The sequence below is a fragment of the Mustela putorius genome, unplaced genomic scaffold (assembly GCF_011764305.1).
Source record: "Mustela putorius furo isolate JIRA1106 unplaced genomic scaffold, ASM1176430v1.1 tig00000174_pilon_pilon_pilon, whole genome shotgun sequence".
Taxonomy (NCBI): domain Eukaryota; kingdom Metazoa; phylum Chordata; class Mammalia; order Carnivora; family Mustelidae; genus Mustela; species Mustela putorius.
The window spans coordinates 7,208,886-7,280,685 of NW_025421304.1; the positions used below are offsets into that span (position 1 = coordinate 7,208,886).

General features: G+C 45.5%; 1 protein-coding gene and 1 long non-coding RNA gene across 4 annotated transcripts; both read right to left on the bottom strand.

The window, feature by feature from the left end:
- Positions 1-8,000: 8,000 nt before the first annotated feature.
- Positions 8,001-18,254, bottom strand: LOC101683313 (protein C19orf12 homolog). 3 transcript variants are annotated; one of them, XM_013062890.2, is made up of 3 exons: positions 17,874-18,254; positions 13,193-13,362; positions 8,001-9,596 (listed from the first exon to the last, which is right to left on the bottom strand). In XM_013062890.2, the coding sequence occupies exons 1-3, from the start codon at positions 17,909-17,911 to the stop codon at positions 9,313-9,315; spliced, it is 492 nt and encodes a 163-aa protein (XP_012918344.1). In that variant the 5' UTR covers positions 17,912-18,254; the 3' UTR covers positions 8,001-9,312. The 3 variants fall into 3 exon arrangements, with proteins under 3 accessions (XP_012918344.1, XP_012918345.1, XP_044931952.1); XM_013062891.2 differs by lacking the exon at positions 17,874-18,254 and adding an exon at positions 17,490-17,849; XM_045076017.1 differs by lacking the exon at positions 17,874-18,254 and adding an exon at positions 16,108-16,745.
- A 22,870-nt stretch (positions 18,255-41,124) lies between these two features.
- Positions 41,125-48,081, bottom strand: LOC123390964. The gene is made up of 3 exons (XR_006605570.1): positions 44,557-48,081; positions 44,332-44,393; positions 41,125-42,695 (listed from the first exon to the last, which is right to left on the bottom strand). It is a non-coding gene; the product is annotated as an uncharacterized LOC123390964 (long non-coding RNA).
- Positions 48,082-71,800: the final 23,719 nt, after the last annotated feature.

The following is a 71,800-nucleotide window of genomic DNA, read 5'->3' on the forward strand; positions in this document are numbered from 1 at the left end:
TGCTAGTGTATTCATAGGGCTGTGTATCTGTCCTACTGTCAAATTCCAGGGGATTTTCATCACCCCACAGAGAAACCCCACTGCCCATTCTCCCCCTCCCCGCCCCTGACTACCATCCATCTGCCATTAGTCTCTATTCATTTGTCTATTCTGACATCTCATGTGAATGGAATCATACAATATGTGGTCCTTTGTGACTGACTTCTTCCACTTAGCATCTTTCCAAGTTCATCTTATGTTGTACCATGTATCCATATATAATTCTTTTTTTAGCTAAATAATTTCCCCTTGCATCTTATATACAATGTATAGACCATATCTTATTTATCCATTCATCAGATGATGGGCATCTAGGTTGAAAACACTTTTTGGCTGTTAAGAAAAATCCTGCTAATGGATATCCATATACAAGGTTTTGTATGGACATGTTTTCAGTCCTCTGCAGCATATACCTAGGACTGCAATTACTCGATATTATGGTAACTCTATGCTTAATATTTAGAGGAACTGCTGAACTGTTTTGCAAAGTAGCTGCCCCATTTTATGTTCCCATAAGCAAAGTATAAATGTTCCAATTTCTTCCCAACCTCAGCAGCACTTGTCATTGCCTTTTTTATTCTAGCCATCAGAGTAGGGGGAGAAGCAGCGTCTCACTGTGGTTTTGATGACTAATGATGTTGAGGACCTTCTCATGTGCTTATTGGCCATCTGGATATCATTTTTGGAGAAATGTCTATGCAAATCTTTTGCCCATTTTTTACCTGGATTGTTTGTCTCTTTACTGTTGAGCTATGAGTGTTCTTTATATAGTCTAGCTACTAGTCCTTTATCAGATACCTGAATCTGTAATTTTCTCCCATCCTGCATTTTTTTTTCACTTTCTTGGTGGTGTCCTTCAAAGCACAAAAGATTTTAATCTTGATGAAGTCCCACTTATCTATTTTTTTTTGGTCCTTTGTGTTTTTATGTCATATATAAGACACGTTGTTTCAGGGTGCCTGGTGGCTCAGTGGGTTAAGCCTCTGCCTTCGATTCAGGTCATGATCTCAGTGTCCTGGAATCGAGCCCTGCATTGGGCTCTCTGCTTGGTGGGGAGCCTGCTTCCACCTCTCTCTCTGCCTGCCTCTCTGGCTACTTGTGATCACTCTCTCTCTCTGTCAAATAAATAAAATTTAAAAATCCTTTTAAAAAGTTTTTAAAAAGACACATTGTTTCATACAAAGTCAAAAAGAGTTATCCCTGTTTTCATCTCTGAAATGATATATTTTGAGTTAATTATTTATATGTTTTAAGATGGGGATTGTCTAACTTCACTTTTTTTGCATGTGGTTATACATCTGTCCCAGAAATATCTGTTGTAAAGACATTTACTCCCCGTGGGATTATCCCAATAACTTGTTGAAATTTTTCTTGTTTTTTTACTATGGGAGAAATAACCCCAGGTGTGTGTGTTGCTGGGCCACACCGTGCACAGATCTGGGAATGGTGATGAAGGGGAAGGAGGAAAATGACTGGAGCAACAGCCTCCAGAGGGAGAGGGGTGCCCAGTGGAGGGGCTGGCATCGTCAAGTTCAAGGTCAGTGTGTAGTACTAGGAGGAGAGATGGGCACTGATGTTATCAGTGAACTTTCTCTTCTTTCTGCAGTGACACAGGCACCAAATCAGCACTGCAGAGAAGCAGAGGATGAGGGTTGGGAGCTGGAGGAAGAGGTTAGTGGGAGTGGAAGTAGACTGGGAAAATGCAGGATACTTGCCAGCAACATTGACACGCCCCCACCCTCAAGCTTAGGGATGATGAACTGAAACAGGTGAAGAGGGAGAGAGAGTGGAGGGATCCAAGGCCTCTGAGGGCTCTCTGTGCTGGGATGTAAGGAGAAAGCTGGTTCTTAGTGGCTGCAGGAAGCAGCTCTCTCCTGATGATGGTCAGAGTCATTCCAAGGAGGAGATCTTTAGCCAGAGGCCAGCCTGTCCTCTCAACACAGGAATATGATGCCATCACCTCCAAATCCAACTAGTTGGGGTGGGGAGGGAGTCACCAGTAGTCCTCAACTCCAATACCCCATCTGTCTCAGTGGGCATGGGCTGCCACAATAAATACCAAAGACTAGGTACTTAACTAACAGTGGACTTGTACTTAACAGTGGACATTTACTGTTCCCATTCTGGAGGCTGGGAGCCCCAGAACAGGTTGCCAGCATGGTTGGATTCTGACGGGAGCCCTTGCTTGCAGACAGCTGTCCTCCCACTGTGTCCTCATAAAACAGAGAGAGAGTGAGTGAGGTCTCTTGTTTCTCATAAGGGCTCTAATCCCTTCTTGGGGGTCCCTACTATGGCCTCATTGACCCTCATCACCTCCCAAAGACCCCACCACCAGTAATGGTGCCAGTAAATGCCATTACATGGCGGGTTAGAGCTTCAGCATATGAATCCGGCACACACCGTTCAGTCCACAACACCATCCAATCTACTCTTAACCTCCAAGAAGCCCAGATGCTGAACTTCACAGCAGAGAAGGGACAGAGAGAGGCTCCCAGCTCTTACAGGGGATGTCCACATCACTGGCAACCAAGTGGAAAAGAAAAATATTTCATCTTTACATTTCTTATCATTATATCTTACAGAGTTGTCAGACCTGATATGTTAGCCACAGGACACACATGGATTGACATGTCAGTTGTCAGAATGGAGATGTGCTGCAAGTGCAAAACATATGCACCAGGTTCCAAAGACAATATTTTTTAAAAAGGAAAAGATCTCAATAATCTTTTATATCAATTATATGTTGAAATAATAATATATTGGGATATTGGGTTAAATTATTAAATGAATTTCATCTGTTTCTTCTTACTTTTAAAAATGTGGTTACTAGAAAATCTAAAATTATATATATGGTTCACATTTGTGGATTGTATGAGATTCTGTTGGAGAGACACTGGAGAGAGGACCCCACATTGAAAATGGTCCCCACCACGGCAGGCCCTCCTGCCATGGTTGATGGGCGCCTGTTCTGCCACTAGGGATGTGCCTTACAAGTTCATTTTACAGTGGGGCCATGCCTCCAAGGAGGTAGGGCCCCCAGTGTAAGCTCATGAGGACACAGCCTTGTGGGGACACAGCCTGGAGCCCAGTCCAGGCAGCCTTGGACTGTCCCTGGGAGGCAGCCCCAGGGAGCTGGGGACCCTGCTGCTTCTTGTTTGGCTTAGGGACAGAAAAGTAATGCCCATTTTCCAACACTGGAGTCGCCCCAGGAACAAGATTCCAAAACATGGAGATTATCGGCTTCCTGCTCTGCTTCCTCCGAGCCATGGTCCTATTGCTTGGGAAGCTGTTTGGTCCCCAGCATGTGTTACAATTGGTATTTCTCTTTATTCCCCCCTCACTTGCACGCACGTGTGAGATTGCTGTAAGATAAATAATGTGAGATGGCTAATTGGCTGTCTCAAAGTTTTAATGGGGAATTGTTAAAGTAGCTTTCAAAGTCTTTGGTAACCTGAAACTTTAAAGTTTTGGTTGGATGACAAATAGAATTAAATTATGGACATCTAGGTGTTTACCAAACAGGATAAAATTCTAAATCAATATTTACTGGTTGTAGGTTTGTGCTTTTGACTTCTTACAGCAAAGAAAATAAGAATATTTAAATCTGTTGGTAAGCATGTTTGGTGCTTAACTGATTCATAAATTGGCATCTAAAGAATTCTGTTGTAACAGTTCACAAGTGGTTTATATTTAGTCATCACTAGAGATTAAGGTGTTCCTAAGAGTACATAATTCTGCTAAGTGTAACTAAGACTGATGGAAATAAAACAATTCTGTATATAGGAAAGTAGGAGATATGTAAAAAAGATTTAAGGAATGGAAATGCATTTTATGAAAGATAAAAGGTCCTAAATGAGATGGTTGTTTGGAAGGAAATGTCTTGGGACAAAACCTGAATGCAAAGGAAAGATGTAGAAGGTTTATGAAGGGAAATCTGCAGAAAAGGAATTTTAGGTATGGTCAGGATGAATTAAGGAAAAAAAAAAAAAGAAAAGAAAAATAGCCCCCAAGGTAATTTAGCACTTTCCTGACATACCCCCACATAGATTATACTTCCAAGTGAAAGGGCCATTTGGCCTTGAGAGATTGGAGAAGTGGCCCAACCTTGAGGGACTGCGAAAACACCCTGTTACCATCCCCCATTGCCTATAACCATAGAAACTCACTCTTATTCATAAAAAATGAAAGGGAAGACTGATCACCTTCCATTAGTCAGGGATACCCAGAAGGGGGTTGTCCAACCTGTTTGAATCTGAAGAGTGCCTGACTGTGTGAATGTGTCTGTATGGCTCCACTGCTTCAGCTACGGAGTCTGAGTGGGCTGCACCCTGAGTCTCACGGGGCGTCATATGGCATAACGGTCATCTACTCCACGGAGTAGCCTGGTCCGGGGTTTATACAGACAGACCTTAGCTAAGATGCTCCTAAGTTCCCGCGAGGGACGCGAGCAGGACAGCATCTGAAGGATCCCCTCCCTTTGTCTGCGACATCATTCACGATGGGAGGGAAACCCAGTAAATCCACTATCTTAAGACTGCATGCTTAAAAATTAAAAAAAGGAAAGACACTGGTATAAAAAGCTGGTTTTCTCTCTGTTTAAAAGGGCTAAGCTTTCTTAGGTTAATTGATCTGTTAAAGAATATAAATGGTTTTCTCTTTGCCTGCCCAGAAAATTCAGTTTCTATGTTTTATCAGATGCTTAACATCCCTAATTATATTTAGGCAGGTGTTTTAAAACTTTATAAGGTTTTAGCAATTGTTGACAAGATTTAAATTATAAGTGAGATCTCTTTGACTCATAAGGCTTTTCCTTGATATACTAAGTTACTCAGTAAGTACTGTTAAAACCAATAATAAACCTTGGGTTATATTTGGGTAAGTGCTGTAACTACTCTAAGGGTTCTATACATTTCCTAAAGTTTTAATGTTTTCATAGGGCCATCACCTGGTAATTTAACCATACTATTCTGAATTTTTGTCATTTGTAATTGTTTTAATTCTCTTGTAAGATAAATTCCATCTTAGAGGAAATTCATATGGGAGACTTTCAGGACAAATACAGGTCTTTGATATGTTAAAATCCTGAAACTGAAATGGGTAAAAATTTCTAGAAGTAAGAGCTGCATTCAGACTAAACGAGAATTAGTAACATGGGACTAAATGAACTAAAAGATTATAGTGTTGTGTCTCTTAATGTTTTGTCTTATGTTAAACATTGCTCATTCTCTAATGTTTGCTCTTCCAGACTAGGGATACTTTTTTCTTAAGATGTCTCTTACTTACAGAAATGTAAAAATATTTATTTGCAAACAAATCAAAGCATTCAACTTTTCTCTCTATCTGAACCCCCTGAAAATCAAAAGGTCTCAGTAAGTGTTTTTTTCTTCCATGACAATCATTTGCATAAGTTCAATAAGAATCTGTTCTCCTTGTGACAGGACACCATTGCAAACACTGGTTATTTTACCATGGCTTTGACTGGAATGTCATATTTGGAAAGACTCAGATATGACCAGACAGCTTAAAGGAACTAAGGTTGACCTTATAAAACATGGAGCTGAAAGCCCTTTGGAACTGTTGGCCTGATACCTTGCTTACAGAGTTCCCAGCAGCCTCCCCAGGTGAGTAAAGAATGTCACTTCCTGGCAGGATACTTTGGGAACCTCAGGAAGAGAAATTCGCCCAAGTCCAACAGGTACTGCAGGCATGTCTGATGACAACTATGTGGCTTGGGTTCTGGCCCAGAGAGGCTATTAAAAGTTCAACCTAGAGATTCCTTATAAAAAGTTCCAGCAAAGCAGATTCTAAAAGATCTATATGATCACACTCACTGTTCTTGCTGAGCTTTTGTAAATAATTAGGCCAAGTTTGTTAAAACTGGACTTGTTTTTCAAATGAATTAGTCCTGATTTGGCTATCTCTGGAAATGAGGGTTATTTTAGAGAGAAAAATTATGTTTTAATAATACACCTTTATGGATGTTAAATTCTAGATTTGATTGTCTTTAAATGTTTGTTTACCTAAGCTAGACAATTTGAGGTAAACTTCAGAGAAGTTTAACTTGTTTAGATGATCTTGCATTTGCCAGTCAGTCAACCCCAGATATAAAGAGGAAACTTAAGAAAATTGAAGGATTTAAAGGGAAGAATCTGATTAGGTTAATGGGAATAGTGAAAATAGCTGTGGAGGACTGAGTCATGCTTGTGGGTCAAGAGCTCTCTTACAGACATCTTACCGAGGTATGACCTAAGCTGAGAGCCCTCTACGAGACTGCCCCCCCCCCCACCAATATCGGCCGGGTACCTGGGTATACATCCAGAGATACCAACACCAGACACTTCAACCATGCTGGAAGAGACCCTACATCGTGATCCTGACCACTCCCCCTGCTCTCAAGGTCGACGGGATTACTCCCTGAGTCCACTACACCTATGTCCGACCAGCTGACTCACATGCCATTCTCAAGGACTTTGTTCCAGAATGGAAAGGCCAACCAGACAAGGACAATCCCCTAAAGCTAAGACTGTGCCGTTCCCACTTACCCCCCTAATGTTGGTTATCAATAGATTAGTGTCTGTTGTCAGAGACTGTACTGTTGTCAGTATAGTTCGGCTCATGGTACTCAGACAGCAATACTAATCACTGGACTTTGTTACTGAGACCAGCCTGGACCCATCATTGGGTCCTTCTCTAGGTTCCTCTGAGAGGGGGAAATGTGGAGGCCAAGAAAAACAAGGCTGTACCCACCTTGAGTCTAGCCCTGACATAAGTACAGCCATCTTGACAAAGCAAAAGCTGGCACCTTGCACCCACTCTCGACCCGCTCCCCTCCCCTCGTTAGTATATGTGAACAAGTAGTTAACTTGTAGAAATCACAGTCCTGCAAGACAGGAGTCCCCCTTGGTTTACAAATGCCCCAGTGCTAAATCTCACTAACAAGGACACTTGATAGGAGGAATATGACATTCCACCAGGAAACTCCCAACTGTCTTCATTTTAGTTCCTCATTAGAGAGGAAAACAGCCTTGACTTGACAATAACCAGCCCTCCAATATCCTGACAGTCTTCTTTACCCTGATAGCCCTTCTGAATATCCCCTTTGTCCTCACCCACCGCCGAGTCCACCCCTACTCTGCCTTTAAAAACTCTGACTGTAATCTGGTTCAGGGTCCAAGTCCCTACTCCGCTTTGTCGGGTATACTTGGGCCCAAGCTTAAGCTTGTCAAATAAACCCTCGTGTGATTACATTGGTGTTGTCTCCTTGGTGGCCTCCTGAACATGAAAACTCGGGCATAACAATGGTTTCTTTTTATCATTACTGGGTCCCCTCACCAAGGCTTCCTCCTCAGCTGCCTCCTTGTCCTGCTGGCAGCCCCCTGCTGTTTCCTGCTTATCTTGCTGCCATGGCTAGGCCAACCACAGGGGGCCAGCCCACAGCCAGCCCTCTGCTCAAGCCGGGACCACCTCACCCTCTGCTGGGAACCAGCAATGGGGGTCTGGGGGCTTTCAACCCCACCTGGGATAATGGCCAGAGGCAGATGAACCCGGCCTTATCACACCCACTAGCAAAGAAAAACTAATCAAACCAAGTTGTCTGTAATCACCCATCAAATCAATAATGTTCAAGACATTATCATCCTGGGGTGACTGGGTGGCTCAGTTGGTTAACTGTTTGCCTTCAGCTTAGTTCATGATCTCAGGTCTTTGGATGGAGTCCCACATCAGGCTCACTGCTCAGCAGGGAGTCTTCTTCTCCCCCTGCCCCTCCCGCCAGCTCATGCTCACTCTCTCTTGCTCTCTCTCTTGCAGAAATAAATAAAATCTGTTACAAAAACATAAAAGACACTATCATCCCATTTCTTGGTGAGGATGTGGTGAGTTGTGTACCCCCAGACTCTGTGGCAAGGAGAGCAAGTTGTCAATAGTGGCAACTGAATGAGTTTTGACAGAATTTAACAAGCTTAAAAAATATTACATACTTTTTAATCCAGCAATTTCACCTTGAAGCATCTATCCCAAAGACTATTACAGACTACAGCACAAGCAGAATGTTAATACAACACTGTTCATCGTAGCAATGAAAACCACACCAGGGATAGGGCTAAATACGACAGAATATTATACACCCAGGAAACACAGTTTCAAGGAATTTAAACTTCATCACAAATGTTATTAAATGTTAATTGGTAAAAGCATTCAAACAGGTCTAAACAGGGAGAATGTATATATGCTGGAAAGACGCATACGCAGCATTAAAATGTTTGTACGAAACATACCAAATGTGTTAAGGGTGATTTTCTGGGTGGTCAAATTTGTCATGTTGTTACTATCCTTTTCTGGATAGATTGTTCTAAACTTTCACCAATAAACATTATTGACAAATAAAAGGAAATGAATGGTTTTCAAAGACTATGTAAAAACTGAGTTAAGGAATGCCCAAGAAATCGGTACAGGGGCTGCCTCTGGGGAGGGCCTGGGGCAGAGTTCATGCCAGAGGAAGTCTTGATTTCCTTTTGCACCATCTGGAGTCTTCAAAGTACCAGGCTGGTATCACCTATTCAAAATTTTTTAAAAATGAAGATTTTTGCCAAGAAAACAGAAGTAATACTAAAATCAGAGAAGCCAAGAGGCAAGCCTGAGGGGAAAGCCCAGAAAGTGCTCTTACCTCCTAGGGGAGATAAGACTTGAGGTCTGGCCTGTCCTCTCAGGGCCAGTGCCCATCACAGTCACCCCAGGACCCAGCTAGTCCACACTGACTTCGCTCAGCAAGATCTGCTCCATCTGACCCAAAACTACCCAGAAGTTGGGTCAGGATTTTTCCCAGAAATGAAGGCAGTGTGGCCAAGGGAGGGACTTCAGCAGACATAGGGGCTAGAACTCTGGGTAGGACCCTGTGTCCCCTGGGTCTGGGACAGTAGGGCCCAATACATGAGCAATGAATGGGAGAGACTTTCCCCAACTCCACATTCACCTCTATGAGTTAGGAGAACCATCTACCATGGGGTTTTTTTGTTCTGTTTTGTTTCATTTTGTTTGTTTGTTTGTTTTTAAGCTTTTATTTATTTATTTGACAGAGATCACAAGTAGGCAGAGAGTCAGGCAGAGAGAGAGGGGAAAGCAGGCTCCCTGCCAGGCAGAGAGCCCAATGTGGGGCTCAATTCCAGGACCCTGAGATCATGACCTGAGCCGAAGGCAGAAGCTTAACCCACTGAGCCACCCAGACACCCCCAAGGAGAACTGTCTAAGTGGCCCACCATCCTGTGGGTCAAAGAATCATCTAAGTGGCCTCCTCATCCCAGGAGGAGGTCTGTAGTCAATGTACAGGCCTTTGAGGAACTCTTTCACCATGGCCAGCAGCTGCTGCTTCAGGGGCTCGCTGCCCATGACCAGTGTGGTCAGCTGCACAGCGTCCATCCAGTCCAGGTGCCCGAGGATGGCCATGGCTTCATTAAAGAGCTTTTGCTGCTCAGCGGGTGGCAGCTCCTTTATGATCTGAGGAATTGGCTCAAACCGTCCGCTTGTCATCCATGCACTGTAGAGTCCCCCGACAGCCCCCCCTAAAAAAACAAGGAAGGTTCAGTTAGTTGGTCCTTATTCATAAATGGTGGCCTCAGGCTCTTGCTGGGAGCATGTCCACCGCCGTGACGAGTGAGCACATTCACACACGGGTGGGAACAGGCTTGGCTTCGTGTCCGCTCCACCCCACAGTGTGGGGGACAAAGGTTTCTGGGGTCATCAGTCCATTTGGCTCAGATAACTGACATCCAGACTTGCCCTTCCCTAAGCTCTAGACTCACAGATGCAGCACAAAGCATCTCCCACCTCACAGCTCTGAGAACGGAAATCTCCAGGGTCTGCAGGTTTCCTGCTTCCCATGAAACTCTCTCATCTTAAAGGACAGAGCTGAGAAGCCAGTGCATTTTCAAGGAGAATCATCTCAGTGGTGAGGTTGAGTTTTCCCCATAATATGCTCTTTGCCCCTGAACTTTGGAAATTTCCAGTGAAATCCTGGGACTAAAGGACCCTGGGGACACAGAAGGAGACCTTTCCTCAGAAAGCACCTGTTTTTCACGCCAGCCCTCAAGAGCTATATGATGATAACTATCGAATATAACTCATTTAATTATTTCTCTTCCTGTGACCCCGAAAAGGCATAGCCATTATTTTTAAAGGTAAATTTATGATCAAATTTCAGATGCACAATGTTGGGACTTGAAGCCCTCATGTCAAGGGAAAGTTCTATCTGATCAGGTGGGGGCAGGTCTGCTAAGGAAGGTGTCCTGGGGCAGGGGTCCCCAACTCAGGTGCCCTCCAGGGACAGGCAGGTAGCTGAGAGGAGTGAAGAGGACTGAGTGAGCCTGTGGGTGATGAAGAACAGGGTCGTGTCTAAGGGGTGGGGGCTACCCCTCGCCAGCCCACTGCTACCACACGGAATCCCACATGTGTATCCTGGAAAAAGTTCCATGATTATTAAATAGCAGTCATCAGATATTAATAGATACAGCCCAGCTGGACTTAGCGACTCACTCTGAAAGAGCAGAGCATGGAAAGGGGAGACACTGAATCCACAGTGGACAAACAAGCAAACACAACCTTAACCAGTCGATCAAGGTGGACACAGTCCGGGAGGCTGTCGGTGTCACATGTCCCTGAAATGAAACAGGCATTCCGCCGCTGTCTGCCGTATGCTTTCCCAAGGTCCACAACCCTGGGCTAACCATGAGCAACCATCAGGCCGACCCAAACGGGGAGGCATTATACAAATAACTGCCCAGGACTCCTCACCAGTACCCAGGCCATGAAAGCAGCAAAGTCCGAGCAACTGTCACAGAGCTGGGGAGACGGAGTAAGGAGACATGAGGATTAAATGCTCTGTGATCCCTTGAGATGGATTCTGGGACAGGAAAAGATCGTAATGCAAAAACGGGCAAAGTACAAAGAAAGTCTGGAGACCAGTTAGTACGGACACGTCAGTGTTGGTTTCTTATTTTTCACAAATGCACTGTGGTGGTAATGTTACAGGAACTAGGTGAGGGATATGTGGGCGTTCTCTGCACAATCTCACCAACGTGTCTGTAATTCTACTACTGCTGCAGAATTAGAGGTTTATCTGAGAGAATATAGCCCAGGCCGGAGAGAACCCAGTTGTGGGCTGGACCCCGCCAGCAGGCAGTAAAAGCTGCACCCTCTCAGGAAGCCAAGTGTGGAGGCATCTGGAGGCACACAGTTCCCCTGGGGCTGAGCCCAGGCCAGCATCAGGCCCAAGAGAATGAGCACTGCCCCTAGTCAGCCTTCCCCTCTGCTCCAAAAGAAGGGAGGATTTGGGGAAGGGAAACCAGTCATTTACAGGTTTTTTTTTTTTTTTTTTTTTTTTTTTTTTTTTTCATTTACAGGTTTTACTGAATTTTAGCCCATGACACCCATGAAGAGCTCAGAGCTGACAAACATTTCAATCAACTGCACTAAACCTTTTTGAGAATGTCAATATTTGATTTAAAGCAGCACTTCATGCAAACAATCACCAGGAATATTGACCAGCAAATTACTAACTCTTTGGACAAGAGAAAACTCCTTGGTTTTCTGGGTAAAATGATGCTCCGCCCACGACTAGTGGCTTCAAGGAGCAAATCCCCGGGTTCCCCTGGCAGACGTCCTGTTCTCTACCAGCTCTGACAGAATCTGAATAAGATATGTGCTCCCACAATGGCATCTGGGAACAGCTCTAGGATAAATGAGCCCATCAAGCCCTCCCCTGAGCACTTTAGATGGGGGGACAGGGACAGAGATAAAGAATGTCACTGAGGAAGGAGGCCATGGCCACGTCTCCTCCCCGACTGGCTGCTCCTTAGATGGCGAGAGGCTGAGGTTACGACTCCCTAATTCACAGATGGGAAAGGGAAATGTATAGTGGAAGGTCTGGGGTCACCCACACACTGATTTACTCCCCAGTGTGAGCTCTGCATCATGAAATGTCCTTGAACACCAATCCTGCCACAGAAAGGCAGAACAGGGCAGGAAGTCATGCCGGGAGCTGGAAACAGAAGCAGACAGGCAGTCACCTCTCCAGCCAGTGTTCATGGGAGGACTGCAGGCAGTGCTGTGAGCTCTCCCATGTCCCCAGCACAGGCTGCCCAGCACAGAGCAGGCATTCAGTGAGGTATCTGCTAAGCCCAGTGCAGTAGACCATGCATTTGTCAACCCCTGTGCTGCAGGGTCCATCTGAGGGAATTCACAGGAGGTGTAATCCCGCCCCTCCTCACATCAGACCCACACAGCAGCCCGCTCTCTGGTGCCACCTGGCCCAAGGGGGAGACCACACCAGAATCCTCCCTACTCCTAAGACGTAGGAAGCAACCCCATCCCAGCTCCAAGAAATGATGTGAAAATCAGCCAAACCCTCATTCATAGCCAAAAACTGTCTCTCAAGTTGAAGCAGGTGGCAAAAGCGGGGGACAGGATAGTTTGTTGCTTTTGCTGCATTAGACTGTTGGTTTCAGAATGGGGTGGTCTCCCTGAACGAGCTCATGTAACATGACCAGACAGCATCTGCTCCTAGGAGGTGCTCAGTAAATTCCAGCTTCCTCCCTGCTTCCCTTCTGCAGTGACATGTAATGGTGACAGGGGAAGGAGAGCATCCAAGGGACCCAGGACACCCTTATATCGTCAGAGGTCCAGACACATCCCTGAGGGGAGAGGTGCCCTCCAGGTCTGCATGAGTCATATGTCATTTGCAAGAATGCCCTGCGTGTCTGAGACCATCACACTCAGAAGCTGTGTTTTCAATGGGATGAATTAAGCCCACAAAGACCATGTCACAGAAGCCACCTCAACTCGACAAACATCTTTCACAGGACAGGGATTTCTATGTGGTCTCTGTGGTTTCTTTCTTTCCCTCTCTCTTTATTTATTATTTGACAGAGGGAAACACAGGGAGAAAAGGAACACAAGCAGGGGCAGAGAGACAGGGATAAGCAGGCTTCCCGCTGAGCAGAGAGCCTGAGGTGCGGCTGGATCCCAGGACATTAGGATCATGACCTGAGCCGAAGGCAGATGCTTAACAACTGAGCCACCCAGGTGCCCCATCTTTGTGGTTTCAAGGACTTTTTCACAACACCCCCTCGGCTGGCTGCCCCTTCAGGAAGATTACACGTACCAACAGCTAGTCCGAGCGGACCCCCGAGCAGACCACTGATGAAGACCACACTTCCTGTGATCAGGGCGCTTTCCATAGAGTACCTGACAGCCACCTTCATCTTCTGATTCTCAGAGATGGAGCACAGCAGCTTCATGATGTCTTTCATCAAGCAGGGTTTCTTGGCGAGCCTCGAAGGAAGCATTTCAAAGGGAAACTCTTAATGAGTATCAGAGTATGTGCACCCAAATGTCACTCTTGCTAAAGTTTGGAGGACAGCCTCACGCAAAGAACAGGAGCTCTGCTGTATGCGGAACCGACAGCACCCAGCAACGTGATGGGTTCCTTGTCACAGAGGAAGTCGGGGAGCTGCTAGTTAATAAGCACACAGAACCCGCAGAATGCACGAGAGGTATTCCTTGCATAACTTCTCATTCATGACAGATTACGGAACAGGCCCAGCCACAAGCTGCATCTGTTCATCACAAGTGAGGCAAGCGTGTCCTCTCTCTTTTCTGCAGCCTTCCTGCTGGCTCAGGCAGCCCCAGTGCACAGAGCCTGGCAGAGGGCAGAATGTCCCAGCCTCGAGTCTTCTGTCATGTGACAGGGCAATGGAGCTCATGCCAAGCCTGAGAAGGGGAAAGTACTGGGCTCCATGAGAACACTGGCCTGTGCCCACACCTGTCTGCCCCGTGACCCTGAACAGACTCCTCACCTGTAAAGGGAGCTAAACCGCCTACAAGCTGGATTCTGGAAAGGTCTGAGGGGAATGGATGCAAAGTTCCTGGTATGAGTCTGGAACACGCAGCCCTGAGACTTGATGGCTCTAAATAAATGTTCTGTTACTGATACCACTGGCCTTTCTTTCTTTCTTTCTTTCTTTCTTTCTTTCTTTCCTCCTACCTTCCTTCCTTCCTTCTTCCTTCCTTTTTTCCTTCCTTTCTTCCTTTCTTTCCTTTTCGTTCTTTCTAAGATTTATTTACTTATTTATTTGACAGGCAGAGATCATAAGTAGGCAGAGAGGCAGGCAGTGGGGGTGGGAGCAGGCTCCCTGCTGAGCAGAGAGCCTGATACGGGACTCCATCCCAGGACCCTGAGATCATGACCCGAGTGGAAGGCAGAGGATTTAACCGATTGAGCGACCCAGGCACCCCCATCCACTGGCTTTTCTGTAAGCAAATGCTCCTAATGCCCTTCCAGTTCTACACGGGGGATAGTAAAGGCAGGGACAGGACGGCACTAAGGATGACCAGTAAAGTGAGACAACCAGAGAATAAAATAAACCAAAGTAGTTGATGGATTTGCATGTCTTTGGATAGACAGACAGACCTTTGGAACAATGACCTTAGAACAATTCTTGCGGTCAGTAAACTGTTGGCCACAATGATGGGAAACTGGTAGGCACACAGGTCAAGGGCAGGGTAGGCTCTGCCTCAGCGTCAGTGGGCATAGAGAGCCACAACACTGACGGGCCACCTGACAGGACCCAGAAGTAAAATCAAAGTGGCCATGAGCTGGTGCTTCTCCTTTTGGCTTCAGCTGGACCCAAGGCTAGAAGGGCACTTCCTTTCCTTCACTCCCCTTTTCATGCAAGCAGTGCCTATAGGAACTTGACACAGTTTGGGGCAGACTCTGTTGCTCAAGAACTCTTGGTTACATCTCCTTTTAACACAAGGAAAATCCAGAACCAGACACTCATGTAGAATCATCCTCTCAATCCTGGGAGAGAATTTTGAGTCCCAAGAACAACTTTCTGGGTCTGCTGGTCTACAGTCAGGGTTCAGAACCTCTCTGCCATTCCAGAAGAGACAGTTAATGTCCTGGGCTCTGGCCCCTGCCATGTTCTGAGTCAGTGATTCTCCACAAGCGCACCCCACTTTGGACAGCAAGACTGTAAGAGACCATGACCCTGACATCTGACATCAGCTACTTAGTCCTCGAGTTCAGAAAGTGCAAACAAGCACCCCCCAAAGTGTCTTTTTGACCAAGTGGGGTATAGAAGCAATGGAGGGGCCGGCCCTGCAGGGGTGCTCAAGGGACTGGAGAAGAAGTCAGGAGTGCCTGTCCCCGCTCTGGCACCATGTGCCCTGGACCTGCCAGCACACCTCCGAGCTTCCTGCACCTTTGCTCACTACTGCAACCCCTTGTAGACAGAGTCCATGCCGCCTCCTCCACCCTGGAAGACAGCCCACGTGAGGGTCATGACTTGTCCACACACGAAGGTCACAATAATAAAATAGCATTATAACAGCAAAGGGACTGCCCATGGCAGAAGTCACTGAGAAATGAGGGGATGGAAGCTGTGACTTGACTTACCCAATAGCCATGGTGCTGTAAAGCTATGCAAATGAGTTTTATTTCAAATATTGATAACCAAGGGAATGAATATCATGGTAAAACCTTTTAAAAGCTGACCATCCTCCTGTAAAACAGCTAATCATCATATAGTTTATATCCAGGTTATATCCAGCTTTCTATTTGTCATTATGCTGAAAAAGGGGAGATGGAGTTCGGACTTGGGAAGGCCCCTCTGGGGGAAGGCAGTGAGCTTCCCGTTTCCAGGTGGGCGAAGACCCCAGGAATGGTTTGCAAGGTTGGCTTCCTGGCCAGGGCACTCTGTCCAAACACCACTCCTAAAACAGGGTTTCTGCACATTAATGGACCTGCACTCCAGAAACACTTTCTGCACAGCAAGAAAATGAGTGGATAGGAGGCAGGAAACAGCCACTTCGTATTCTGTAGTCCATCTAAAAACCTAGATTCCCACTTGCTCTGAATGTCTTCATACAAACGCACAGGGCCTAATAAGGCTTCATCATGCAAAGACTACTTACTCCCAACCTCCACCAGCCCAAGGCAAGAGCCCAGGGCTCTGCAGACCTGGAGGGCCAGCAGGTGTCCTGGCGTGTGGAAAGGCACAAGAGGATGTGGCTCACCTCTGGCTGAGTTCAACAGCTTCACACCACAGCAAGACGTGGCACTGTGGCTGCCTCAATGCAAGACAGAGCTGGTTTAATTTCTGTGTGAGAATCATTTTAGACTTTAGAGCATCAATAGACTGTTGTGGAAGAAAGATTTGTCACCCCATCTCCTGAGTCCTTGCTGGAAAGCCCAGCCTCCTGACTTCTCGGGGACTGCCAGATTGAGGAAGAAAGCCAGTCCTGCTTCCCCTCCCACTCCAACCTTGCCTTTGTCCGTGAGCAGCAAGGAAACCAGTAAGGAAGGAGGAGGGAGGAAGAGTACTCTGATGGGGACAAACCTCAGAGGGTGGGAATGGGGTCTCCCCTCCCCATTTCACACCTATTTCAGAATCAGATTTGTCCACAACACGGGCTCTGGTCACAGAAAGCCCATCTGCCAGCCACAGGGAAGGCAAATGCCTACTCCCAACTGGGGAGCCCTTTACCAAGCCAACTTGAAGCCCTGGTTTCTTGCAAGTACCAGGCTGGTCTGCTGGTGACAGCAAGGTTCTGGGGAAGAGGGAGATGAGCCCATCCCTGGGACTGCAGCCTGGCTTTTTTAGATGGACCAGATTGTGAGAGAGCAGGGAGAGGAAGGCTTCAGAGCTAATAGAGACCCACATGCACTGTGTTTAAATATATATATATATATATATATATATATATATATATATATGAAAAGCAGAGCCTCTTAAGGAGTCAGAGTGATCTTGCTCACCTGCCATCCTCAGTACTTTCTACTTCTCTTTTGGAATTTATGAAACTCCTCTGTGTGGCCTGACTCTTGCAAGCCTTGTGTCCCCCACCTCTGCAGGCCGTGTGCAAAGGTCGCATGTGGACCCTACCAGCACTGTCGGATTAGCCCCCAGACTTTTTAATGACTGAAGTGTTGCCAGTATTTAAAAATAAGATTTCACATCCATCTGATTCCTGATTTCTCTCGAAAAATCAAAAGAGCAAGTCCCCTGGACCATCTTCCCTTAGCCAAAGAGGAGGTCCTGCCTTCTGTCTTCCATAGGCCCTGGCAGGGCGACCTTACCTGACCAGGGACCCATAAGTAGGTCATCTGCAACCTCTCAAAGTCCCCCGCTTCCTCTTTTAAAGGCTAAAGAAGCCACCAGTCCCCACCGTAGGAATTTTCCCCTTGGAGATCTCTGACATCCACTCCTGATCATCTCTGAACTTTCCCCGCAGGGTGAGGCCAGGGGTGCTGCCTCACGGGGTATCCTAGGACAGTTCCAGATCTGTAACACCTGCCGCCCCACCCACGCACCTGGGACGCAGAGGAGGGTGACGCGCACCCCAGGTTACTGAGGAGGGCAGGGAGAGGCGGGTAACTGGGGTGCTCAAACACGTACCGGAGTCCAGGTCCCTGAGACCAGCTGCTTGGGTTGTAACCCCAGCTGGGCTGCTTCAGCTTATTTCTGGCGTGAGGTCAGCCTCTCCATGCCTCGGTGTCTTTACGTGGCAAATGAATACTTCAGCGACGTGGACTCGGCTCCCCAGCCGGCAGACCCCCCAGGCACCGCGCCCCAGCGCCCCGCCTCACCAGAGCCACGGGGACACTGAAACCTTCACCTGTTGGGATGCGGCCCCGGACGGACGCCAGAGAGGCCTGAGCCCGCTCTTCCCCAGACCCCGCCCCGCCCCGGGTCTCCTCTCCGCCGGGCCTCCCAGAGCGCAGGCTCCGCCCCGCTGCCTTCAGCTTCGCCCGCGCGGGAGGCCTTCAAGTCGCCACTCACCACTTGGCCCCCACGGCCACAGCCGGTATCCCCGCCATCGCCGCCACCCCCTGCGGTGATACCCTCAGGGCCGCTGCTGCCACGTCCTGCTGCGCGGGCTTCCGCTGCCTGGCCGGCTCTCGCCTTGGCAGGGTCTGACGCCGAGGACTCTCGCGGAGCTTCTGCTCGACGTCGGAGTCTAGGCCTGGCGCTGGAGTCTGGACAGAAGTCCCCGTGGCGCTCAGGCAGCGCTCCTGCACGTGCACCGCCAGCCCTCTACCGCAGCCCGCACTTCTTTTAGCTGGCCTTCCCTTGCGCTTTCCTCAGTTCCCCGGAGAGGCCTCTCTCTCTCTTTGCCCCTTGATTCAGGATCTCTGACTCTTAGGTCTGCGGAAGCTCCTCCTTCCCTCAGTGGGCGTGGTAGGCAGCCCAGCAAACTGGGGAAATCCCTGGTGCAAACTTAATGTGTCCTGAATGTATGGGCCAAATCCCATATAAACTGGCATAAGGTGCCCGCACCAGGTGCCCCTGGGTCAGTGGTTTGAAAGGCTGTGTGCTGGCTTTACTCCTCGGGTTCCAAGGAAAGGGGGAGGCCCAGCTTCCAGGACAAAGCTGAGGTTGGGGAACTTCTTGGGAGGGGGCAGATGTGGGGATGAGGCAGGGAATATTTTAGAGGGAGTGTGGAGAAGATTCCCTGCACTCCCACCCCACCCCGACACACACGCGCACACACTAACACTCAGGGGCTGGCCTGGAACCATCTCAGATCTGAAAAAGGCTCTGGGGGCTTTCCATGGAGTGTCAGGGTCCAGGCTCTAACCCAGGTCCAGCTGGCTCAAAGCCCTCACTGTAACCCGCACTGGTCCTGGCTTTCCTGGATGCTGTGCGCACCCAGAGGATGGGCCTCTTTCAACTGCCAGAGTCTTCTTTTTGTTTTCTTCTTTGCCTTTTTTGGAAGGGAAAGTACTTTGAGAGTATATATGCACCACACACACACACCATATATTTGTACATATATGGTGTATATATGTATATATATATATATATACAACAGTATATACATGCCCTAGTAGGGGTTTTTTTAAAGATATGTTTGCTGACTTACAAAAAGCTGTACATATTTAATATATACAACTTGACGATGATGTGGGAAAAAAAGGCAGGAGAAAAAGTAATAAATATCATTACTACCTACAGCCCAGGCAGGCAGAGTGACTTTCCTCTAGAAAAGGAATGTCAGCACTTCGCTAAGGGCAAAAAGCACTCTTAGCTCAACCCCAGGACCCTGTAAGTCTATTTTAACATACAAAAATTTCTTGGGAAACTTTCTTTATCTCTAATCCCCAAAATATATGTTGTTAATCATCCCCCAAGCATATGGTCCCCCATACCCATCTGAAGGGACTCATGACAGAGTTTTTACTAAATTGTAATAGATGACAGTTCCTCACAATAGCTAGCCCCCTCAGGATCATGGACACCTTGTTTCTTTATTACTTGGGAGGCTTACACTAATTCCCTCCCAACTTGAAAGTATATAATGAGCCACTTCTCACCACCTTAGTGCAGCTCCCTCTGCTCTCAAGTCCTGTCCCCATGCTTTAATAAAACCACCTTCCTGCACCAAAGATGTCTCAAGAATTCTTTCTTGGCCATTAGCTTCCAACCCTTTTAGCTGGGTCCTACATCGATGAGTTTGGAGATAAGTATATACCTGTGAGACCATCAACACAATCTACACTATAATCATCTCCATCACTCCAGAAATTTCTTCTGCCCTCTTTATTATCATTATCACTTGTGTGTGTTTTATTATCATTATCACTTGTGTGTGTGTGTGCATGCACACTTAACATAAGAGTTACCCTCTTTAATATGCATTTAGTATACAACAGTATTAGCTATAGCCGTGTGCTGTGTAGATAAGCACTTACTTATCTTCCAGAACTGAAACTTTGTACTCTTTAACTATCATCATTTTGTTTATTCCCTTTCCCTCCTGTCCTCATTGTGAGAAAGGGGCACAAGTATTAACAAGGGTTCCCTGGGCACAGTGAATCACCTCATCCATTTCCAAATAGGAGCTTTTGCTTGAGTTTGGGTGACAACCATCTCCAACTCAAGCCTGGGGGAGATTTTCCCATTTCTCTGCGGGCATCTCCCTCTGGAGGCTCATTAAATAATTAGGCTGCTGACGTCCCCAGAGGTGGGAAGGGGAGCACTGGTAGACAGGAAGATGCTAGAAGGGAGAGAAACTGCAAAGTCAGGGCCCTCCAGAGAAGTTGAGCTGTAAGAAGTCCAGCAAACATTGCACCTGTCGACAAACTGGGACCTTCATTCTGACATGAATGATGTCATAAAATGGAAACAGACACCAAAGCCCATGGATGTAACACATGATACCACAGTCTCCTAGTGACAGCCAGGCCTCCTGCAGCGTGGTCCTATGAATGACAGGTGCACAGTGGGGTCCCCATCATAGTGACTGCACACTGACCCAGCATCCAGACAGTGCCCTCGTGATGCTTACCGTGCTGAGGTCTGGCTGAGTGACCTCAGGAGGGTCATTCAGCTTCTCTAGGCCTCAGTTTGCTGATTTGGGAAATGACGACAACAATCGTGCCTTCCCTCAGGGTTATTCTGAAGGTTAAAGGAGGTAACATGTAGGGATCTAGATTATTTTTGTTCATATCATAGTGTGTGAAAAGGAAAAAGAGTCCCAAAAGTGAGCCTCATGTCCAGAGAGGCAGGAAATCATATTCCACCCCCACTGTCACAACCCACCATCCACAATCCACCATTCTGGGGGCCCAAGAATCCCCCAGCATGCGAGGCTGCATTCACAGAGCTGGCGGGGACTTGGGCCCTTACATTCCCCAACATTAATGTAGCACCTTGAGCTTCCCAAGGTCCCTGGGCTCTCTCCTGGGTCTGCCGAGGGGAGCGAGGAGCAGCCCTAGGCCTAAAAGTCAGAGATCCTGAATCAAAGGCCAAAGGGAGACAGAGTCCCCAGGAAGCATCTGCAGGCTTGAGGAAGATGCAAGGTGAAATGTCCATCTAGAATGTGTGTGGGCTGGGGTACAGGGGCAGAGGCTGGACGCGAAGAGTGTAGTGTGGGGGCCACGAGGCCCTCTGAGGCCAGAGCCTGGTTCCCCCAACCTTTTCCAGAGTTCCAGTCAGCAGCTCCTAACTTATGTGGCTTTTTCAGGATAATCCCACTCAGCCCCAGGGCTGGATAATGCCACACATGGGTCACACACTCAGAAACCCCTGTGACCTCTTTTTTTTTTTTTAAAGATTTTATTTATTTATTTGTCAGAGAGAGAGAGAGTGAGAGCGAGCACAGGCAGACAGAGTGGAAGGCAGAGGCAGAGGGAGAAGCAGGCTCCCTGCCGAGCAAGGAGCCCGATGTGGGACTTGATCCCAGGACGCTGGGATCATGACCTGAGCCAAAGGCAGCTGCTTAACCAACTGAGCCACCCAGGCGTCCCCCCCTGTGACCTCTTAATTAAGCATATGAGTAAGCTTGATGTCACTTTGAAAACTAAAATCTTATGATCTATGTTTTTTTTTTACTTTAAATTACCTCTAAGAAGGCTTAGGGGTCCCAGGAATCTGGATCCAGACTTGTAGACAGTCATTTTTTCCCAAGGCAGCCAGAGAGAGAGGGTTTGGGGTCAGGAGAAGTTCCAGCCCCTTATGGTGGGCCTAGGACCCGCTTCCTTCCTTGGTCCTGGGGTGGAGGAGGTCTCTGCAGCCCCCAGTCTCTTCTCCAGGATGCATGCCATCTTTTTGGTATGTGAAGTGTTCAGTGCAGTGGGAGGCACCTATCAGGGGAATTGATTCATTAGTTTGCTAGGGCCCTATAACCAAGGACCACAATGTGGGGGGCCTAAAACAGGATTTTATTGTCTCTGTTTTGTAGATGAGTCCAACGAGCCTGCTCCCTCTGAAATCGGTGGGGCAGAATTGTCCCTTGCCTCTTCCTAGCTTCTGGGAGTGGCCAGCAGTCCTTGGCAATCCCTTGGCTTGAATCTGTGCCTCTGCATCTGTCATCACTTGCCATCCCCCGTGTGTCTGTGTCTGCGCCCCAGGTTCCCTCTGCTTATAAGGGCACCAGTCATACGGGAGTGAATGCCCACCCTGCAGACCTCATCATAACTCGATTACACCTGCTGACTCTATTGTCAAATAAGGTCACATTTACAAGTACCAGGGGTTAGGACTACAACTATCCGTTTGGGGCGACACAATTCAATGCCAAACACCAGGAAGTCAACAAATGCCCACCATGATGATAAGCACGTGAGTGTGCACACGGTCTGTGCTGGCACAAGGAAACTACAGGCTCAGCCCAGCCTTGTGTCAAAGTCGCCGTGCGCAGAGGGACCCTCGGGACGGCTACCTTTGGTCTTGGAGGAGCTGCGTTCTGCAAGGACTGTTGCCAGACAAGCTGGCCTTGGGGGTGGTAATGAGCCTGTCCCGGCTTCATCGTTGTTCTTCTGAATGTTTAAATATTCTCTTCCTTGGTGGTTACGTCCTTCAGATATTTGCAGACCGCTATCCTGCCCCTCGGTCATTAGCGCCTGTCTGCATATTTGCCACGGTGTGTTGTTATTATCATTGTTGTTGTTCCTATGTCTTCCCTGCACGCTCAGTCGGTCCCTCAGCCACCATCACTGCTGCCTGAATTTCCTGCAGGTTCCCAGCCCTGCAAGCACCGAGTTACCGGGATGGAGCATCAGCAGTCAGTAGTCAGGTGACAGGGGACAGCTCACAGGCCCTCTGGCTCCCTTCTCCTCTGTTGCTTTTGTCTGTTTCCTTTACGAGCTAAGTGAAAAACAGCGTGCTTACAGTGCGAATGCAGTTTCCAGACAAATCCCCTGCCCCTGCTTCCATCCAGACAGTCCCCAGTTTCCTCAGCTATGAAATGAGGATAAGAACCCTTGCCCTCAACACCCTGGGATTGCTGTGAGGACAGATGAGAGCAGAGCGGAAAGCGCCTTGTACACTACAAAGCGGGGAGAGAGTGATGGTACCAGCAATGCCTTCAATGCATGAGTGGATCTCTGCAGAATGTTCCAGGGGTCTGCCGCTCTAAAAGCTAGAGATTCCAAATTAGAATTTACAAAATGAACTCGATAGAACTGAGACTCACCCTAAAAATCTGTTTGTTGAAAGAAAAGAGAGGTGCCCTACTTGAAAATCTACCGTTAGATTTTAGTATTCCAAATCAGTGTGGAACTCAGAGCCGGATGGACCCTTGGAGACAAGCTGGAGATGCCCTGAGGGGGCTCTGGAAGGTTATGCTGCTATAAAAGACTTGGAAAAACAAAAACAAAAACAAAACAAAAAAACCCCCACCTTGTCTTCCATCTGAGATCACACTGAAGAGTTCTCTGTATGGGGAAGACTTATTTCCAGTCTGACAAGAATGATTTTCAATGGTTCAGTTGAACACGCAATTCTCACACAGGTATTTCTATAATTATCCTGTTTCAGTTAGAAAACAGTTTCTGGAACAATGGGACTCTTATTGTACTGTCTTTCTGTTATAATAGATGTTTTATTACAGAAAATGATGGTAGCATCACTATTATGATTCTGGAGTTCTTATTTCAAACTGCTCATAGGATGGAAATTCTTTCTCCCTAGTAGTTTTCACTTTAATGCTGCTTTGGTTGTTTTTGTTTTCTGTATTAAACTTTGGTGTGTCCGGGATTTTGTTCCATGGCAGAATATGGGGTGTTTGTTTGTTTTTCTGTTTGTTTGCTCCATACAGACTGTGTCCGAGTCCCCCTGGTGTGTGTTTGTTTCCGTGTTGTTGGCATGTGGTGCACACGGTTTCTTTAACCTGCCAGCTGTGTTGTTGTACACGTGTGTGTGCTTCAGTCTGCTCAAGTTGCCATAGACTGGGGGCCTTAAATAACACTGATTCCCCATGGTTTGGGAGGCTGGAAGCTCAAGATCGAGGTGTTGGCAAGGCAGGATTCATTCAGAGACGTTCTGGTTCTCAGGCCTGCCATCCTGCAGTGGGCTTGTAGGACTCTTCTTTGTGTCTGTGTCAGGGAAGGAGGATCCAAGTCCCTGGTGTCTCTTCTGAGAACAGGAATCCTATTACATCAGGGCTCCACCTTAGGACCTTTTCGAACCTTAATTACCCCCTTATCAGCTCCATCTCCAAAGACAGTCACACTGGGTCTAGGGCCTCAACATGAATTTGGGGACACATAATTTAGTGGATAGCCCTGAATTTGTTTTTTTATTGCTGAAGAAATGCCCAGAGATCTTGTATTGAATGAGCCTGATAAACAGTATTTCAAGAAGGAGTAAATAGTGTTAGTGAAGATGGGATAGAGACCTTGAAACTTGGGGCATACTTCAATTAAGTAATATTGTATTTCAGATGGTAGTCCACGGTGGGGAGAAGAGTAGAGAGGGGGAGGGGGCAGGAGTCCCCATCTTAATTCACTGGTCTCAGACCCCCAGTTGTTGGAAGCCCAGCCTGGATCTGGAAGCACGTTCCTTGACTCCAGCACAATGGTCTTAGCTGCCAGGAACTCACCACCTGCAGGAAGGCTCATGAATCTTGGACATCAAATCTAACTAAAGTTAGGCCCAGGGGACCTCTCCACAATGAAAAGATTTAAGGACCATAAAAATCCCCAAATACCTGGCCACACATTCCCATACTATCAGACCACCTCTGAGACCAGACACCATTTCCACATGTCCCTGGTGAAACACACTCTCTGCTTAGAGTCCAGAACTGTTAGTGGGGGTACAGGTCCTGAGCCCTTGGAAGAGCTGTGGCTCCCCAGTCACAGTCTTTAACTAGACAGAGCTCAAATCTTCTAGGGGATTGGTTCCCGGATGATTTCTTGGGCTCCCCAAGAAATAGAGAGAGGAAAGGACTCTCCATGGTTAGTTACACTGTTAGTAACAGAAGCAGAACAAAACCCCAAATCTCTTGTCTTCTCAACCTCTGTTCCCCCCATAGCACACTCTCTAGTAGGGAGGATGGAGGCCACTGTCTTGGGGGTGCTGGGAGGGACGGAGCAGGGAAGCTGAGGGGGGTAAAACACAGGCACACATCATGAATATGGACACAAGCAGACAGGAGAATGTTCTGGGAATTATCCATCATGAAAACAATCCCATATTTGGAGCTTCTAGAAGAGAGGCACCCTGGAATTCACAGAGCGTTCAGCGGTGTTAGGAGGTACCTGGGGTCTCACCTTCTCTTCCATATCCTTTCCCATCTCACAGCTGGCTGTCCACCCCCAAATTTCAATTGTCTTGGGGGAGCACGTGCTTGATGTCAGGATGGAAATCAGAGGGGACAGGGGTCCTCCAGGCACACAACCCTTTCCTGCCGTGAGAACACAGACTCACCCTAATGCCATGAGTGTTTATCTGCTGGGGTATATGATGCCCCACTCTCCTCAGTGCTCAGGCCCTGATGATGGGGAGTTTGGGGTGAAGGTCTGGGAAGATTAACAACTACCACCTCTGGCAGTTTCTGTGGATCAGGAATTCAGTGATGCGGGGAGGGCATCCAGCACCCCCAGTAGCCATTTCTACCAGGACACCCTCCTCTGACCACAACCAAGGCCCTTACCTGGCCTCAAGCACTCGTTCCCCCTTCCTTGGTTGTAATTCCCACCTCAGGATTTTCTTTTTCAGTTGCCATCAGGCTTTGCTATGGAGTCCACGGTGGGAGCCTGCCCAAGTCAGTGGACAGCGGGGCCCACAGAGTCCCACCCTGGTAATCAGAGGCCCATGCCTTGGTGGCCTTGGTGGTGGCCCTGTCAGAGCCTGGGATGCATGGAGAGTGATCTGAGGAGCCAAGGCATTTCTCTCAGGTGAGCTCCTCAAAGCATCCCTAGGAACCTCAAAGACTACAGCACCCACACAATGGGAGCAAAGCAGCTTCCAATAAGGAAACAGACAATCTGTGGAAGGCACAGGAAGGGACCTCAGCTCCTGAACGACCATGGTCCAGGGCTGGGGGACCCGCATTGCTTCATCCTAACAACAAAGGCCCTGGGCCCATCTGCTCTGGGCCGGGGAGGGAGCTGCACTGGTTCCCACTTCATCAAAGCAAGCAAGACAAGGGTCCAGCTGGGCCAGTGTGCACCTGACAAGCAATGAAGATGCAGTGGAATGTTGTGTGTGGGATTGTAAAGGAATGTAACCTCACTCTCAAGACCCCTCCTTTTCAAATAATTTGCATGTCATTTCACTAAAAATGAATTTTGGATGAATTTTTATTTTATTTTGATGACATACATTCCTTCCCTTTATTATTGAAGGAATTCAGCCCAGAGCAGGATGCACAGTGGGCAAAGGGATGGTCTTCTCCCAGCCAGATCCCAGTTTCGGTTCTCTGAGCCAGACAGCCAACTCCTGCCATCCACCTCGGCTGTGGGAATAAACTAGACCACCAATGCTCTCACTTTGTTCAGCCTACTTTTCTTGCAGGGAAAGCTCCAGAATCTGTGTAGGAGCCTCAGGGGCAGCCATGTCCTGGGAAGGACCTGGAGGCTGAGGAGCTTCTCTGAAGTGTATTTGCAAAGTCAGCACACTGCCAAGGTTTGATGTTACAGCTTTTAAAAAATGTAACATTTTCTAAAGTTCCTTTTCTAAATTATACACCAGACCAAGGAAATGTCAATAGTTGGATCAAGAATCGAAACCAACATCACCTTATCTGTGATTATCGCTGCATGATGGGTTAATGCAAAATTTAGTGGCTTAAGACAACAATAAAGGGCTCATTCATCTCACAGTTTCTATGGCTCAATTATTTGGAAATGCCTTTCCTGGGCTGTTCCAGCTGGCATTCTATCATGAGGCTGCCGTCATTCAAAGTCTCGACTGGGGCTGGAGGATGGGCTTCCCCCATGGCACACTTACATGGCTGTTGGAGGCATCTGCTTCTCCACACATGGGCCATTCCAGAGGGCTGCCTGAGCATCCTCATGACAGAGCAGTGGGCTTCCTCCAGAGCAGATGATCCAATATGCAGAGCAGAAGCCACATCTCTTTATGATCTAGCTTTGAAAGTTTCTTACTGTCACTTCCTCAACATCATGGTCACGCAGGCCAACATTTGTCAATATGGAACCCTGCATTCCCATCACAAAGGTATGAATCCAGTATGTGAGGATCACTGAGAGCTCCCTTGGATGCTGGTATCCACAAGTGATTATCGTTAATATGATTTTGCAGGGTTGTTTGGAGGCTCTGAAAAATAGTACTACATAGCTAAATCCACCATTCTTCATTTTTTTAAAATTAAAATTCAGTTAATTAACATAGTGTGTATTATTAGTTTCAGAGGTAGAGTTCAGTGATTCATCAGTTGTATATAACACCCAGTTCTCCTTACATTACATGCCCTCCTTAATGCCAAGTGCCAAGTTATCCCATACCTTCACACCCTTCACCTCCAGAAGCCCTGTTTGTTTCCTACAATTAAGAGTCTTTTATGATTTGTCTTCCTTTATGATTTCATCTTTTATTTTTCCTTCCCTTCCTCTATGGTCTTCTGATTTGTTTCTTAAGTCTCACATATGGGTGAAATCATATGATAATGGTTTTCCTCTGATCAACTTACGCTGCTTGGCACAATACTCTCTCTCTCTCTTTTTTTAAGGAAGTGTTGGGTTTACTTTTATTTTTTTTAACTTTATTTTATTTTTTCAGTGTTCCAAGATTCATTGTTTATGCATCACACTCAGTGCTCCATGCAATACGTGCCCTCCTTAATACTCACCACCATGCTCACCCAATCCCCCACCACCCTCCACTCCAAAAACCTCAGTTTGTTTCTCAGAGTCCACAGTCTCTCATGGTTCACCTCCCCCTCTGATTTCCCCCAACTCCCTTCTCCTCTCCTTCTCCTGATGTCCTCCATATTATTCCTTATGCTCCACAAGTAAGTGAAACAATATGATAATTGACTCTCTTTGCTTGACTTATTTCACTCAGCATAATCTCCTCCAGTCCCATTCATAATCCATAATACTCTTTTGTTCCACCCAGGTCATTAGAAATGGCAAGATTTCTTTTCTTTTTGATGGCTGAGTAATATTCGATTATATATATCACATCTTCTATATCCATTCATCTGTCAGTGGACATCTGTGCTCTTTTCATAGTTTGGCTATTGTGGACATTGCTGCTATAAACATTGGGGTGAAGTTGTCCCTTCCCATCACTACATTTGTTATCTTTGGGATAAATATTTAGTAGTGCAAGGGCTAGGCTGTAGGGTAGCTCTATTTTTAACTTTTTGAGGAAACTCCATGCTGTTTTCCAGAGCGTCTGTACGTCTGTAGTTAGCCTGCATTCCCATCAATAGTGTAAGAAATTTCCATTTATTTGTGGAGCATAACAAATAGCATGGAGGACATGGGGAGTTAGAGAGGAGAAGGGGGTTGGGGGAAATTGGAAGGGGAGGCGAACCACGAGAGACTATGGACTCTGAAAAACAATCTGAGGTTTTTGAGGGGGCGGGGGGTGGGAGGTTGGGGTACCAGGTGGTGGGTGGGTATTATAGAGGGCACGGATTGCATGGAGCACTGGGTGTGGTGCAAAAAATGAATACTATTATGCTGAAAATAAAAAATAAATGAAAAAAAAAGGAAATTTCCACTTTCTCTGCATTCTCACCAACACTTGTTTCCTTTCTTAATTTTGGCCATTCTAACTGGTGTAAGATGGTATTTCATTGTGGCTTTGAATGGCATTTCCTTGATGGCAAGCGATGTTGAGCATATTTTCATGCATCTTTTGGCCACTTGTATGTCTTGGAGAAGTGTCTGTTCATGTCTTCTGCCCATTTCTTGACTGGATTATTTGTTCATTCCATGCTGAGTTTGATAAGTTCTTTATAGATTTTTGGATACTAGCCCTTTATCTGATATGTCATTTGCAAATATCTTCTCCCGTTCTGTCCCTTGTCTTTTGGTTTTGTTGACTATTTCCTTTGCTGTGCAAATCTTTTTATCCTGATGAAGTCCCAATAGCTCATTTTTGCCTTTGTTTTCCTTGCCTTTAGAGACATGTATAGCAAGAAGTCACCGAGGCCAAGATCAGAGAGGTTGCTGCCTGTGTTCTCCTCTAGGATTTTGATGAATTCCTATCTCACATTTAGCTCTTTCATCCATTTTGAGTTTATCTTTGTGTAGGGTGTAAAAGAATTGTCCAGTTTCACTCTTATACCTGTAGCTGTCCAATTTTCCCACCACCACTTATTGAAGAGATTTTTTTCAATTGGATAATCTTTCCTGCTTTGCCGAGATTGGTTGCCATAGAGTTCAGGGCCCATTTCTGGGCCCTTTATTCTGTTCCTTTGATCTATGTGTTTGTTTTTGTGCCAGTACCATGCTGTCTTGATTATTACAGCTTTGTATCCTTACACCTTTTATAGCCTAAACTCAGGCTTTGTGATTCCCCCAGATTCGGTTTTCTTTTTCAACATTCCTCTGGCTATTCAGGTTCCACACAAATTTTAAGATCAGTTTGTTCCAGCTCTGTGAAAAATGTCGATGGTATTTTGATAGGGATTGCACTGAATATGTAGATTTCTTTGGGTAGCATAGACATTTTGACAATATTTATTCTTCCAATCCATAAGCATCAAATGTTTTTCCATATCTTTGTGTTTTCCTCAATTTCTTTCATAAGTTTTCTCTAGTTTTTACAGTACAGCTCCTTTACCTATTTGGTTGGGTTTACTCCTAGGGATCTTAAGGGCTTTGGTGTTATTGTAAATGGGATCAATTCCTTCATTTCTCTTTCTTCAGTCACATTGTTAGTGTATGGAAATGCAACTGATTTCTGTGCCTTGATTTTGTACCGTGCCACATTGCTGAATTGCTGATGAGTTCTATTTTAGACTGGAGTCTTTGGGTTTTCCTCATAAAGAATCATGACATCTGTGAAGAGTGAGTGTTTTATTTCTTCTCTGCCAATTTGAATGCATTTTATTTCTTCTTGGTGTCTGATTGCTGATGCTAAGACTTCTAGTACCACGTTGAACAGCCGTGGTGACAATGGACATCCCTGTTGAAAAGCTCTCAGTTTTTCCCCATTGAGAATGATATCCACTGTGGGCTTTTCATATATGGCTTTTATATTGAGGTATGTACCCTCTATTCCTACCCAATGGAGAGTTTTCAACAAGAAAGAATGCTGTATTTTTCCAAATGATTTTTCCACATCAATCAAGAGCATCATATGATTATTTGCCTTTCTTTGATTAATGTAGTGCGTCACATTGATTGATTTGCAATTGTTGAACCACCCTTGCAGCCCAGGAATAAATCCCACTTGGTCATGGTGAATAATCTGTTTAATGTACCATTGGATCCTATTAGCTAGTATCTTGATGAGAATTTTTGCATCCATGTTCATCAGGGATATTGTAATGTGTAATTCTCCTTTTTAGTGGGGTCTTTGGTTTTGGTATCAAGGTAATGCTGGCCAAATGAGTTTGGAAATTTTCCTTCCATTTCTATTTTTTGAAACAGCTTCAGAAGAATTGGTATTAATTCTTTAAATATTTCAAAGAATTCCCGTGGAAGCCCATCTGGCCTTGGACTCTTATTTTTGGAAGATTTTTAATTACTCCTTCAATTTTCTATTTCTTCCTGTTTCAGTTTTGAATGTTTATAAGTTTCTAGGAATGCATCTATTTCTTCCAGATTGACCAATTTGTTGGCATATAGTGGTTCATAGTATGTTCTAATAATTCTTTGTATTTCCTTGGTGTTGGTTGTGATCTCTCCTTCTTCACTCATGATTTTATTAATTTGAATCCTTTCTCTTTTCCTTTTGCTATGTATGGTTAGGGGTTTATCGATCTTATTAATTCTTTCAAAGAACCACCTTCTAATTTTGTTGATCTGTTCTACTCTTCTCTTGGTTTCTATTTCATTGATTTATGCTCTAATTTTTACTAATTCTCTTCTCCTGCTGGATTTAGGCTTTACTTCTTTCTCCATCTCCTTTAGATGTAAGGTTATGCTGTGTATTTTAGACTTTTATTGTTTCTTGAGAAAGGCTTGTATTGCTATGTACTTTTCTCTTAGGACCACCTTTGTTCATCCCAAAGATGTTGAATAGTTGTGTTTTCATGTTTATTAGTTTCCATGGCTTTTTAAATACTTCTTTAATTTCCTGGTTGAACCTTTGAGTCTTTAGTAGGATGTTCTTTAACCTCCATGTATTTTCGTTCTTTCCAACTTTTCTCTTTTGATTGAGTTCCAGTTTCAAAGCCTTGTGGTCTGGAAATACACAGGATTAATCCCAAATTTTTGGTATCAGTTGAGACCTGATTTGTGACCCAGATCTAATTTGGAGAATATTCCGTTTGCACTGGAGAAGAAGGTGTATTCTTTTGCTTTAGAATGAAATGCTTGAATGCATCTGTGACATCTGTCTTGTTCAGTGTGTCATCCCAAGCCCTTGTTTCCTTGTTAATTTTCTGCTTAGATGATCTGTCCATTGATGTGAGTGGACTGGTAAAGTCATTTACTGTTATTGTATTATTATCAATGTGCTTCTTTATTTTGTTTATTAATTCATTTTTATATTTATAATTGTTAGATCTTCTTGTTGGTTAGATCCTTTGCCTTTCATCTCTTATTGTTGTCTCTGCTTTTAAATCTAATTTGTCTGATATAAGTATTGATACTCCAGCTTTCTTTTGATGTCCATTAGCATTATAAATGGTTTCCACCCCCTCATTTTCATTCAAGAAGGGTCTTTGGGTCTAAAATGAGTCTTTAGTAGACAGCATATCAATAACCCTTGTTTTTTTAATCCAATCTGACACCCTGTGTCTTTTGATTGGATCATTTACCTCATTTACATTCAGAGCAATTATTGAAAGATAATTGCCATTGTATTACATGTAAAATAACTGATTCTGTATATTGTCTCTGTTCCTTTCTGGTTTGTTACTTCTATGCTTTTTCTTCATTTATAGGATCCCCTTTAATATTTCCCGTGGAGCTGGTTTAGTGATCACAAATTCTTTTAGTTTCTGTTTGTCTTGGAAGCTCTTTCCATTCTATTCTGAATAACAGCCTTGCTGGATGAAGTGTTCTTGGCTCCCTATTTTTCCCATTTTTCACCCTGAATATATCATGCCAATCCTTCCTGGCCTGCCAGGTCACTGTGGATAGGTCTGCTGCCAGCCTTATGTTTCTATCCTTATAGGTTAAAAACCCCTTGTTCTGAGCTTCTCCCAGGATTTTTGTCTCTGAAATTTTCAAGTTTCACTCTTACATATTGAGTTACATGCACTCTTACATGTTGAGCTGTTGACCTATTCTTATTGATTTTGTGGGTGTTCTCTGTGCCTCCTGGACTGGAATGCCTAAATCCTTACCAAGACCAAGGAATTTCTTACTTATAATTTACTCAAATAAATCTTCTGCTGCTCCTTCCTCTGGGACCCCAAGTAATCTAATACTTTTTTGTTTTACGGTATCACTTACTTCTCAAATTCTTCCCTCATGATCCAGTACATGTTTATCTCTCCTTTTCCCAGTTTATTCTCCATCATTTTGTCTTCTATATCACTCACTCTCTTCTGCCTCATTTATCCTAACTGTTAGAACCTCCATTTTTTAAAAAGATTTTTACTTATTTATTTGACAGAGATCACAAGTAGGCAGAGAGGCAGGCAGAGAGAGGGAAGGAAGGAGGCTCCCTGCTGAGCAGAGAGCCCAATGCGGGGCTCAAACCCAGGACCCTGGGATCATGACCTAAGCCGAAGGCAGAGGCTTTAACCCACTGAGCCACCCAGGCGTCCCTAGAACCTCTATTTTTGATTGCACCTCAGTAGTAGACTTTTTTTATTTTGACCTTATTAGATTTTAATTCTTTTACTTCTCCAGAAAGGAATACTCTAGTGTCTTCTACTTTTGTTTCAAGTCAAGTCAAGCTAGCATCTTTATAATCATTGTTTTGAATTCTAGTTCTGACATCTTACTTATGACCATATTGATTAAATCTCTGGAAGTCATTATTGACTCTTGTTCTTTTTATTGGGGGGGGGGTGAGTTCTCCCATCTTGTCTTTATGTCCAGAGGAGAATAGATGAGAGAACAAAATACAAAAATAGCAACAATGACTCCAGAAATATATATCCTGAACAAGAGACCAGAAAACAAAAACAAAAACAAAACAAAACAAAACACAAAAAACAAAAAAAAGAAAAAATAAAAAAAAGGAGGAGAATAAAATCAAACAGAAGGTGTTCAGAACAGAACAGTAAACTAGATCCTTGGTGTATTTTAGTCTGTTTGTTAGAACATAGATCACAAAATTGTAAGGAAAGAAAAACATATATATACAAAAATAAAATTGAATATTAAAGAAGCCTAAATAAAAAGAGTTTATATGATAAGAACTTAGTTAAAAAGAAAAAAAAATAAAACTGAAAGAAAAAAGCATCATGAAAGAAAAACAGGAATGCTATATACTATTTTCCTCTAGTGTTGGAGTTTTGACTTCTGTGTCATTGGTAAACTTGGTCTTAGCTGGATTTTCCTGCTGGTCTTCTGGGCAAGGGAACTGTTCATCCATTCTCAGTTGTCTTTGCTGAGTTGCCCCACCCATGTCAGGGGGCTGGGCTCAGTGTAAATGGCTCTGGATTCCTCTATGTAGCTTCTGCTTCCTAAAGGATGTCAGTATGAATTTGGAGGATGAAAATGGCAGCACCCTGCTCTCCAGACCCGGAGCTGAACATTCCTGCCCTCCACTCTTCAGTGAGCCCCCACAGAAAAGCTATCAATCACTCTTTTCTCCCTGGATTCCTTCCACACTCTTCACCCAGCCTGTGACTGGGCGTTATTATGTCAGGAATGCCACCCCGTCTTGAGTCTCCAAATTTTACAGACTCCTGAGTCGTGGACTCCTACCATTCTTCCCAGGTGAAGGTGGGAGGGCTCTCACTGGGGTTCTGCCACTTGGTAGGCTCCTACTTGGAGAGCAGTTGCCCAGCCATGCAGCTAATCATGGTTTATGGTAACAACAGCAGAAAGCTCACACCTGGGGCCTCTGTGTGCATCCAGCATCCCTGATCTAATGCTTGGGCACACTGCTGCACTCAGGCACCCATGTTCTTTTTGTGACCTGGGGGATCCTGAGACCACACTGTCTCACCTGGGATTCCACCCATCTTCGCCACCTGAGTGCGAAGGGACACATTTCAGGCAGGGACATTCCCTACTGGAACAGAATTCTAGAAGTTCCAATTCTGCTTTCTGCTGTTGATATCACTTTCTGGTATGAGGGTTACAGAAGCTCCCTCTCCCTGTGGGTTATCTTCCAATATATAGCCTTAAATTCACTTCTCCACACTTCCTCTTTGCAAAAAGTAGTCACTTCTCTATTTATAGAATTGCAGCAATTCTTTTCTTAGATATCTGGTTGAGTTCACAGGTGTAAAAATCATTTAGAATGATTCGATAGCTATATAGCTCAGTTCCAGGGACCGGGAGAAATTAGGGTCCTTTACTCCTCTGCCATCTTAGCTCTCTCAAGGAAGTAGCTATTTAAAGCAAATAAACAATAAGGCATTGCAGAATTCTCCAGTTGGTAGTTTGTTATTTCTTACCTAGAACATCCCCTTTAAATCCTCAGCAGAACAGGGCAGGACCCTGGGAGTCTTGTCAATTCTCCGACTTTACGAGAGAATCTAACCATCCCAGGCCTGAAAGCAGCTCCTGCTCAGGCCCTGGGAGGAACAGGGACCAAGACACGTCTTCTTTTCCATTACTGGTCATTGTAGCCCGTCTGGTGTTTGGATGCACACCTTTACAGAACAGAACCTGCTGAAAGCTTTAAAGCCCAGCACACTGAGGGCCCTCACAGCCTGGACAGGAAGCCAGTTGCTCTGTGGCCTAAGCAGTCATCAGGCACAGGACTCCAAGTATCCAGTACATTTGTCAGCAATGGCTGTGGAAAGGTAGAAGCAGCACAGGGAGACACAGCAGCAGGTCACCAAGACTTGTCCTGGGCCAAATGGAAGCAGAATGGAGGCTGGCCCCACCAGTAATGGCTAGGGTCCTAGGGCTAAGCCTGGGCTTGCTCTGCAGGTGGTTCTATGTGGCTCTCAGCATGTCCCTTTTTGCACATTTGTGTCACAGTGATGCCCCCCCCCCCGCCTGCCTCACTGACTCTGCCTGCCACTCAACTTTCAACAAAACATTGGAAAAACCTACTGTGCACCCAGCTTCAGAGTCCCAGGAGAAGAGTTTGGATGAAGGTTTCAAAGAAGTGCTCTGGCTTTGCCAGCACTTGACAGCAGCTGACTTGTGTCATGGATAGTCCCATCTTGTCGCCATCAGTCTGTTCATCTACCCCAGACACGGAGCCCGCTTAGGGGGCAGGGACTGAGCACGATTTGATCAACGTGTGTCAGTGCAAAGCCAGCACAGGCTTACAGAGATCTTTCTCTTGTACAGGATGGTCAGTGTCACCAGATACAAAGGTGTTTGAGGATCAGGTCTGCTTTTTTTTTTTTTTTTTTTTTGCCCAGTGTCTGGTGAAGTGCTGCATTCCTAGGGCAGACCTGGGAGTTTGGGGAGAGAATGGAGGCTTTGATATGCCTCCTGGTTCTGCATGACCAGATGGTCTGAATCAGTGTGTGGGCCCAGCGAATGGCTCACCTCTGATCACCAGCCTCAGGGCCTCTGCTGGCAGCACTTAGGACCTCAGATTCTTTTCAGATTCCAATGATTCTCTGAGACTCACTCCCCTTCCCTGTCCAGAGAGACTCATTCCTGACGATGTAGCCTTGTCTGCTCCCTCCCAGGCAAGCTCTAGATCACGGTCACTCATGCAGTTCTCAGGCCCGTCCCCCTGAACGAGGCTCCCAGTTCCAGAAGGTCACTGTTCCCAGCCTCCAGTCTAGGCTCACCAGAAATTATTAATTTTAATCTCATGATTTTAAAGATATCAAAAACCTATTTTTTAAAAAGTACTTTTATGAGTCTCCTTGAAGATGTAACACATTTAGCAAGAGAATAAGAACAATATCTATAAACATAGAAAGACTCAAAAATGGATATGGTTAAAGATGTGGTGAAAGGTTGTAATAAAGCTGGCAAGGAAATTCAGTTATTTTTGTGGCACACAACACTTCAATAATCACCACATCAAGTGAGGACTTTACATCAGGAGATGTTAAAACTTTAGGAATTGTATATAATCTCTAGCTTACAGCATTTACCCCAAAATAATCTATAGTTTATTATTTGACAGTGTTCTCCAAGTAATTTAACATACCAAATAAATAAGCCCAGCTGGTCAAAAAGACTTTATTTACAATTTAAATCTGAGAAGTGCATTTAAAAAATCCTTAGAAAGTTTTTAAAGCACAAACCTAAATAGGATTACAGATCATTATAAAACTTAAAACTTATTTAACTAAGGTGACAATAAGAGAGTCCAAAGGTAAATAGGTAAGGTTCTATAGTTGTTAGCAAAGCTTAGCTCCCTTAATATGGAGAAGTTTTAACTAAGTAATCAAAACCTGATAAAGATAAAACAAATCTGGTTTTCCTGAGAAGATGGAGAAAAAAAAAAAAAGCTTTTTTGCATTTTATCAAGAGCAGACCGATAATCCATGAAGCTTGACTTCTGAACAGAGAGAAAAGCAGAATTTTGATCTTATACCAATGTACTTTTAAAATCCATTAATTTCAACTTTAGTTCATCATAATGGCATATGAATTTCCTTTCTAAATATTTCCCTTCACAAACCCTTCTTCCACTTTCCTTGCATTCAGATTTTATCCCAAGCCATTTCTCTCTAAACAACCAGTCTCATTTTACAACAAAATTACTTTATTTTTTCCTTTAATAAAAATATATTTCCATTCCTTACATCTTTCTTACACACACAGAGTTGCTTCCCTTATTACATTTAGCAGAATCTTAACTCTTAGAAACCTTTGTCTCCCGGGTAAACTAAGTAGGAACCAATTGTGAACAGTTACACCAGAATCTTTAGATGGCAAACTTATGAATCAGTTAAGCACAAATCATGCTTTCCAACAGACTTAAATATCCTTAGTTTCTCTATAATAATCAGCCAAAAATACAAACCTACTTTCAGTAATCAGTGCTGTAGCACTCCAGTCCATTTGGAAAAGACCTAGATGTCCAAGAATTCAATCCCATTTATCATCCAATCAAAAATTTAAGTTTCAGGTTACCAAAGACATTGAAAGCTAGCCTAACAATTATCCCTGAAAACTTTCAGACAAAATTAACCATCATTGTAAGTCATCTTTCTTATTAACAAATTGCAACAGAGATAACACAAGCTTATTTGACCTTCAGCAAACCTAGGTAGAATGTTTCATATTTAATGCTGAAAATATATCTAACTTAATAAAACAAAACAAAACAAAAAACCTTAAATTAGTTTAAATGCTGCATATTTCACCTAGGTCCACTTAAAAGATAAACAATGAATCTTGGAACACTACACCAAAAACTAATGACATACTACACGGTGACTAACATGATAAAAAATAATTTAAAAAAGGATAATCAATTTGCTCCCCATTGTCAGTTTTTACCTGGGATGTGTCGGAAATTGGAAGTGAGTGGTGTGAAGTCCAGGAGGTGGTCCGTGCTCCTAGACAGCAAGGAGAGGAGGAGGAGCCAATGGTGCCAGAGACACTGAGGATGGTACAGCAGCCAGGTAGGCAGGCCACGGGGATGGTGGGGCAGAATCAGGAGGTGGGGGAGGGGAAGGCAGAAGAGGTGAGGTGGCCCATGGAAGGCTGGAGGCAGATAAAAATCTGGACATCAGAGAAAAAGGTCTTCTAGTTCTAAAGTATATCAGCTCTGGCAGAGGAGCAGATGCCGGTTTGGGGTTTTTATTTTTATTTTTTTTTGTTGGGGAGGGGTATTTTTCCCCCAATGAGTGGAATTAGGACATCCATGTCAGTCCAGAGAAGACAAGGAATTTTCCTGAAACAAAGGGAGTTTCGGCAGCTGCTTGAGAATATTCTTTAATAGTCCTAAGGTGAACTAAGCACAGTTATTCCCATTAACCGGGGAAGTGAGGGAGAAGCCTCCACATGTACTAGGAGGAGCAGTGAGAGAGACAGCCACTCTGACAGGGAGGCCAGAGTTTCCATCTGCAACCTGGGGTTATTCCGAGCAGGCCTGTTTACATAAATACCATCCAGTATGTCAGAGCGAAGTTTGCTGCTCTGATTACTAACCAAGCATATTCTGCAAAAGGCCCTTAGGTCCAAGTCCTGATTTAGAACCCTGAAGGCTTAGATGGACCTAGGGTAACTCCATCCATTTGCCCTGAAGCCTTATGCCCAGGAGACCTCAGAATTGACTGGGTGTGGACACAGGGCCTTTAATAAAGAGATGATTAAGTTAAACTGAAGCCATTGGGGGTCCTAATTCCTTATGACATTAGGTCACAGAGTTAGAGAGACACCAGGGATGTGTGTGCACTGAGGAGTGACCATGTGCCTGATCTCAGTTCCAGCCTTGAGACCTTCAGGGACATCAAGGTCTGGTGTTTAAGCCACTCATTCTGTGCACAGTGACCTGGTGGCCTGAGGTAATACAGTGACCACGTGTACACACACAAAGCCCCAACAACGACCCGCTTACACACACACATTAGACCCCAAACTCCCACTGGCCCTTCCACGCATACACATGCACACACGCACACTCACCCTACACACATTCGGGCCCCTCTCCACTTTAACTGGACTCTGGGATTAGGCCAGTTTCAGGACATCTCTTGATTCTTATTCATGGTTGGATCAGTGAACTCATCACCATGTAATCGGTGTGTCTTCATTTGTCCAATGGGTACCTGAGGTCCCTTCAGGGAAGCAGTCACAATTCAGTCTTGGAGTGTCGGGAGGACAAGAGCACACGTCCCCCTGAAGGAGCGGCTCTGGGCACCGACGGCTGCTGCGTTAGCACAAATCTAGGGGGTCTGGATTGTGTGACCAGTTTCAAAAACCAACTGACCAGGGATATAAGCAATAGCTTAAAATGTTCTGTTGGTAATTCAGCAGAAGCTCCACAGGCCTGCAGATCCCTGGGTCACAAGGCCATTCGCAGCAGCATGGACACTGAGAAGTGCTGGATAACTGGGAGTTCTGCTTACGGGCCTGTCAGATGCACTCCTTTCCCAGTGTTTCACGCAACCAGATTAAACTAGGTATTAGCCAGAGGGAATCCAAAGATGAGGCGTTCTTGATTCATACATCCACACCCATCTTTTTTCCAGTAGCTGGGAAGTTAAAGTGTCGAAGTCATCAAAAGTTGTGTTGACATGTCTGATCGTCTCCAGATATTCCTTCAGGATCAGGCAGGGCACTTCCTCACAGAAGCCACCCCAAGCAGGCCAGGTCCCACCCAGGTTGGTCATCCCACTCTCTGTAGATGACAAAATGTTCTGGAGCAGTGGCCTATATGGCTATGGACTGTGGGAGCTCAGAAACCAGGAGGGGTAGACCTCCTTTCCCAAACCAAGCTTAGGTCTTGACCTTTCTGCCCCTCAGAGTGGTGTGTGTTTGTGTTTGTGTGTGTGTGTGTGTGCGCGCGCGCTCTATTCAGGAGCTGGAACCTGATCCACTTGAGACAAATGGGTCCCAACCTCCAGGCCAGATCTGTGGCTATGCCATGTCTGGCTGGGCCCTCTTACCAACCCTTCACAACCAAACCCTTCCTCTATCCATCTGGGGCCCAAGACTCCACGGTGGGGTGACCTGAACCTCAGGGCTATTTCTTGACTCCCAGGATATCGGGGATAAAAGGAAGCGGCCCCAACTGGAAGTCATCTGTGACTAGTGGATCAAATTATTTGTAAAGACATTCTCCAGGCAAAACAGAAATGTCATAGCCACGGAGAGTTCTCCCTACCCATTATCCTGATGCTGGCATCTTTGGGGACGTATGTGCCCACCTACATATGAGCCTGTGGAACAGGCTCACATGAACACTGCACCTTGTCCCCTGCTTTCAGACCAGGAGGAGTGTCCCTGCTCCTTCCTACCCTGCAGGCAGGGGCCTGGAGTGTGTTTAGCTGGTTTTTCACTGCTCATGGGGGTGAGCCTGCTACAGTGTCCATCCTTGGCACCTCATCGTACATGGGAGACAGTTCTTCCACACAAGCACCAAGAGGTGGTGAGGCCCTGGGCAAATGAGCACTGAGGCGGAGTCCCTTATAGCAAACCAGCCCAGTGGCTAAGCCAGTTGCCCTGTCCCAAGCAGGGGTGGGACCTGAGACCTGCAGCACAGGTAGTGATGGCAGCAGTGAGAGAGCATCCAAGTCGACCCTGGACCATCCTGACGAGCCAGGGACCCCACACAGATGGATACAGGTGCACTGAGTGAGGGCTTCCTGCTCTCCCATTGGAGTCGGAGTTTACAGTCCCCTCCCATGGCCTTTCTCCTCCAGTGCAGGGACCCAGCGGGACATATGGACAAAGCCAAGTGTCCAGCACCACTGCTTCACGTGCAGTGAATGAAAAAGCTCATGGCTTTGCTGCTGGTTTGTTCCCAGCAACGTTTCTGCCCTCTCCTCGTTGGTCGGCAAACACTGACTTCTCAAAGGAATGGCCTGTCTGTCCTTCTGAGCCACGTGGCTTCCTGACAGCCACACAGTGGAAGCCGGCCGATGCCCTGTCCCCACTCAAGCCTGCCTACGAGCGCCTCACCTAGTGACTGGTAGGCACACGGCACACAGGCTGAGTCAGACTGAAAAGCCAAGGCTTCCGGCGGCAGCGCACAGCGAAGACCCTGTTGTGGACTCTCCCAGGACATGAGAGCTTGGGAAGAACTGCGGTCTTGATCCCCTTCGGTGGACTCTGGAGCCTAAGAGCCACGGCGATGAGAAGGCACTGCAGGTCGGAGCTCCCTGTACTGAACGACCACTGCAAGCACCGGCTTACCTGGCATCCTGCAACCTGGCCCCGGTCCTGTACTGCTTCCCAGAGCCAGTGAGCCCAAAAGCCCTCTGCGACTTTACCGCTCACTCTCCAGCTTTCCAGAAACAGCAGTTAGGTTCAAGAGTGCCACAGGGGACGTGACTTAAGCTAACATGTCAGATGCTCCAAGCCCCTGGCCTCAGGAAGCAGGCACCTGAGGGAAGAACTGGAGCTGCCTACCAGGGACAGCCTCCAGCCCACCTCCCTTCCAGCCAGGCTGGGCCACAGGGCTCGGTCTTTCACAGGATCCTCTTACTGTTGACACGTGTATTTTATTATTACACAAACAATGGATTCATCACAGAACACTCAGGAACAAAGAAAAGGATAAAAGAGAAATAAAAACCTAATAATGCCACCAGTCAGGTCAACCTGTGCCGATCCTGCCAGGATTTTCTCTCACGGGAGCAATGCACACCCGTCATCATCTAGAAACAGACACCCCTCCATTCCCTGACTTTGTTCAGTAAGGCACATTTCTTCCCGGATGATGAACTGTTCTTAACTCCAGTGTTAACGGGCTGGGGTGATCTAGAAGCAGAACCAGCCCAGCCATGTCTCTGCTGAAAGGTGGGCATGCAGGTGTCCCCGGTCCTTGGGGTCCCAAACAGCCGTCTCTGCAGCAGAGAGATCACGGGTCAGCTTCGCTTTGAATTTCTTGGCAGATCGTTCACTTGACCGAAGCTGGAATTTGCTTCCATAAATGTAGAAAATGAAGCCATCGATTTGCACTGCAAACACACAGTTTAGCTTGGGGATAACTGGGGAAAAAAAAAAAAAAGAAGAAGAAGAAGAAGAAAAAGAACAAGGCAAAAAAAAATTCTGACAGTTAAACTCACGCGGAAGCACAAGACCTTCCTTAAATGTCTGTATTAGAACATAAGCTAGTACGAAATGCAGAGTCCACAAAGCTCAGAAGCATCAGGATGACAGGGTGTTTTTCTGCCCTAAGACCGATGTATTCAGATTTTAAATATAACTCAACACTAACTTTTACTGTCAAAGGCTCTAAGCCAAACTCCCAGAAAAAGTGTGAGAAACGAGTCTCCCCGCATAGTTTTCAGACTGACTCACGGCTTTATGCTGTGAAGGCACCCAGACACCACTTTCTGAGGTCTAAAATGAGACAAGAACATACAAGAAAACAGAAGGAAGCAGCAAGAAAAAACAAACTCCAAAATGAAGGAACAAAAACCTCCCGCTGTGGTTTTGCAATCTCAGATCTGCTTGTAAGGGCTGTGGAAATGTCGACAGTCCAGATGCTTAGGCTCATCTGCCAGAACAAGGAGCTCTGGCACACCCAGCAGGGGAGGCTGCACCTGCTTTCCTGGAACCCAAAGGGTTACCGGAAAGGGCCAGATCCTGAAACCCCAGCGACAAGCACTAACCTAGCTCCCCTCAGGGTCTGCTTAGCTCCATTCTTTGGAGGATGGGGCAGAGGAGGGTCTCAGTCATGGAAACGGATGCCTGTATCTGGAAGCACAGCCCAGCAGCCCTCTCTCCAGTCCCATCTGGCTGCAGCTGCTGGCTGGGCTCCAGATGCCCTGGGGAGAGCCATGAGGGCAGGCAGGGGTGCTCTCGGCAGGTGGCAGGTGGAGGTGCACTGTCAGCAGAGATCTGCAATCTTTGCTGACCTGAGAGGGCAAATGGACCCACTGAAGCCACGAGGAAAGGGCTGATGAAGCCAGGGAGGCAACAGGACACAGACCCTGAGACAGTTCCGTACCTTTCAGGCGGGTCTTCTTTGGGAGGATTTTGAAAACGTGCTTTGTTTCCTGTAGGAGGATTCCTGTAACACCCACATAGGACGGGCATTTGGACTTTGTGACTGCAAAGGAAAAGCGCATTCAAGGCCTCAGCCTCGGGGGTGCTGGGCAGCCACAACCAGCTAGGTGGGGGCGGTGGGGAGTCGGGGGCTCCTCAGCTGGACAGAGACCAAGCTGGATGAGAGTCCAGGGTCCCTGTCCCTTGACTATGGCTCTGTAGACTCTCAGCTGTTCTGACAAGATGTCCTTTGGAGGGTCTGCAACCACATGGGTCTTGGGAAGGACTCTGGAGCCAACAGGTCACATGTGTGTCCAGCACCACCAAGATCCACAGGTCGCTGGGATGGGCCCAAGTCTCAGCGATGGGATCTGAAGGAACAGCAGTGCATCACATCCTTCCCACGACCCACCAAACTCTGGCCAGAATGGGATCTTGCTACAGGCGGTGAAGCAGTGACTGAGGCGAACTGCCACCACAGGCAGCTGGCCCCTTGGCTCTCCTGACCCATGTCCCATGAAGCCTGCAGACAAGTCACCAAGCATCTGCCACGTACCTGGCACCGTCTGAGGTCAGTGCGGAGCATGACAGTGAACAAGACTGTTCTCGGTTCTGCTCTCAAGGAGCTGATGTTCTAATGGTAGGAGGGAATGTGTGCCACATCAGAAGACTGCATTTTCTGATTGTGGTAACTGTTACGAAGAAATACATAAGGTCACAGGGAGAAGGTTCACTGTTAGTGATGGCAGGCCCTTGGGGGAAGTGACATATGAGTAGGGACCTGAATACTGAGAAGCAGTCAGTCTGTGACACACAGAACTCTGGGCAGAGGGAAGGAACAACAGCAAAGGCTCAAGGTGGGGCCAAGCCTAGTGTGTGAGAAGAAGAAAGCAGGCCGATATGGTTAGACCTGGTGCTCGAAAGAACCAGAGGGAGCCAGAGGGGCCTTTTAGACTTCAGTAAGGAAGCAGAAGACAAACATGGCCTGAGTTTTGGCCTTAAACCTACCCTCGGGCTGCCTGATTGGGGAGAAGCAGTGTGCCAGCAGGGGGAGGGCTAGGCAGCTTCTACCAGAATCCACGGGCGATGGCGGTGGCTTGGATTCAGGAGCTAGGACGTGCAGATGGAATGTGCTAATGGATCGGGGAAGAAGAAAGGTGTTACCGCCCAGGTTTTGGCTGGACAACCAGGGTAAACACTGGTACCGTGATCGGAGCTGGGAACACCAGGGCAGGGGCTGATGTGAGGAGGCCGGAGTTGTTCTGGGTATGGACAGGTCGTGATGCCTGCTGGACAGGGGCCAGCTGTGTGCAGGGCGGCTGGATGAATGACGATGCTCAGGAGAAGGTCTGCCCTGGACATGACACTGGGAGCTGGGAGTCCATAGCTGAGAATGAAAACTGTGGGGAAATGGATGAAAGAGATTCTCCACTCAGGGCTGGGGACATGTGCAGCAGCTGCTGTGCCTCCTGGGAGGGTAGCAGAGGTCCCTGTGTGGAAAGGCACACATAAAGATCATTTAGAATGTATCCAAAAAGTGGCCAGAACTGGCTCAGGTAGCTAGTCTCTCCCACCCTCAACGCTGGTGATCTGGAAACGTCCACATGACAAGAGTGTGTCTAGCCCTGTGGCACAGAGCCACGCTACCACTGAGTGATGCTGTGGGTGTTTGAGGGACCGTGGGCTCATAGGCAAGGTACCTGAAACAAGAGCCCCGTGAAGATCTGCCTTCAACAGCGTGGCCTGAATCATGTGCAGCTGCCTAGAAGGTAAGCAGAAGGCCTGTGTTCACCATGAGCGAGAGTTCTGAAGGGGCACACAGGTCTATGAACTTCTGCAGCCAGGTGGCTCCGAAGGCTGCATTCACAGTCATCGTAAGCCTTGGGTTCTGCCCCAAAGGGCAGGTCTGCAGGCATGCAACTCACGTGTCTGGCTTGAGACCACCACACAGGTCCCGGATATACTGCTTCCAGAGTTCATGCAGAGGGAGAAAAAGACTGTATCTATGGCAAAGGTAGAAAGAAGTAAAGAATTAGGTAACCTGAGCTTGGGATTGTGACATCAACAGGGCATATAAAACAGCCTAAGGCCAAGGACCCCAAGCTCGGTCATGGGAAACTGGGTACAGATCCTACCTCCATAGCAGATAATCTGACTGACTGACATCTGCGTCCCCCTCCTGAACCTGTTTCCGCTGCTAGAACCCTCCTGGTTCTCCGCCATCCTTCCTGCTGGCTACATGTAGCCTAGATGGCCAGCACTCCAGCAGACCCCTCACACCACAAGGCACCCTGCACAGATGGGAGCAGCCGGGTGCTCCCAGGGCAGCACTGCCCCAGTCTCTCCCACACCAGCCCGGGGAGCAGGATGTGCTCATCTGGACGGCTTTTCATGAACTAAACTTAAGTCTTGATTCACCATTGTTCCCTGAGATCTTCTGCTACAGGAGCCAACCCTGAGGGGAACAGACAGGAGCTGCAGGCTGCCATACACGTCCCCACATAAGGGACCAGGTGTGTCTGGAAGGTGAGTGAGCAAGTGGTGGGACGCAGGGGATGGACTAGGTGAGAGGATCTCAGAGGCTTTCCTCTGGGGTCATTATTACGGGTCCTGGTGCCTCATGGGGAACCTATGACAGCAAACTGTTGGTCAGGCAAGGAGAACCTCAGGCTCAAACTCGAAGTGGGTTCTACCTGTGTAGATACCAGCGAGGGAAACCTGGGCAGGCAGTGGCCCCTTCCTCCACCTGCAGCGCAGCTCTCTTTGCAAACGGGGTCCCAGACACAGTGACTGACCGTGCCTGTGGGAGGCTATTTGGCTGCAGCTCTTGGAGCGAGATCTACAAACCGGCCGATGACGAGCATGTGCAGAAGCGTGACCAAGGAGGGATGCAGTGTCAGCTGGAGGGAAGAGCACGTCCTCCCAGAGTGATGCGTCCTTTTCAGAAACTCTGAAACATGCAGGCAGCATGTTCTTTGGCAATAAACCCAGGGGATGATTCTGTCTAGTGCTAGTAAAAGCAGTAAAGAGTATATACTAAGATCCATCAGTTCCCCTCTCTCTGGGAAAGCCGAAAGACAAACAGCCTGTTGCCATGGGTAACAGACTCACTTCCGGTGGGGGCTCATTAGTTAAGGCTAGGACAGGAGCCAGACAGTCAAAGAGCAAGAGCCTGGCTGTGCCTTGCTGTGAAAGCCAAGTGCAAATCCAGCCTGAGTTGGTAAAGGGAGGCTGCCCCCTTGTGGCGGCAGTGGGAGAAGCGCCCTTAGCTTCAGGGGAACTGGGTCTCCCAAAACCACACCCACTCCAGGAGGAGGAAGCTGCCTTTGGGAGAAAGGCAGGAAATCCCTGGCATACCTCTGCTGCATTGGCAAAGAGGTGCAGCTCCCTCCTCTGCCTGGCAGAGAGGCCCTTGGATTTCTTTCTCTTCTCCTTGCGCTTCCGGCGAGTGGCGTACTCCAGGACCACAGCCTTGCGTTGCAGCTGGTCCTCCGGGCTTGCTGGCTCATGTGTGGCGTGTTGTGCTTCAGGAAGGCCCTCACGAAGGTCTCGGCCTGCTGGGCTCCCGGAAGCCGCATGGGGACAGGGCAGCAGAGCGCCCACTGTTCTGGTGGGGGCAGCCGCAGACCCCAGGCCCTCCTAGACACTGCAGGTGAGGTGCCTTCCCTGACCCACCTGCCTCCCGACTGAGCCCCACACAGCCTCTCATCTGCTGAAGGTGAGCTCCCCGCAGCTGTCCAGATGTGAAAGTCACCCTCAAATACCAATTCAGACGCTGCACAAAACAGCCACGTCAAAATTCAACTTCCTACTATACATCTCTGAGATTATTCTGAACGGATTAAAAAAAAAATCCCCAAGACTCTTTATATTAGGAAGAAAAGACTTCTCTGATCCTTGGCAGGGCGGAAAGCTCGAGAAATGTATGCCAATGATATTTATTCAGTCATGACCAGAAGGCAAGCTATGGCGTTGAAGTAATTATCCTAACACTTGGGAAAACAGTACCACCTGGTGCCCCAGGGTGGGCCACGCCTTGGCGGGGGCAGGAATCTGACAGGGTGCCCATGTGGCAATCCCCTTTACTTTGGTTTGACCCCGTGGATGTGTCATGGCTACTCACTAGGTCTGTTCCCACAGCACTTAGGGGAAGGAAGTAGCAGTGATTCTCAGCCTCCTGGGCTCACTCTCTCCCAAGAGCACAACAGCACTTGACCGTGACTCAGCACAGACTCCTAGGACATGTGGGCAAAAAAACTGCCTTGATTGTGTGTAATTCTTGAGAACTCCAAACATCACTGCCTCTATGTGGGGAGTTCCACTGGTCTACTCCTCATTCAGCTGCCCGCATCCTAGGTCGGCCACAGCCTAGGCAGCACTGCCTATGCAGGTCCTGCCTCTTGGCTGGGGATTTCCTGACCCCCTGCTGCACTAAGCAGGCTGTAAACCCTGGGAAGCTAATGTGTCAATAATTACACTCTTCCTTATGGAGAAGCAGGCGGTGAAGGGATGATGTGATACACTGGACCTTCAAGGCAGCTCAAGTCAGGAGGGCAGTCAGCTTCGACTTTGCACCTTAGATACTAACTAAAGATTCATTATCGTCAGTATTATTACTGTGACAGGACAATTACTTACTTTTTTAAAATACCTAAGTGGCCTTCTTCATGAAGAAACCTAATAAAAGTATATCAGTCTTTCAAAATCTTGATTAGGAGTCCCCAGTGGAGCTTCTGCCAAACTGACAAAGCATGTTGGCAGCATCCAGATGTAACAGAAATTCCACTTAGGAAATGTGATCACCTGCCCTCTTCAAGAGCAAAGGGGGCACAGTGACAAAGCCAAATGACAGTGCTCACCAGGGCAGGTTTCAGGTGGGCATAGCCAGTGTCCCCTACACAGTGGGAGAGGACACACCTTCAAGAGATCCCAGTTAACCAAAGAAGGTAGAAAGAGGCCAGCATCTGGAAACAGGCTATCAGAACAGCAGATCTCAATGGAGCCCAACACATCTACTGGACGGATGAGGAGTAAGACATGGGAAGGACATCTAAAGCAGTGCTGGGGATCGAGCCATCTTTGTCATCACCTCTGCTGCTCCCAGACTTCCTGCCATGTACTGTACCTGAACGTCAAGCTCTTTGGCCTCTTTCTGAGAAAAGGCTTGGTAGATCACACCTGGGGAATTCAAACAAACAAGAAATGGCCAATACAGGTTGGGCATGACTATAGGACTCACGACTTTTCTAACTATGAAACTATGGTTATTTAGAGATAGGAGAAGACAGGGATGCTACAGAGAGCACAGACTTCTAAGCTTTCTTGGATGCCTCTTATTCTACCCTCTGGCCACCCATCTTAAGGAGTTCCAAGAGTGTGCTTTCAAACAGTGCTTCTTGGGATGCCTGGTTGGGATGCCTCTTGATTTTGACTCAGGTCATAATCTCAGGGTCCTGGGATTGAGCTCTGTGTCTGGTTCTGCATTCTAGGCGAGTCTGCTTGAGAATCTCTCTCTCCTTCTTCCCCACCCCTCTAAGAGCTCTCTGTGTCAATTAAATAAAGAAATCCTTAGAAAGAAATAAAAATAAATCAATGCTTCTCATATAAATTAATGTAGGAAACTAGGTTCTTATTAAAATGTAGACACCTAGGCCCCACACTCAGGTCTGGCATTTTTTCTTTTTTAAGATTTTTAAAAAAGATTTATTCATTTGAAAGAGAGATAAGAGAAAGGTACACAAGCAGGGTCAGATAGAGAAGGAGAAGCAGACCCCCCACGGAGTAGGACTTCTGAGAAGGAGACTCCCCACTGAGCAGGGCATATGATGCAGGGCTCCATCCCAGTAACCTATGACCATGACCTAAGCTGACGGTGGAGAGTTAACCCACTGAGCTACCCAGGTTCCCCCAGACCCTGCATCTCTAACAAGTTTCAGATGCTCCTGCAGGTCAGCAGGCCACAAGAGGAGTCCACTGGCTTAATCTGCCGCAGGTAAGGGGCTTGAACAGTCGCTCTGTTCTGAATAACTCATATAAACATTGTATCACAGAGCTTCCCAGGACACAGATGGCTGCAAATATTACATTTTGACTGTTAGATGTTAAAAAAAAAAAAAGGACTTTTCACATTTCAGTATCTATGAAATGGGAGTGTCCATACAATAGATGGTGTCCTACACTGATAAAACACAGTAGGTCTTTCTTCAAACTCAAAATATATATAGATCAATGTGCTTTCGACCTCTAAAAACTCCACACGCCTGTTTCTTACTTCATGTGTGTGAAGAAGAAAAACATGGTTCTGGGGATACAGTATGGGTGTAAATGTAGTAAGTATAAGACAAAGGCCTGGTTTAAGGGTCAAAGGACTAGAAAATTTGGTTCACATGGCACTCTGTAAATTCCATCCCAGCTCCCTTGTGCTTCCTTGAGTACATCTGAACAAGCAAACCAAAGTGTTTATATTATATAATATACAAAGTATATTATATTACATACATATCATATTATTATATTATATACAGAGTCTGGTTCTCCTTCAAATGCTAGAGTGGCATTAAAATCAGTTTCTAAAGAGCAACCCCAGGAATGACTTTGCTTCACCTTTCATGGGTGCTTCGATTAGACTTGGAAGTCTCTTCTGGAACAATCCACATCTAACAGTTACTGAGCACTCATTACTTGCCATGCACTTGGTTAAAAGCTACACATTTTATCTCATTATATTTTCTGAACAATCTTTTAAAGTAGACATTATTCCTATAAGGCACATGAGAAAACTGAAGCTCAGATTTGCTGATACCCATAACTTTATTACAGAGAGAGGAAGTGGCAGAGGTGGAAATGAACATACTGGTCCAAAGACGGATTTTAACGGTGTCTACACTGCCCTGCTTATAACTGCCCTGGGCGCTTGCTCCCTCCCTAGACATAACTCTTCTCCGATCAACTCCCAAAGTCCGGGGAGGAATACCATTCCTCCGCAGGCTCCCAGCGCTTTCCACCAGACTAGGGTCCTTCACAGAACAGCTGCCAGGGCAGGAACCACCATCAGCATCTCACAGAAGGGGAAACCAGGTCGTAGAGAGGATCGGGGCCTTTACCACCGTCAGCAGGTGGCAGGCAGCGGCCAAGTCGGCCCAAGGCCCTCGGCCCTTCTTTAGCACACTGAGCGGGCCCCAGGGGACCTGCCGCCAGCTCTGACATCAATCTTCAGCGCAGAGACTGCGCCAGGCCAACGGGGACTCCGGGCCTCGGTTTCCCTTATGCAAGGCGGGACAATTCCCCTAGCAGTTTCAGTCGGTCTCCGCTGCGAACCGGTCCACCTACCAGCACCAAGTTCCCGACCCTTTACATCCCACCCCTCCCCGGCTCACATCCTCTTCACATTACTCTTCACGTTACTCTTCATCCTCGGGCCGCTTCCGGTGCGTTCCGATGACGTTTCCTGCGGGCGCCCCTCACTCTTTACCTCTCTTCACTTTTCTCAGCAGCCCTCGGCCATCAAAACTTCTCTCGTTAAAGTTTGGGCTGGAGGGAGGTATTGTGCCCGAGCTCGCGCGCCACGCTTAGTCGCCAGACTGAGACGCTGCAACTCTCACCTGGAGTCGCAGGCGAACGGGCTCGCAGGCGTCGTCGTCTGTGACGTCACTGACGCGCGCCGATCTAGGTGGCGCATGCGCCGGGTGGCGGCTCAACTACAGCAGAGGGTTTACTAGTCTTCGTGGTGTATTTGCTTCGTGGGAAGTTCTCAGCTCCCGTGTACTGTAGGCGGGGGAAGGCCAGAAACCCCGGGGCTGTGTTTCGGGCGTGTGGACTGCTTGTGAAGAGCTGGAGCAGAGCGGGGCCAGTCGACCCGAAGAGGACTCCGGGGACTTTGGGTATCGGGGGGACTACGGAAGTGGGACAAAGATGGTGGGAATGAGGTCCATGGGGTCGCTCATCAGCCGTCTCTGCAGAGTAGCCGAGGCCCTGAAGTTGGCATGGACGGCTTAGGCTCTAGTTTTGTCCTGCTCTAAACTAGCTGTGTGACCTCGCTTAAGGCACTTCCCATCTCCAATGTCCCTTTTCCCAGCACTGTGAGTGGGTTGGGCCTGATAGTCTGAACGTTTTCTTGAGACCCAGAATGTTAGTTTCTGTCAGGAAGAGAAAAGGCAAGGATCTGATGCCCATTGTTCTGGAGAAGGGTCAAGAGTTGCGGCTGGGAGGCCAGTGCAGACGTCTCCGAAGTGACCTGGTGTGCAGCACGGTGCAGCCTTCGTTTCTGCGGAGTGCGGGTCAGGAGAGCAGTATAGCCCCTCCACTTTAAGACAGTGGGTCAAACTTCCAGTAAGGTATGAACTCCTTTTAAGGGAGCAGGAATTGTCTAGGAACCCTGAGGTTTTATGTCCACAGATCCTAGTTTGGGAAACATTGATTTAATTGTTCTTGGGTGGTGACCTTGAACTATTTTGATCTTAAACGTAGGACTGCAGGCCCACGAATTCAGTGGCTATCATGTAGCTTGTCCTGGTGAACGTGAACCTTGTATGTCTATTAACATCGAAGTAGAATTACATTTAAATGCATTGCGCTTGTAGATGCCTGAGTCTGTGGGACTAAGCTTGAGAAACTGCTCTTGGGGATCCATACCATGTGAACTACCAAATGTGAACGTTAAAAGAGGAGCATGAGACAGCAGAAGATAGTAAGAGCCAACTTCAGTGCTGTAGTCTCAAGGGGGCCCTTTTGAGAGGACCTTTGTGATTATGGTGACAAGGCAGAAGGCAGACCTCTCCCTTCTTGAGAGTTTCTTTTTTTAAGGTTGTTAAAACTCTTTATGTCCTATCTAACCTTTCTGAAGTTGTCCAAGTCAGCTTGGAGGACTGCCAGTCTTCCACGGAGTTCCCTGCTTGTGGTGGGGTGAGCACTGAGAACTGCAGTTACTCTGTAACTCTCTGATCACTAAATTGTTTTTTTATTTTTATTTTTTTAAAGATTTTATCTATTCATTTGACACTCAGAGATCACAAGTAGACAGAGAGGCAGGCGGAGAGAGAGGAGGAAGCAGGTTCCCCGCCCAGCAGAGAGTGCGATGTGGGGCTCGAGCCCAGGACCCTGGGGTCATGACCCCAGCCGAAGGCAGAGGCTTTAGCCCACTGAGCCACTCAGGCGCCCCCTAAATTGTTTTTTAAAAAGCAAACACTTTACTGTGTTCAGGAAACAGATGTCTGTGTATGCAGACTGGCACCTGTCCTTACTGATATCGGTATTATTGTGATTTTTGTTTATGATAGCAAAAACTTGGAAGCCTACCCGATATTAAACAATAGTGGATTAAATAAATGAACTATGTGCTAATTAATTAAGTAGGTTAATTAAATGCATTGCAATCACAGGGTAAACTTCAAAAATTCAGATTCCTCAGCATCCCTGGAGATTCTTACTTAGTATGTATGTCCTAAAAATCTGTATTAACAAAAACAAAACTGTTCCCAGGTTATTTTGTGAGTCATTAGGTTTCAGAACCATATTATACATTTATAGAACTTAATATAATAGAACACCACACACCATTAAACAGACTATATTTAAAAGATTACAAAATATTAACACAAAACTAAATGTATGCAGAAAAAGGATTGAAAGACATACTACTATATAGGAAGTTTTTAATGTCTGTATAAGTGAGCTTATTCTTTCATTTGGAGCATATTCTGCCTTGTTCTGTTTGACTGTTCATGTTTGTTTCTGTGAATTAAGCAGAACAGCTGACTCTACCATTTTGAAGGAGTAGCCTTGTATAGGAATGTTTCCTGTCTAAATTGTATGTCCCTGACAACACTGGCTGGCTAGGTATAGAACAGGAGGAGGTCTCATGGCACTTTTCCAGGGTCATCCTAGTGAGATGGTGAGATTCTTTTTTTCTTCTTGTGTGTTTTCTAAATTTTATTTAGAGAAAATAAGACTTTCTTATTTTTTTTTCTTTTCACACTTACAAGTGATAAATTTTCAAATATGACTACTCATGTGTTTTCCCACTTTGTGAAAGTTCCATAGGAAGCCAAAGGTCAAGACCATCATTGAAAATGATCAGCAGCCTCCCTTTGAACAACTTGTGAAAGACTTCACATGTGCAGAAAAATGGAAAGAATTCTGTAGTGACCACAGATATACTTTTAAGTTCTGCAGTTCATATTTTGCTCTCTTTGGACGGGTTTCTTTTGATTGCTGCTTTAAGACGGTCAGGCTGTTAGGTTGCGTACTCAAAAGTCTCATATTCAACCTCAAAAGATTAAGCCTCAACTACTGCTAAATAAGTGGATGCATAGAGGACCCCAGCCTTTGACCCTCCCAGCTCTAGCCATAATGCCAGGGTGGTGCCAACCTGGAGCGTCCCAGGACCACCTTGGCCATGCTTGCTCCACTTTCAGCTGTTCTTCCCAGGTGGCCCCAGTATGGAGTACCTTGGAACTCATACTAGGGTCCATACTAGCTCCAGGTGTTCTGTCAGCATGGCCCAGGGAGCATCACAAGAGTACCCGGCCTATGCTGACTCCCACCTCCAGGTGTCCTGCTAGTTGGCTCTGGTATAGAGTCCCTGGAACTTTTTGGCTCATACCTACCTCAGCTCCAGCCATCTCATCAGGATGACCCTGGAAAAAGTGCCATGAGACTTCCTATTCTATATCCAGCCAGCCAGTGTTGTTAGGAACATAACAATTTACACAGGGAACATTCCTATACAAGGGTACTCCTTCAAAATGGTAGAGTCAGCTGTTCTGCTTAATTCACAGAAACAAACATGAACAGTCAAACAAAACGAGGCAGAAGAATATGCTCCAAATGAAAGAATAAGATAAAACTTCAGTAAAAGAACTAAATGACACAGAGATAAGCAATCTACCTGATACAAAGTTGAAAGTAATGGTCGCAATGATGCTCACCAGACTTGAGAGAAGAGAGGATGAACTCAGTGAGGACTTCAACAAAGAGATAGACAATGTAAAATAAAATCACTCACAGTCGAAGCATAGAATAACTGAAGTAAAAAATACACTAGAGGGAAGGCACCTGGGTGGCTCAATCAGGTTAATTGTCTGCCTTCAGCTCAGGTCACGATCCCAGAGTCCTGGAATTGAGCTCCTCGTGTGGCTTTGTTCTTAGCAGGGAGTCTGCTTCTTTCTCTCCCTCTTCCTCTGCTCTTCCCCTGCTCATGTGTGCACTTTCTCTCAAATATATAAATAAATAATCATAAAATAATGAAAATTAAACTAGAGGGAATCAGTAGTAGAATAGAGGGTGAAAAGAATGGATCAGTGACCTGGAAGACAAGGTAGAGCATCTAAGCTGAACAGCAAAAAGAAAAAAGAATTTCAAAAGTGAGGATAGGTTAAGGGACCCCTGCTGGGACAACAGCAGGCTTACTAACATTCACATTAGAGGGGTCCCAGAAGAAGAAAGAGACAAAAGTTAAAGGAGCTTTAACCACTAAACCAGCCTTAAAAGAAATGTTGAAGAGACTTCTTTATACAGAAGGAGAAAAGCCATACGTGGAAATTAGAGAATTATGAAAGGAAATAAATTTCTTTGATAAAGGCAAACATATAGTAAAGGTTGTAGATTCATCACTTATAAAACTGGTATGAAGGGTAAAAGACAAAAGAATAAAATGAGGGGCACCTGTGTGGCTCAGTGGGTTGAGCCTCTGCCTTTGGCTCAGCGTCCTGGGATCAAGCCCCACATTTGGGCTCTCTGCTCAGCAGGGAACCTGATTCCCCCTCTCTCTGCCTGCCTCTCTACATACTTGTGATTTCTCTCTGTGTCAAATAAATAAAATCTTTTTTAAAAAAAAAGAATAAAATGAATTATTTCTCAAAAAATTAGCTAAGGAATTTACAAAATAAAAAGATGTAAAATATATTATAACCCAAACAGTGGAAGGGTGGGGGGTAAAAACATAGTGCTTTTAGAATGCGTTTGAACTTAAGCAAATATTAGCTTAATATAGGGTAATATATACTTAGCATGTTCTATATGAACTCCATGATAAAAAACCAAAACCTATAATAAACAAGCAAAAAAGGAAAGGAATCCCAACATAACACTAAAGAAAGTCATCAAACCACAAAGGAAAGAGTAAGAAAAGAAGAGAAGAACAAAGAACTCAAAAACAAGTATAAGACAGGGGCGCCTGGGTGGCTCAGTGGCTTAAAGCCTCTGCCTTCAGCTTGAGTCGTGATCCCAGGGTCCTGGGATTGAGCCCCACGTCGGGTTCTCTGCTCAGCAGGGAGCCTGCTTTCCCTCCCTCTCTCTCTGCCTACTTGTGATCTCTCTCTCTGTCAAATACATAAATAAAACCTTAAAAAAAAAACCTATAAGACAATTAACAAAATGGTAATAAGTACATGCCAATCAATACTCAAATGGATTAGATGCTCCAATCTAAAGACATAGGGTGACTGAGTGGACAAAAATACAAGGCGGGGGGCAAGATGGCAGATGAGTATGTGACCTCATTTTATCTGGTCCCTTGAATTTAGCTGGATATCTATGAAACCATTCTGAATACCCACAAATTCAGCCTGATATGTATGAAAACATATCTGGAATGCTATGAGCAGTAAAATGACTGCTTTTTGCAATGTAGGAGGTGCAGAGTCATGAGTATGTGGAGAGATTAAAGATAAACAGAGTGATGGGGGTATCTTCATCAGCTGGCTACCAGAGATTGATAAAACATGAGGGCAAAATCTGAGCCCTTAGAAATCTGCTCCAGTGAGAGACATTCCTTTCTGGAAGGGGCTCAGGGGATGAAAATGGCAGAATTCTAGGTGGGTCATTGTGGTCTCAGGATTCCAGGAGACACAGAAAGAAGAGAGGTGTCTGAGCTGGTAGTGTCCAAGCAGTGGAGTGGGGAAACTGGTTATGGTGAGCAAGTCCAGGAAGGATTCTCAGCTCTGTTCACAATAAACTGCAGGCCAGACCAGTAAGGGGGTTGCTCTTTGGCTGAGCACCCTGAAAAGGATTGGAACATGTGGGCCATATACCACCCCAAGGGAGGGACGAAATGGCTGTGCCCTCAACTGGGTAAGAGTGCTCAGGGTGGTGGTGGCCCCACAAAAAACAACAGGGTGGCACCCAGCCATGATCTGGGAGCAGTGGAGCAGGGTGCTTACACAACCTTACTCACAGTTGCAAAGACATAAAGCAACTAATGCTCACGGGTCCCTGGGAAGATCACAGTGGGCATGAACTGTGGGAGTCTGCAGAGTATAGTGCTCTCAGAAGTGGAGATGGTTTGATCTGGAGGGTTTATTAAAGTGGGGGGAGATCATGATCTTGTGGTTCTGGGCTGGTGATCTGGGCATGGCCATTTTTGTTTTGACCCTCTGAACAGGGGCATGGAAAGTTGCCAAGGAAACCAAAGCCACACATACAACCAGGTCACAGTGATCCTATCCCCCTGAGAAGGAGTGGGGCAACTCACCCAGACAAAGACTCTTGAGAAGCAGATCAGCAGGCCCCTCCCCCAGAGACAGACTGGAAGAACGGGTGAATGACAAGCTTATGGATCCCAAAAGTGTAAAAATCCAGCAGCAGGGATGAAGAATATATTGAGCTCCAGGTGTTTCCTCACAACTCATTTATCATTCAGTCTAAAATTTTCCATATATATATATATATATATATATATATATATTTATTTATTTATTTATTTTAAGATTATTTATTCATTTGACAGACACAGATCACAAGTAGGCAGAGAGGCAGGCAGAGAGAGAGGAGGAAGCAGGCTCCCTGCTGCTCAGAGAGCCCGATGTGGGGCTCAATCCCAGGACCCAGGATCATGACCTGAGCCAAAGCCAGAGGCTTTAACCTACTGAGCCACCCAGGTGCCCCCCATTTATTTATTTTTTTTAACTTTTGCCCCATTTCAACTAGATTCTTATTTTACCAACTTGTGTTTTTAAGTCACTTTCTAACTTTCATTTTTTCACATCTACATTTTATAGATTTATAACTCATTCTAGTACTTTTTTCACTTTATTATATTTATATATATATTTTACATTATACATATATTACATTTACACATATATTTTACATATATTTACACATATTTTACAAATGCATTTGTATTTTACATTTATACATATATTTTACATATATTTTATTATATTTATACATATATTTTACATATATATAGACATAAGTTTCGGTTTCATTGCAATTTGGGGATGTAATGTCTTCTGGCACACACACAACAAAATTCAGCCAGGACCAAGAGTGAGATTATAGTGTCCCACTCCCCACCGCATTTTTATTGTTTTGTTTCATTTTTACTTTGTTCACTTTTCTGTGATGGCTTCCAACCACTTCAGAATTTTTTGTAGGGTGCATTTGTTTAAGTCATAGTTAATATTTTGGACTCTCTTCATTTGCTCACCCATCCTTCCCTGGTCAGAATGACTAGAAGGAGGAATTCACAACAAAGGAAAGAACCAAAGGCAATGTTCTCCGCCACAGAGCTAATCAATATGGGTATAAGTAATATGACAGAGATGGAATTCAGGGTAGCAATTGTAAAGTTAATAGCTTGCCTTGAAAAGAGTATAAATGACAATACAGAAACGCTAAGGGTAGAAATGAGATCTAATCAGGCTGAATTTAAAATGCTATGAAAGAGACGCAGTCTAAATTGGATGCTCTAACAGGTAGGGTCAATGAGCAGAGGAGAGAATCTAGAGGACAGGTTGATGGAAAGGAATGAAGTTAAAGAAAAGAGAGAAAGACAACTATTAGCCCATGAAGAAAGGCTTTGAGAATTTGATGATGCCTTGAAATGAAACAATGTCAGAATTAGCAGCATCCCAGAGGGAGTGGAAAGAGAGAGGGCTAGAAGACATATTTGAGCAAATCATGGCTGAGAACTTACCTAACCTGGGGAAGGGAACAAGCATTCATGTCCAAGAGGCAGAGAGGACCCCTCCCAAAATCAATAAAAATAGATCAACACTGGACAGATAATAGTGAAGCTTGCAAATCTTAGAGCCAAAGAAGCTATCCTGAGAGCAGGTAGGGAAAGGAGATTTCACCATATACAGAGGGAGAAACATCAGAATAACATCATACCTATCTACAGAAACCTGGCTGGCCAGAAATGGCTGGCAAAACATATTCAGAAGTACATGCAGCCAAGAATACTTTATCCAGCAAGGTTGTCATTCAGAATGGAAGGAGAGACAGAGAGCTTCAAGGACAGAGAGAAACTGAAAGAATATGTGAGCACCAAGCCATCCCTGCAAGAAATATTAAAGGGGATTCTGTAAGCAAAGAGAGACACCAAAAGTAACATAGACCAGAAAGTAACAGAGACAATCTGTAGAAACTGGGACTTTACAGTTAATACAATGGCACCAAATTCATCTTTCAAAAGTGAATGTAAGTGGGCTGAATGCTTAACCAAAAGACAGACTGGATAAAAAAGCAAGAGCCATCCATATGCTGTCTATGCTGTCTACAGGAGATGATTTTAGACTTGAAGACACCTCCAGACTGAAAGTGAAGGGGTGGAGAATAGTTTACCATACTAATGGACCTCAAAAGAAAGCTAGGGTAGCAATCCACCTGTTAGACAAATTAGATTTTAAACCAAAGACTGTAGCAAGAGATGTAGAAGGACACTATATTATACCAAGGGTCTACCCAACAAGAAGATGTAACAATTGTAAATATCTATGCCTCCAATGTGGGAGCAGCTAATTATATAAACTAATTGATAACCACAGTAAAGAAACATATTTATAACAATACCATGGTAGCAGGAGATTTTAATACCCCACTCACAGCAATGGGTAGATTATCTAAGTAGAAGATCAACAAAGAAATAAGAGCTTTGAATAACACATTGGGCCAGGTGGACTTCACAAATATAATTAGAACATTCCATCCTAAATCAACAGAATACTCATTTTTCTTGAGTGAAAATGGAACTTTCCCCAGAAAAGATCACATACTGGTTCAAAAATCCAGTCTCAACCAATACCAAAAACTGAGATTATTCCCTGCATATTTTCATACCACAATGCTTTGAAACTAGAACTCAATCACAAATTTATTCAATTTGGAAGGAAGTTGAACACTTGGAGATTACAGAGCATCCTAATAAAGAATGAATGGGTCAACCAGGAAATTAAAGAAAAATTTAAATAATTCATGCAAATTAATAGAATGAAAACACATCAGTCCAAAACATATGGGATACAACAAAGGCAGTCCTAAGAGGGAGGTACATAGCATTCCAAGCTTCTCTCAAAAAATTAGAAAAATCACAAATACCCAAACTAACTTTACACTTAAAGGACCTGGAGAGAGAATAGCAAAAAAAGCCTAAACCAAACAGGAGAAAAGAAATAATAATGACAGCAGAAATCAATGAAATAGAAACCAAAACTAACGAAGAGTAGAACAGATCAATGAAACTAGAAGCTGCTTCTTTGAAAGAATAGATCAATAAACCTCTGCCCAGACTTATCCATGAGAAAAGAGAAAGGACCCAAATTAATAAAATTATGAACAAAAAAGGAGAGACCACAACCAATACCAAGGTAATACAGACAAGTATTAGAACATATAATGAGGGGCGCCTGGGTGGCTCAGTGGGTTAAGCCACTGCCTTGGGCTTGGGTCATGATCCCAGGGTCCTGGGATCAAGTCCCATATGGGCAGGGACCCTGCTTCCTCCTCTCTCTGTCTCTGCCTCTCTGCCTACTTGTGATCTCTGTCTGTCAAATAAATAAATAAAATCTCCTTTTTTAAAAATTAAGGAATAGAAAATACATTTACTGTATTCTATTGTATTTATTGAAAAAAATCCATAGATAAATGAACTCATGAAGTTCAAATTTGTGTTGTTCAAGGATGTATTGTGTGTATAATGGAATATTACTCAGCTATAAAGCATGATGAAATCTTCTCATTCTGAACATATATGGATCAAGAGGGTGCAAGAATAAGTGAAAAAAAATCAAACAGAAAAAGACAAATACCATATGATTTTGATTACATGTGGAATCTAAAAAACAAACACAGAAAAAAAAAGCTGAATTAGACTCTTAAATACAGAAAACAAACTGGTGGTTCCCAGACGGGAGAAGATATGGTTGGGGGAGGGATGGGCAAAACAGGTGAAGGAATTAAGAGTTACAGACTTCTAGTTGTAAAATGAGTAAGTCATGAGGATGGAAAGTGCAGAGTAGGAAATATAGTCAGTTATATAGTAACTTTATACGGTTACAGATGGTGACTGCACTTATCATGGTGAGCATTTTGTATTGCATAGAATTGATCAATCACCATGTTGTACACCTGAAACTAGTACCGTGTTGTAGGTCAACTGTACTTCAATAAAAAATGTGATTGTAAGTACATTGAATAACTTAGAGGAAAAGAGGGACAAAGTGGGTAAAAAGAGGAGGAATTTCAGCACAGAAATTCCATAGCTGAAAAATATTTTCAGCGTTTCCTGAGATGGCAGAGCCTACTTGTGCAAACTTAACCTTTTTAAAACTACTGAGGCTATATCCCCAGACCACACACACTTTCCTTTTTAATCATTTGATAAACAGATATTTGTCTGTCGAGTGCTCTCTGGGCCCCTGTGTCTTGCTTGTTAAATAAAAGGTGCCCTGGGGACTCTTAGCTGCCCCCTGAAGCCCCAAATGCCCTACTGGAGAGGAGTCATCTCCCAGGAAATGGTCTCTGTGAGCCCTGGGTCCTGAGAACTGTGTCCCAGAGCCTCAGGCATCTGCAGAGCTGGGATGTGGGGCTTGCCAGCTGGAGAAGAGCTCCAGGGCCAGGCTGGACTCTGAGTCATTTTCTGTCTTCTCAGTAGCCAAGTCTGACCTCATTACTGAGGGGCGTTCGTGTTTGTCCATGAAGTAATAGGAGGACCAGCTCCACTTTATCCCCGGTGCTGGCCTGCAGAGTAGTCGGGACCTGAAGGGACAGCAGCCTTCTTTGTGAGCTTGAAGGGGTTTCTCTATTTGTCACAGTCCTCTGGACTCAGTGGAGACACCCAGGAGCTGTGAGGATATTGATGGTCGATCCATCTCTAGTGCACTCCTGGAGGCCTGCTGGTCTCTGCTTTTGGTGCACTGATGGCTGTGAGGGAGACCCCCACACCTGGCTCACGGCCAAGAGCAGAGCCCAGCCCATCTGACACAGGGTTGGGTGGCGGGAGAACATGAGGGGGGAGGTGGTCTGAAGTGCTGATGACAGGACGCACTTCAGATTTCTGACAAACGTGGAGTCAGCTGTGAAATCTCCTTTCCTATATAATGAGGTTCTTTGATGCCTGAAGAAGAACTGGCTTTAAATCAACCATTTAGGCTAAGATAGGTTATAGCGGCATCTGTTATTTTCTGGTTTACATTTTTGGTGGGGCGGGGGCGGAGGGGAGGTTTTAGAATGTTAGATGGAAATGCTGTCTTGAGTCCTCAGCTGCATACCCCAGTGTGTCACGAGATGGCAGCCTAACACAAGGATTGAGTCAGTGGCTGGCAGCCTCCTCCAGAGTCTTGGAGTCCTTTTCCTCCAAGCCTGTCAAAAACCCGGTTTACCATCCACTTCAAAGAATTGCAGCCTGGGTACTAAAAACCACGACCATTCAGGAGATGGGGTTATTTCTCTCTAAACAATGTAACTTGATTTTGATCAACACTTTCCCAGCCAGAATGGATGGTGACGGAGTTAAGTGGTTTAAACAAGGTAGAGATGAAAAGGAGAGGAGAATGATGAGATCCTGGGGAAGAGACGTGATTGTGGCTGACATTCAGAAATTGATGGCGTATCAGTGAGGTGGAGGGAGAGCAGGTGAGGAGGGGTTCCACTGGCTCGATTGTGGGTAGATTGCAGCGGGTTCTGGATGGGGCTACTTAGAGGAAGGTGAGAGAATTTCCACTGCAGTGGGGTTTGTTTGTTTTTGGAAGTGCCTTTTTTCCTTTTACTTGAAATGATTTTCTGCCCAGTGACCCTGTTATTACCATGGAGAGAGACACTCCTACCTGCAGAGTAAATAATACAACATGGGGCAGTGATGTATAGACATGAGCTCATGAATTTCATGTGACAAGTGTCCTTTTCTGTGTTCATGGAGGTAGAAATCAAAACAAAGGGAGCTGAGGTTACTTAGTAAAATTGCTGCCAATTAAGCTTTTTATTATTATTATTATTATTATTATTTTGACATTGGACACTGGTGACATTTATTTGTGACATCTGGGTTAAGAAGCACTTGATTGTTTTACCTCCTCCTGATCAAGGGACAGCAAGTGCTTATGGAGGGGAAATGGAAGGTCCTGAGGGCAGTGGAATGGGGTGCTGCCCCTTGTTATTCCAGGCTGCCTGTGGGAATTGCGGGATCCACAGTGTGGGAACCCCAAGGACATGCAGCGAGTGTCTTTGAAGGGATGCATGAATGACCACGTGTCTGCAATCCACTGAGAGGCACAGAGAGGGGCTGCCTCATGCTTAGGCAGAAGAGGTTACTTCCTGAGCAGTGGGAACCCAGGGGCACCATAAATGCCAGTCCCCGACCCCACCCATATAGTAACAGGCATGCTCCTGCTCCAGGAACCAGGGTGCTTGGAATTCCATTGGGGAGTCTGCTTTCTCCAGAGCTTTATTTTGGAAATATAAACACTTACTGAAGGTAGTGAAGTGAGCCCTTTACCTGGCAGCTGATCCTGGTCTAAGGAGTCAGGATGGGATGAGGGGTGACAAGGGAGGAGATAAAAAGTGACTTGGCTCATTTCACCCTTTTGCCTTCACAGTGAAAACATACTTAGAATTTCATCTGATGGAGCACAGTCCTGAGAGCTTGACTTATCTTGGTTGACTGCAACTGGGGAGAAGTAAAATGTTTTCCTCCTTTATTATTTCCTGGCCTTCCTTCCACTGAGGAACTTGATAAAATACCACTAGAGGAGCAGGTGTGGGGAGCGCTCCTGTGCCTGCCTCTTCTTGGAAAGTGAGCCACCTTGCTTCACCTATCTATGCCAGGGACTAGGTGCTGTGTGCCCCAAGGCTGATTGTTTTAGGAGGTGATTTCCCCTCCCTCTTGGAGACACACATGATTTCTCTGAACGCACAGAGCACAAATTTCTCATTGTGCATGAAAGTTATCTGTTATTAATGCAGATTCCTGAACAGAGAACCCGTTCTGAGGTATAGCTGTGCTGCATTGGAGGTGTATAAGTTCATTCCAATGCCAACGAAGCCCTTCCTTTATTTTTCTTTCATTAAGTAATTGATCAGTAGCATTGATCAGAAAAAATTAAGCCTTGTTAACCATATTCTCAGATGAAGATCACTTAAGTTAATTTTTAGTACATCAATTCCCGCATTAGGCACTAATTGGAAAGGATAAAGCTGTGCAGTGTGTTACTGGATGAGACCTGGGACAGCCACACCTTCAAAGGATTACCAGAAAATTTGACTTTACCAACCTATAATAAAATGGGAAATTGCACCTGATAGATGGAGGTTTAAAACTGTTCCAGTCCTCTACATGAATTTTATTTGATGTTCCCCAGGCATCCTTTCTGAGAAGGAAAAATGACAGAGCTGGGAGCAGCCCCTGCTCCTTGTACTGGAGATATGAGCCTCCCCTACCTTCCCTTCCAACATACATTTTTTTTTTCCTAAACCCCATATCTTGTGTGATATCTTGGGGGAAAACTTTATGTTGAGAGATGACAATTGACTGGGTCAAATGCAGAGAAAGCCAGAAATCGTCTACTAGCAAGGGCTTCTAGGGTTAGAGTGTAACATTTGCCTTTTTAAAATGACTTCACTGTGTGTTTTGGTCTTCTGAAGGTGGGCCTGAATAATTGTCACTTTCATGAGAAATGCATATGGTTTGAGAGGACCTGCAGAGTTTTTGGACTGCTGGCCAGAAAGTGGATCAGAGAAGCATTGGCTCCTGGGTTCTGAGAATCTGGAGTGTTAGAGCTTCTGCTGCAGAGTTGCTGCCTTGGCTTGTGATGGATGAGGCAATGCAGAAGAAGAGCCACCACAGTGGAAAACCCTGTTGAATCATAGACTCTACTCCAGTCTGGATTCTCAGGCACTGAGCTGGAGAGATTCCTCACTGGTGATATCTCTTTACCTGTGACCACTTCACAGCACTTGCCTGATACTGAATTGTTTTTTTATTTTTTTTTAAGATTTTATTTATTTATTTGACAGAGAGAGATGACAAGCAGGCAGAGAGGCAGGCAGAGAGAGGAGGAAGCAGGCTCCCTGCCGAGCAGAGAGTCCAATGTGGGGCTCGATGCCAGGACCCTGAGATCATGACCCAAGCTGAAGGCAGCGGCTTAACCCACTGAGCCACCCAGGCGCCCCCTGATACTGAATTGTAATGGCAGAATGTTTTATGACTCTTGGGCTCAGGGCACATTAACATTTCCTTTTCCCAACTGCCTATTTGACTTTAAAACAATTCAGGTTGTTTGCAGACCAAATTATTTTTTTTTTAAAGATTTTATTTATTTATCAGAGAGGGGGGGGGAGAGCGAGCACAGGCAGAGGCAGAGGGAGAAGCAGGCTCCGCGCTGAGCAAGGAGCCCGATGCGGGACTCGATCCCAAGACGCCGGGATCATGACCTGAGCTGAAGGCAGCTGCTTAACCCACTGAGCCACCCAGGCATCCCCAGATGTCATTTTAAGTGGAACCAAAAGATCAACAAATCGGGTTTAAATGAAATCCAAAGAGAATATTGTTAGATAATTTGAGCATTTGACCATCAGGGTACATTGCGTTGTTGAGAGAAGTAAGGGTGATACCTGCTTCCTTGAGATTTTTTAAAATGAAGTAACCAGCTACCTACTCTAGATGATGTTGCTATTCCCCACTCAGGGGCAAGAGGCTGAACTAGCTGGTGTTCAAGGTTCTCTCACCTTGAGAACTTGAGTAGTCCATGAGTGTTGTGTGATAAATTAGTAGGGGCATGGTGGGAGCTTTTGGGGGTCAAGACCCCAGACAGTCTGCTATGGGCTAAATTACATCCACCAAGATTCATATGTTGAAGCTATAACCCCCAGTGTCATGGTATTTAGAAATGGCACTTTTGGGAAGTAATCAGGTTTTGGTGATGTCATAAGCATGGGGGCTCTCATGATGGGATTAGTGCCTCATAAGAAGAGACACCAGAGAGCTTTTTCCTTCTCTTTCTACCATGTGATGACACAATGCAAAGGCAGCCATCTTCAAGCCTGAAGGAGGTTTCTCGCCAGAAACCTCAACGCTGGCCCCTTGAACTTGAACTTAGCCTCCAGACTGTGATGAGATAAATTTCAGTTGTGTAAGTCACCTAGTCTACGGGATTTTTGTTGTTATGGTAGCCTGGGCAGACTAAGACAACGCCCCAGAAGGTTCAGACTGCTGTGTCTGTAGAGGGGACTGATGATCTGTGTCAGCAGGTTCTATATTACAGGTGGTGGGCAAGGTTGGTTAACCCCTCCAGGCAGCAGTCCTGGAGCCGTCAGTGGACTCCCATTCTCAGCAACTTCTCTAATTGTGGTGGAACACTCTAGGTTTCCTCCCCTTCTACTCCATAGGTGTTTATTTAATCCCCGCTAAGAAAAAAAAAAAAAGGAATTTAACTTTTTCCTTCAGAGATTTCTGTGTATCTTGAAAAAAATACAAAACAACCCAATAAATGACCTTATATCAGAACACCCTCCTATAATAGCATTAACACTCTTCTATGGTTAAGGACATGTATAATTTTACTGCTCAAGAACCAGCAGGATAAAACCTGGAGTTCAGGGGCTCCCTGTCAATAATTATACCCCAGTTGCCAGTTCACTAGTTGGTTTGCCAGTTTTATGGATGCTGGTGGAATGCATATGAGACCTGGGTCAGAAGACAAGGACTCCATTCTCACAGCAGTAACAGTAACCCATAATCAGAATTTTCCTGTGCTGGTTCAACCCAGTGGGTTGTGTCACAGGAGTGGAATCCATAAGGTTTAAGAATTTTTGTAATGGGAAGTTAGCATACCTGCCTTTCACTCCAGAGAGAGAACAAATCTATCTGTCTTTCAAGGCTGTTCACTGTACAAATATCCTTGAAAAGATAGTCCAGAACAAAGGCCACTAGTGCCTCTGTTCACGAGATATGCAGAAATGTGACAGACCCATGAAGATATGTCTCTCAACATTTCCACAACGAATGTCCCATCTTATCTCACCTCACCCCTGCCTAAGAATACATGCTCAGTCATAACAAGGTGCTTGTCTCCCTGCCTCATGAGGCCACTTGTTCGTGATGGCTTCTTCCTCCCTGGATGCTTCTTGCTCATTTTTTAAGGCTCACCATTAGTTGCTGTCTCTGTGATGGATTAGAGGACCTTCCCTGGCAAGCTGTCTATGGAAGACCACAAATTCTTTGACAAGGACTCCAGGGTGTGACAACTTTTCCAGAGTGAGGAGCATCTTCTTTGTTTCCAAGGTCACCTACCATCATTGCCACTCTAATGGATGCTAGGTTAATTCAGATGTGAGTGTGGCTCATCTTTCCATGGGAGTATTTCCTGCCCTAGCCAACTGCAAGCCTCCTAAGGATGGAGCTCTGTGTTGGGCACTTTGAAAGAGTGGCCAGCAGGTATTGGACACATGTTAAGTCCTCCCTGATGGGTGGGCTGTTTGAAGCTGTGACTTGGTAGAGACGGCACTGGCCAAGCAGACACATGTTGCTGATCTGTGCTGCAGTGAGGTCCTTTCTCAGACATTCAGATTGCTTTCTGAACACAGTTCTCTGAAATTGTATTGACCTGTGGACTCTTTCAAGTAGCTATAATCTCTGCAAGAAGCAGCCCCTACAATATATTAAATTTGTTAAGATCTGGATTTGGATGTTTTCTGATAATTAAAAGGCTGCATTTCCTCATTTTGAATTATGGAAGGTAATTTCTGGGAGAAGGAAACACTTCTGTGTTCAGAAGTTTTCCCCCTACAGAAGACAGAAATTCAAGTTAATCTGGCAAATGTTTATTGAGCATTTATAGTATTTCGGGAAATTAAGAGCATAAGAAGTGGTCTGTGACCTCTGGAAGCTTCTATCCAACAGGATGGGATTATGGCACTGAGTGAGAGCAAGTTCTGCAAATATTAGACAGATAACCAGGAACACATCTTGTTTGCCTGCATCTGGAAGTAGAGCTATATTATTTATTTTACTACATAATAGATGACCCCAAAACTGACTGTATTAAGAAAATATTTATTATCTCAGTTTCTGTGGGTCAGGAATTTGGAAATGGGTTAACTGAGGAGTTCTGGCTCTGTGTTCCTCTTCAGTATTACAGACACCAGCCCCAGCTTGTCAACTGAAAGACTGACTTGGGCAGGAGCATGTGCTCCTGAGAATGGCTTGTCCACATGGATGTGGTCAGGGGACCTTGGTCCTTGCTATTTATGTCTTTCCATTGGGATGTTTGAGTATCTATTCAAAGTATTACCTGGCTTCTCCCAGAGTCAGTAGGAAAGCAAATGAGAAGCTACAGTATCTTTTATGATCTACCCTCCAGAGACATCACCACGTCTGCGATATGCTATTGGTTGCACAGGTCAGTCCTCCTCAATGTGGGAGAGGCAATACCAGAAGACAGGGATCATTGGGGACCATTTTGGAGGCTGGCTACCAGGGTTGTCTCCTGCTAGCAAAGGGACCCAGGAGTCCCAAATGTCCCCATGTCTGTTCTCACTCCTGAACAAACTGAGCCTCTGTGGAGACTACTGGAACCTCTGCCTCAGGCTGAAGGCAGCAGTGGGAGCTCTGAGTCTGCTCTGGAGATATTGCTCGCGTCTGCTTGTGATCACAGAGATGCCTCTGTTTCAAAGAATTTTCCTGGCTGGGCAATGAGAGAAGCAGCAGGTGGCTGTGCACTCTGCTCACTCTCTGAACTGGCTCCTATGTGATGGCTCTCTTTTCTCCACTTTGCACCTTCAGTACAAAAGCTTCCTCAGCCCTTCATCCAAGGGATGGTAGTTCACCTCTCTCAAAAGAAAGCTTTTGCCCTGCTGACCTGGATTGGTCTCAGCAAAAGTAAGATGCGTTTTCGTCCATGACACGAGGCAGTCAGCCCTTAAATGAAGTTTATTTAATAAAGGAGTTAGTTCCAGTCGAGTTCTTAAGATGGAATTATAGGTTCATTTGAAACAAAACTGAAGAGGCAGCAAGATCAAAGGTCAAGCAGAAGCGAATGAACCCTGTTTTCTAAGCAGATGTTGCACCATCTGAAAGACGCAGTGCTTCTAGAATGACAGTTTCATTTTCCAAGCTTGTGGATCACTGTCTCTTTCCTTCTCACACATACTATGTAGGATTACCTTCCATCACAGATGCACACGCAGGCCATGGCTCTTTGTGTCTGTGTTCCATTTCTGGAGCAGACCCCCCAGAGCTGATGCCTCGGAGAGATTAATGTAGGGAACACTAGTTGTTGGTCCCTCCCAGCATGCATTTCTCTCCCCCCTCCCTCCCAGGAATAAGGTGACTGTTCTTCACTTCCAGCCCATGTGCATTCTGTAAAGATGAGGCCATCCTGGCTCACACAGTCAGCCTACTGGGTCCCTCTGGCCTTGGTAATTGGTTCCAAATGAGCCTATGATTCAGTCCAGGTCAGTTAGAACCAGGAGTCAACTCCAGAACTTTTGTTCAGCTGGTGAACTTGCTGCCATTAGTTTACCACAGGTAGCTATCTGTCCATCCAGTAACCTGGCAGGGCTCTGGAATGAGATGCAGCCACATCCAGCCCTACAAATTCTCTTTTGGTTTTAACCAGTTTGGATTGCCATGTTTTATCCATATGATACACTTCTGAATTGTAGAAATCAGATGGCTGTACCTCTCCTATGTGGAACTTGGTGCTTCAGTACAAATACTATGGAGAATGGATTTCTTTAAGGTCTTGTCTATGTCACACCATTTGGGTGACCCAAGGCAGTCCTAAACTGTGGCCTTGAGCACCATGTTCTGATGCCTGTTCTCTCTGCATTGATGAGACTTACAGTCATTGCTACAGGAGATAGGTTTCAGAGTTGTAGGCTTGGGCAGCTAGAAACAAATCTGAGGTTTATTTTTAGGCCATCATAGGCTGACATGTAACCTGCCCATGTGCTGCCAACCTCTCTTGGTAAAGAGGGAGAACAATGCATGGATCGCAAACTTGTTCTCTCTCTAACCTGTTATTTTCCTGCTTTGACACTCATTCTTGCCTCCTACGCAGGGACAACACTTCCCACTTCCCATCTCTTGGGCTCTTGCTCCATCAATCATCCTTCTTTCAAATCTTAGGATCTACCTGTCCACTGCCCTTTCTTCCTCAGACCATGCACAGATTGAAGATTTGACTGAGCAGAAGTTGTCCTTTCCACTCCCAACACCTTGGTCCTGCCTTCCCCTAGCTACTAATCTTTCCTTCTCCACCAGCTTTCTTGTGAGTTTGGCCTGTGCCACTTCTGCCCATCTCATTCACTCACCCACACTTCAGTCTTCTCCGGTAAAGGGGACCAGTTTTCCATATTGGCAAAACCCGTGAGACAAGCATATAAAAGTCATAGCACAAGATGTACTTATCACATGGGTGGCATTGTGCCTGTGTAAGCCCTCTGACATTGATGCTCCATGCCTTGGGACAAACTTGGAGTCCTTGAATTTTTGAAACTCTCCAAGCCCTGACTTCCACAATGTCATTCTTTGATGAACTTCTTTCCACTTATGTCTTTCTTCTACTCCTACATATCATAGTCTCTTTTGTGCCTACCCTGCCCCTGTGGGTTTTATGTTTAAGATACTATCTTTCCTCCACTACAAGTGCTCTCTGGTTGCACTTATGGTCTTATTTACTAGCTCTGTGTACTTGATCCCAAATACTTATCTTTGGTCCCAACGTGTACCATGAGGTAAGTTTCTAGGGAAGGGGAAATCCACACAAGGCCCAGTGATGAGGAAACTGGAAGATTCAGGGAGGCCAAAGTAGCTAGCATTTGCAGGCAGACTACCAGAATGGGATGAAGAGAGAAAGATCAGAAGGGAGAGAGGGGAGTGGGTGGGGGGAGAAAGAGTTAGGATGGGAGGGAGAAGAGAAAGAGAAAGAGAGAACACTCCGGACTCCTTCAGGTTCCACTCAAGTCTTCAGCTCATTGCTAGTCAATGCATGAATGTGAGGAAACTACTTGAGGCAACTGAAAGATCCACTGGAAATAAGCAGGTAGAACAATGTCCAGAACTCATACAGGGCTGGAATAAGTCATGTCCCCAACAGCAAAAGTGGAAAAATCTTGTAATACACAGGGTATCAGGAAAAATAATCATTACTCCACAATTTAGATAAAATGTACAAGTTTCTGGAAAGACACAAATTACTAAAGCTTACTAATGAAAAAAGTAGATAACACAAATAGTCCAATATCTATTAAAGAAATTAAATGTATAGTTAAAAACTTACCCACGGGACACCTAGCTGGTTCACTCAGTAGAGCGTGTGACTTGATCCTGGGGTCATTAGTTGGATGTGGAGTCTACTAAAATAAAACACAACAAACAAACAAACAAAACAAAACTTCCCATAAAAAAAAAAAAAACAAACAATAAACAAAACAACAACAACAAAATAAAAACCACCTCCATGCCCTGGTGGCTTTAGTATAGAATTCTACCAGTCATTTAAAGAAAAAAAAGTTAATTCAATCCAAACTCTTCTAGAAACTTAAAGATGAGGGAAGAGTTCATAACTTATTCTAAGAAGCCAGCATTATCTGTGATTTCAAAACCAGAAAAGAGTTACAAGAAAAGAGGACTGCAAATTAAGATTCCTCATGTACATAGATGTGAATATTCTTTTTTTATTGTGTTATGTTAGTCACAGTAAAATACATCATTAGTTTTTTTAAATTTTTTATAAACATATATTTTTATCCCCAGGGTTACAGGTCTGTGAATCGCCAGGTTTACACACTTCACAGCACTCACCATAGCACATACCCTCCCCAATGTCCATAACCCCACCCCCTTCTCCCAACCCCCCTTCCCCCCAGCAACCCTCAGTTTGTTTTGTGAGATTAAGAGTCACTTATGGTTTGTCTCCCTCCCAATCCCATCTTGTTTCATTTATTCTTCTCCTACCCCCTTAACCCCCCATGTTGCATCTCCACTTCCTCATATCAGGGAGATCATATGATAGTTGTCATTCTCCACTTGACTTATTTCGCTAAGCATGATACCCATCATGCTTTACACATCATGGCAAATGGCAAGATTTCATTTCCTTTGATGGATGCATAATATTCCATCGTGTATATATCCTCATCATTAGTTTTTGATGCAGTATTTCAAGATTCATTGTTTATGTACAACACCCAATGCTCCATGCAATACGTGTCCTCCTTAATACCCACGAACATGTGAACCCATCCCTCCACCACCCTCCCCTCTAAAACCCTCAGTTTGTTTCTCAGAATCCATAGTCTCTCACGCTTCATCTCCCATTCCGATTTCCCCCAATTCACTTTTCCTTCTCCAAAATAGAGTTACCCTATGACCTGGCAATTGCACTACTGGGTATTTACCCCAAAGATACAGACATAGTGAAAAGAAGGGCCATATGTACCCCAGTGTTCATAGCAGCAATGGCCACAATTTCCACACTGTGAAGAGCCGAGATGCCCTTCAATGGATGGATAAAGAAGATGTGGTCCACATATACAATAGAATATTAGTCAGCCATCAGAAAGGATGAATACCCAGCTTTGGATCAACATGGATGGGACCAAAGGGGATTATGCTGAGTGAAATAAGTCAAGCAGAGAGAGTCAATTATCATATGGTTTCACTTACTTGTGGAGCATAAGGAATAACATGGAGTCCACTAGAAGACATGAACACTCTTAACAAGATTTTTGCAAACTGGCTATAACAAAACATAAAAAATACATCACAAGCAAGTGGTGTTTATTCTAGGAACATAAGGACAGTTTAACATTTGAAAATAAATCAGTGTAGTCATTTTTAACAGACTAAGAAGGAAAATTATATCATCTCAATAAATGTAGAAAATAATTCAACAAAAATCATACATCCAAACATGATAAAGGTTGGTAAAAAAAAAATAGTAAAGTGGT

Coding starts and splice junctions, on each gene's coding strand:
- LOC101683313 (XM_045076017.1), bottom strand. CDS start 16,205: ATGATTCTCACACAGAAATTAAACCAGCTCTGTCTTGCATTGAGGCAG. Junction 13,363..16,107: donor GCTGTTGAACTCAGCCAGAG/GTGAGCCACATC, acceptor GCTTCCTTCGAG/GCTCGCCAAGAAACCCTGCT. Junction 9,597..13,192: donor TCCGCTCGGACTAGCTGTTG/GTACGTGTAATC, acceptor TTGTTTTTTTAG/GGGGGGCTGTCGGGGGACTC.